Raw genomic sequence first — 72,089 nt, 5'->3', positions numbered from 1 at the left:
GTGGCTAGGATTATTTGAAAAAAATTTGATTTTATCACAAAAGTAGGATTACGAAATATAAAGTCTAAATCAAGGTTTGTGCTTTGCTTGAAAGTTGCTTATAAACCAGTCTAGGCAGTATGCGTAATAAATAAAAACACTTTATTATTTCTGGTATTATTTCTTATAGTACAGTAGGATTTATAGTATTTATAATAGTACATATAGCATTATTTTCAAGTATACGTAATATTATAAACAATAATATGACAAGCGTTTACCCATACATTGGAATTTTCTCTATGCATTATGATAACGTATATTCAAATCAATTCTAATCAATAAAATCGGTTTAAAAAATAGTGACTCATAATCAATGAAAAAATAATGACTCACAAGCAATGAAAAAATAGTGACTCACAAGCAACGAATTAAATAGTGATTTACAAAAATAAAATTACAAATAAAAAGGAAAAATAATTCTGAGAAAAAATATTGCAATGAACTCTATCTGAAGTGAGAATATGGCAAATCATCGACCTTAGCTCATTAATCTTTGCTACAATCCAACATAAAAAATATATATAAAAAAAGTGAAGTTTGCGATCCTGTGACTAATTTTGTATCATGCATAGCTATGTTCGTACGTATAAAAAAAAACGTGTCCAAGTTGCTCGAGGCCAGGATAGAAGTTGCGATTTCTCATGTGTATATAAATGTTTCGACTCCCTGCGTGAATCGCCCATTCTTTCTTTAAACTTATAATTCATTAATACAGTATTTTAACAGTAATAATTGCTTTTGGACAATTGCCAGTACGCATTAATTAATTTTTCACTAACTAAGAAAAGCAACGTTTTAAGAATTTTGGAAAGCGAATACAACAGTTAAATCAAACACTTGGGTGTGCGGAAGCTGATAAAAATATATTCAAGAAAAAATAATTAATCATCTTTTATGATAACTTTCCACTTTCATGTTTCTACAAGGAATTGCCTGAATATTTCAATCAACTACTTTAAATAACATATTGTTACGAAATCTCCGGGGTTCGTTTGGATAGTGGGGGTTATATGGTGTGGAGAACGCTCAATCAGCAGGCGACAGTAGAAAATAAAACAACGACGTTCATTTACACGAAGACACACAGGACAGCACAAAGATGACAACTATATACAGCCTAGAAGACTATTATCTTTAGCCGAGACGTGCAGCATACACAGCAGCATACAACATGACTCTACTGCAGACAGTAGCGCACAGCTTAGTTCCGCACTAGATTGACTCCGTCGCTGCTCTGCTACGCTCGGAAGACTCCTTCTTCACCGTCGATTCCGACTACCACTGGTTCACGACTACCCCGGCAGCTGCAGGCTGCTCTTTTTATAAGTCTCAGGAGGCGGGGCTAGAAGCCTCTCAACCAATCAGGAACGTTTGAGGCGTATCTCGGTTCCTAATGGACGGATCGGGAAAATTCTCGATGCTTCGGGTATAATCTATTTTGGTGCCAAAGTCGCCAAATTCGTCTCTAAGTCGCCAAATGGTCGCCAAGCTCTGGAACCTAATATGGAATCAACTATGCTGGGAAGCCGCATCATAGATTCGTAACAATATTTTTTCTCATTCAAGCGAAAATTGTTTTCAAACACTTTATGATAATGTCATGCGTGAAAAATTGTTTGAGAAGGCTATCTAAAAAATTTACGCAAGAAAATTCCTTATTTGGCGATTTACCATGAAATTATAGCAAGAAAGTGTAAACATCCATAATAATAAATTCCTGCCAATATTTTAGATAGAAATAAATAAGTAGAAGTAGAGTAAAGAATAATAAGTATTGTTGCATAAAATAAGTAGTAGCTCTTCTTATGGCTGAGATCATTTTATATAATAGATCTTTCATAATAAGTTAAAGAATCTTTCAGATAATTTATTCAATAATAAAGAGTACTTTAAATAATATAGTTGCTTACTTAAATATGTTTAAAATGCTTTAAATAAATTGTGATTTGATGATTTATCATGAATGAAATAAATTATTTTATTAAATATTTTACGTGCATTTTTTTCATTATAATAAAACGAAATGTTTTCAGCGAATACATAATATTTTTGTGAAGACAATTTTCTTATAATAAATATAAAATTTTACAGATGTCATTATAGTGCCACTAATGCTGTCTTACATATACAGGCGATGTTGATAAGGAAGTATTATAATTATTTTATTTTTGAAAAGTAATTTTAATCCCTCATTATCAGCATAATAATTTGAAAGATATTGAAGTATGCAAACAATTTTTTTCGAACTTTATTTTTGTCAGTCAGTGTCAAATAATCAGTGATTTAGAGATCACAGATTATTTTTGAAGACAAATTGAAGAGAGTAAGTTAAAAATTTACTTACTTACTTAATTAATTGAATTAAATTAGTTATAAACGAAAAGAGCGAGACATTTTACCTTTTAAGACTTCTCTTTTCTTCCATCTCGTGAGGTATATTTTATGTATAAGCAAGGAGCGACGAAGTTCGTCAATCTACATCGCAACAGAAGAGCGAAAAGAGAAAAGAGAGAATGAAATATTTATGCCCTTGATTATATACTGTGATACTCTGATAGGGATTGCTTTACACGTGTCGATTTAGGTAAGGGTAAGTATATTTTAAGAGGATTTATTTAGATCGACATATTTTTATCCCTTCACTCGGAGCATGAGAACCCAGATATGTATTTTCGAAGCTCTATTCTGCAGATTGTTGAGGAAACTATAGAAATTCGGAAGAACAAATTTATTTAGTATTATGAATTATTTTATCTTCAGTATAATGAATTATCTTTATTTCTTCAGTATAATGAATTTATCTTTTTGAGATTGTTAATCATGGATTAACATTATTTTCAATCTGTTATTTATTTTTATTTATTTTAAATTTATTTATTTTCAATCTGAACACTACAGTGCTTTGCAGTTATTTAATTAACGATTTGATGCTTCAATATGTGTCGTCGATTCTTCTGGTATGAAACGTCCTTATTTGTTATTGAGATTGTTTCGATTCTTTGCCAAACACTCACTGTAACAATATATTAACTCAGATTAATTTACAATAACAATGCATAAAATTAATTAACAATAAAAATAAATTAGCTCAGATTAATTTACAATAACAATGCATAAAATTAATTAACAATAACAATAAATTAACTCAGATTAATTTACAATAACAATGCATAAAATTAATTAACAATAACAAAAAAATAACTCAGATTAATTTACAATGACAACAAATTAACTCAGATTAATTTAAATAACAATAAATTAACTCATATTAAATCACAATAACAACAAATTAACCCAGATTAATTTACAATAACAATAAATTTACTCAGATTAATATGCAATAACAACAATTAACTCAGATTAATTTACAATAACAATAAATTAACAGATTAATTTACAATAGCAATAAATTGACTCAGATTAATATTAGTAACAATATACAATATTAATTTATAACAATAACAATAAATTAACTCAGATTAATATACAATAATTATATATATATATTAATTTTTCGTTAAGACTATATTTATTCAGAGAAAATATGAGTCAATAAAATAATACAAATAACTGTAAGCGAATAAAAAACAAAATTATTGCTAAAATATTATGAGAGTAATTTTCAAACCCATTTTTGATAACTTTTATTTAAAGTGATAATATTTATTACCTATCAATTTCTTTAAGTAAATTCTTTTTCGCTTAGTTATTATTCAATTATTATTTATTAGATTATCTTTCTGATTCTTTTGTTTGAATAGAGTATATTGTGCAAAATCTTCTAATTTAATTTCTTACATTACTGAATCAGAAAATTAAATTTCCATAATTCGGCCATATAATTAATATTATACATATATGTCTTACTAGCCGCCTTTGGCGACCAGCCGGTTCGCCAATCTTAATGTTCGTTAAAATTTTAATAATTAAATATTTTATGCAATTTCTACTTTAATAGCTTCTTCATCAAAATATTTTAAAACTTCAAATTTTGATTAACATATAATTCATTCATAATATTATAAAGGCCTTCAGTCATAACGTAATATGTATCTCTCTCATTTTCTGTTAGCACCCGTAGAATTTATGCTTTAAATTAAAGTGGAAAGAATTTATCTTCAATTAATATAATAATATTTTTTACTGAAACAAAGCATTTTTTTATAATCTGATTACTGAAAATAGAGTCACTCAGCGTTTAAACTGTATGGGTACTAAAGAATATCTTTTTAAATTTATGTAATATCTCAAGAGTTGGTCAACAAAATTTTCTTAGATTCATTATGAGCAGATCGATTAATTAACAATGTTTAAATTTAAATGCATCAAACACGAAGAAAATAAAACGAATCGTTTAAAATAAACGGTTGAAAACGGTAGAATTTATGCTTTAAATTAAAGTGGAAAGAATTTATATTCAATTAATATAATAATATTTTTTACTGAAACAAAGCATTTTTTTATAATCTGATTACTGAAAGTAGAGTCACTCAGCGTTTAAACTTTATGGGCACTAAAGAATATCTTTTTAAATTTATGTAATATCTCAAGAGTTGGTCAACAAAATTTTCTTAGATTCATTATGAGCAGATCGATTAATTACCAATGTTTAAATTTAAATGCATCAAACACTGAGAAAATAAAACGAATCGTTTAAAATAGACGGTTTAAAACAGGTTTTAAAAAAACTACTTAAAAAACGATGTACTTAAAACTATAAGCATATACAAAAAATATAGAACTAACATAAATACAATTTACTTACAAAAGCATGCAACTAACCCAAAAATAATTTAAATCATCCATTGATAACGTTGTCATGGCAACAATCAGAACAGAATGCGCATGCGTGAATTTTCTTCGCCGGTTACGTAACGCAAATACGTGATTTTTTCTACGCCAGTTGGGGTAACGCTATGCGGATTAGAAATTTTTAATTTCCTTTATTCTGTTTTATTTTAATTCAAAAGTACTTCAGAATGAATCTGAAAGATTGATTCATTAACAATGTTTAATTTTAAATGCATCAAACATTAAGAAAATAAACAGAACCGATTGAAATAATCCGCCGAAAAATTTTAACCCTAGCCTCATTACTGTTGGGAGAAAAAAAAAAAATTGAAGCCTTTCTCGTTTGGCGCTGGGGATAATGGAAGATTTTTTTGGCGGAAAAGTTGGCGGTGGGGAAAATGGAAGATTTTTTTGGCGGGAAAGTTAGTTTTTAATTAATAATTAAAATTCTAATTAAAAATTCGAAAAAAGAAACCCCAGGTGCACATTCCCAACCTCCAAGGTATACATGTACCAAATTTGGTAGCTGTATGTCAAACAGTCTGGCCTGTAGAGCGCCAACACACACACACACACACACACACACACACACACACATTGAGCTTTATTATAAGTATAGATGATTCATATTATAAAAAAGGAAATTTTTATTTATGTTAAATATATTTCTTTGGGCACATATTCTGAATCAATTGTATTTTTGACTTTCCAAACATTTACTGCAAAATAAATAATACTATCATGCATGATATCGATTCAGACATTAAAAGTTGGAATTATTTTCTTAAATTCATTATTACTGACAATGGAGTAGCAATTAATATCTTGGAAAACTTAATCAGCTTTAACAATTATACACGAAGAAGAAAGGAAAGAGATGTAGAACTTGCAGTTAAAATATGCAAAGTCACTTTAAGCACTTCAGACAAATAATTGATGTTGACGTCTGAATCTAATTTAACAGCAAAATTTTCAAATAAATAAAAAATAAAAAGTTTTCTTGAGTAAGATTTTGAAGTCTGGCATCACTTCAACCATAACTCACTTAATTCAGGCAAACAACTTAGGAAAATATGGCACGTTGCATAGCAATTTAAAATGAAATTTTAGTCAGCACAAAAGTTTTGCTGAAAATTTCAAAACTTTTGATGTTGAATAACACAAAATTGATTGAATGAAGTCAAATAAATTTGTCAGAAAAGCTTCGAATACATTAATAAATTTTGTTTGCAGATATAATTTTCCATAAACTGTCTAGAATAATTAAATGTTTTGAAGAGTTTTTGGATCGTTTGAAAGCAGTAAAGGTTAAATAACCAATAAATAGAATGGAATTTTAAACTGAAACTATTTGAGTTTAGAATCCATGTTTTCATTAATTAATGTCAGATAAAGTATGTTATATTTACTTTAAATCAATGTTTATTAAAGAACTTATGAATGATTTGAGAATCATATTACAATTTTGCTCACCTTTGTTTCTAAAGTGAATAATTAATTAGTTTTGATTTTTAGTGACTATCAGGGATTCATCTTACGAGTATCAGTGGAACTTAGTTAATCTTTGTAAAGAAGATGTATTGTGTTTCATATTATATGTATATAAATTTGTTGATCCAAAAAATATATTAAGATGACAGAGAAATCAATTTTATTTCAATCGTAGACGAATGTGCTTGTAGGTTTATCTAAATAGCGTAGGTTTACCGTAAATAGCGAAGAAAATTCACGCCTGCGCATTGTGTTCTGATTGTTGCCATGACAACCATTATCAACGGATGATTTAAATTATTTTTATGTTAGTTGCATGCTTTTGTAAGTAAATTGTATTTATGTTAGTTATATATTTTTTGTATATGCTTATAGTTTTAAGTACATTGTTTTTTAAGTAGTTTTTTTAAACCTGTTTTCGACCGATTATTTTAAACGATTCATTTTATTTTCTTAGTGTTTGATGCATTTAAAATTATACATATTTAATGAATCGATCCGTTCATGATGAATCTGAGAAAATTTGGTTGTCAAATTCTTGAGATATTACATAAATGAAGAAAGATATTCTTTAGTGCCCATAAAGTTTAAACGCTCAGTGACTCTATTATCAGTAATCATATTATTAAAAGAATGCTTTTTTTTCAGTAAAAAATATTATTATATTAATTGCAGATTAATCATTTACACTTTAATTTAAAGCATAAATTCTACGAGGGGTAACAAAAAATTAGAGAGATACATATCACGTTATGACTGAAGGCCTTTATAATATTATGAGTGAATTATATGACTATCAAAATTTGAAGCTTTAAAATATTTTGCTGAAGAATCTATTAAAGTTGGAATTGCGTAAAATATTTAATTTTACGACCGAAGTTTAACCCCCTGCTTGCCGCAATTTTTAAAAATCGCCAACAACGGCCTTGCGAAATGTTCAAAAGCAAAGGAGCAGATGTTCAATTATAGTGCATAATAAAGATTGCCAGCTTTGGCGCGTTATCGCAACTTGGCGAAGAAGGGGGTTAAACTCCGGTTCAACCTATTTAATTATTAAAATTTAAACGAAAATTAAGATTGGTGAACCGGCTGGTCGACAAAGGCGGCTGGTTATTATATAAAATACTAATTATAATAAAAATAATCATAATGGAATTTTCAAATTATGTTAACATTTGTAATTATAAACAAACATTTATAAATTTTAAGAATAATTAAGTTGAATACTGCCGAGAAATCGTGTAAATAAAATTATTTTTCTTTACTGCAGAATTATTTTGGCTGGGCCAGAATTTGATTCGATAGAAAATATATAAAATTCATTTGCATGTTCAAAGTAATTTAACTAGATGTGTAGAAGTTGAAATATATGGATAATTTCAAATTCACATGATGGAATGAAGCCATGTTTATAGAAAATTATAATTAATGTTGAAGTGTCTTTTTGGTATAAAGTTTTAAGAAAGTTGAATTTTTAGAAGGTTATTGTCTCTTTTCAGTATAATCAGAAATCAAAAAAATGCGCATAAAAGTATTCCTACTAAGGACACTCTGGCGGGAGAACCACTCGACATGTTGCCTTTATATTTGGAGGATATAATTGTTAAGCAATGGGAAATTGATTGCTGCAATAAAAATGCAATTCAAAGAATGGCAGCTAGGTGAAATGTGGCGCTGCTATCGGTTTAAGTTAATGAATATGAAACATGACGCCAACAATAAAGGACAGAATACGAGATAAAATGTAATAAACTTTACAACAGAACACAGACTTCGAATTATAGATGGTAATAAGAAACGAAAGACAGCAAAAACAGCAAACAAAAGTTTCACATTAGTTTTCAATGTGCCCACCTTGTTTCAGGACTAACATGTTACACCATGTTATACCTATGCTATTACACTATGCTATAACATGATTCATAGCTGTATGTAACAGATCGCATTCGATGTTGTATACGTGCAAGATGATCTGGTTCTTCAAATCTGCAGATTTTATATATTTCCTCTATAAACATTATTTTTGAACTAGCACCAAAGGCAAAAATCGCAAGGGGTTAGGTCAGGTGAACATCTTGTAGGAAATGTAAAATGACGTTGTGAACGATTGTTGAACCACACTTGCAATGTGAGGAAGAGTACCATCTTGTTAGAATATTCTTTTAGTGAGGCACCCACGCTGCTGGAGTTCTGGAATGAAATAAATATCTCGATAACGTGCAGCGGTTACGGAACAGGTTGTTGGTCCCGGTGCAGTAATTTTTTCAAAGAAAAATGGATCAATCATGAAAGTCGCAGTGAAGCTCGACCTAAATAGTAACATGCAGTAAATGCAAGAGCATTTGTTGAGCCTGGTGAGGATTCGCAGTAGACCAGATGCGGCAGTTTTGAGTGTTCACTGTTCCGCACGTATGAAAGTGAGCGTCATCGGTCCATAGAATGTTCCACTTCCATCTGTGACAAGAAAGTTAAAGCGAATGTTTCGCTCACATCGTTATCGACTGGTTTTATCTCTTGCATGTGATGGATCTTATACGGATATGCTTCGAGTACTCTCTGCATGCGCCTCAAAACTGCAGTGTATGGCATCTCCAGTTGCCTCGATACGGGGCGAGTACTAGATGTCCCTGTTGTATTCGAATTGACTTGCTCAACGATAGAGGTTGCGTCATCTTTAATCACCTGCGGTATTCCTTTTTTACGCCCACGGTAGGCTTTAGCAGCAAAACTGTCAGTTTTCTCGAAATGTTTGACCATTCATGTTATTGGACCCGCATGCAAATATTTCTGCCCTCGGTATAAGCGAAGAGCTTTGGTAGCGTTATTGCTATTTTGCTAAAATAACTTTAGTAACAGCGTACGATTCTCAAATGGGAGAACCCTCTTCTTAGCCTAAGAATGTTGGGAACCTGTGCACCTAGCATTTTATCTGTTACAAACGACCTTTATTCGCCTATTATGCAAATTTCGTTCACCAGCGCAGATCGCAATGTCGAGTATTCGAATTTTCTTCTAGCTAGGGAAATTTCCGCTTTGGTAATGAAATAATGGAGTTTATTATCGATACCTAGTATTGTTTCCTTTATTGTTGATGTCATGTTTCATATTTGTAATATTAAATCTTTCGCAGCGCCCCATTTCACCTAGTGAACTTTTTTTGAACTAATTATTTTATTGCACCAATCAATTTCCCATGGTCTGAAACGTGCATCCTCCAAATTTGAAAGCGCTACGTCGACAGGTTGTCTCACCAGTGGGTCTCAAACAGCGATATTTTAATTTGAATCACTCTGTATTATTGAAAATTCATTTTCTAATAAGAGTTATTTCTCTGAAAAATTATTTTTAAATCTATATATATTAAATTGAAAATTCTTTTGTTGTATATTTGAACCTTATGCCAATCCACATCCTTGATGGACTGGAATTTAATTTAATACACTGTTCACCTTGAAGGAGTTATTGCACTATTAAAAACATTTTACGGGCCTCTAATTGCGGTGAAATGGAAGTTGTTAGAATCCCCATTTTTCACAATAAATTCTGAACATATTGTATAAATCCTTCTTTTTTTCCATCATTTTAAAATTAAAAAAAAATAGATTTGAGTCATATAAATTTCATTTTGAAACATATATTTCTATAATTTTAATCAATTTTTAATTCCTCGAAATGCGTAGTATAATTTTTAACCAATTTTCACTTTTCAAATCTCCCAAGAGTTTGAAAATCACATTTTTGGAAAATGTCCATCCATTTTTATGTGAACAGAAGCTTAAAACTATTTGAGCTAGGCTTTAGCAACTTGGTATAGATCTTTAAACCCAAATTTGTAGATTTCCATCAAATTTTGAATAAAATCTGTTCAAAACAAGTTCATTTGTCTGGATGCTCGAATATAAGTTAATACGTTAACCGAGACAGCTATATAAATAAAATTTGATACACAGATTTAACATCTATAGTATATAAAAGACGAAGTAGGAGCCAAAATGAACAAAAGGTTGACTGTCTTTATGTCTGTACTTTCAGAAACATGTAAACGCGATAATTATTTAAAAACCCAATGATTTAAATATATCAAATTAAGTATGGGATTCTAAGGCTAAAAGTGCAGCTTTCTTTGTTTCAATCGATTGAGAAAAGTGTGTTTAAAACACAGATTCAATTTCATGTAGCTATTATTAAATGCCAAGGGTTAACCGCCAATAAACTCGCCAAGGATGACAGGATAGTTTCAGTAAAAATGCTAAAATCACACGAAAATTAATATTTCGTGACTATTGTACGCCAACCTCCTTCCAGGACTTTCTCCGGCATGATAGGTTTATTAGAGATCATTCAAAAATGTTTTGGGGAAACGAATCCTCATGGTTTAAAATTATTTTTTAACGAGGCGACTTTTTTACGTTGAAGAATTAAGCCTGTTTCCTATTTTATTACATTTATCAATTTTCCACTTTTGCCAATGTTCAAGTTAAATTATGGCCTTCGGTTAATTATCATTTTGCTTTTTATTACGAATTTTTTTTTGGTTGAGTTTCATATAAATTTGCCATATAATAACTTTAGATACGTGTTTTATAAAGTTGTTCTTTCAAGTTATATAATCTGTTAAAATAAATATTATAATACAAATGTTAAAATAAATGTAATATTTATATAATGATATAATAAATGTGGGACCTAATTTTGCTTCACATGTTATTAATTACAGAATTTTAATGCTCGCAATTAGCATATCGCAAGTCTTTTTTTACTGGTTTTTAATTTGAATTTATTGAAATAATAAAGTTGAAAATAAATACAAGTTTAAGATATTGAAATAATAAAGTTTAAATTTTAAAATAATCAAGGTAAATTTTAAAATAATAAAGTTGGGTTAATTGAAATGATAATATTTATAAAACTAAATAAAAAAATTTATTTTCATAGGATATGTCTTTTATATGCACCCTGGCTCGACATCTTACTTCGATAAATTTATTTACTTTCGGCTTTTAAAAAATTTGTAATTGCCGGATTTCTTTTTTTATAGCAGTCGATATTAAACTCCTTATGTAACAATTAAACTTTTACTGTGACAGTCTTTGCTTTATAAATTCCATCCTATTCAATCTTTGCGATCAGGCTTTTAACTGGTCTTAAAGCCAATAATGGTATTTCAGTAGAAAATAAATAATTACACAAATAAAAATTAAATTAAATTTTTAAAAAATATTTAAAAAAAAACATCCTGATAGGCAATTTCTGTAGCTTACAAGCTTTGGAAATTTTTTCTTTCAAATCACTCAGAATTTTTTAAATGAAATCTAGGACATTCAACATTTCTTGGAACGAAAAGTTGTATTCCTTCACAACAAAGGTCACGAAGTTGAACCTGTGCCCAGTTGAAGATACTATCAATATTGCTGAAAGCATCGCTTCAAAATATGCACCAAATTAATCAAAAAGCAGAGAATATTCTATTTTATCCCTTACTTTATTGCATAATAGCAAGAAGTGTAATTTCCTGGCTGAGCATTACTTCCTACAACAAAATGAATACTAGATCTTTATTAAAATTCCTGCAACCAAAAATAGACAATGGCTATGTTCTTTTTAAGTCGTTTGAAATATTCAAAGCACAGAACAAACCTACGGTGCAAGCATAATCTTAATCACATTTTAAAAAGTCTATCAATAGTCCCCCCCCACACAAAAATAATTTTTAATTAGCGCCACCTACAAATTTTCTTCCAACATTGAAGATGTAATACATTAATTTTGATTTCTTGGCATCAGAGGATAACCTATTTTGTTAAAGACCCTAATCAAGATTTATTTTATAAAAGACAATTTTAAATATCCGTGCCTTATTTTGAAATTATTAAACTTTTAAATAAAAATTTAATTTCTTAAAAGCGCTGTTATGAGCCTGGAAACTCCAATGTTTCTCTAACGGCCAATTTTATGCATTCCGTGGCGAAAATTCAAAGAATGTTTACATATATAAGCCAAAGGCTGAAACTAATAATTTATTTTTATCAAGAGTATTTAGAGTACACTTAATCAGATTTAAACTTCTGATGAGTTGTATGTAAAAATTCTGCTACTTAGAGTTACGCACATTTCGCTTTTTCTTATTATTATGGTTCCCAAAAGCTTCAGATAAAAAATTTCAGACATGGTAGTTAGTTCTTGCTATCTGGGTGAGTAAAGGAATGGTGCGGATTAGCTTCCTTTTAGGATGATGAGCCGAACTTTCCAGAGGAAGGGTTATACCGTGGCCGGTGATGGCGCTTAGGAGTCAATCTGAGTTCCCGTCAATGCTGTCGTGTCGGTCATGTCATCAAATTTAATCGGCTTGAATTATTTAGGTAGATTAGCCAAGATTCATTACATTTATCTAGAACAATTAAACGTAGGTAAAACAGCAGATACAGGGGCTAGTATTGAAATAAATAATAAATCATTTTGCGAAGCATTTAAGATTTGTTTGTCTTCGTATCAATTTAAGTAAGACGAGACTTTAGAGTAGTTAGACTTTGTTATTGAACAAGATATTAAAATAGACAAAAGTTAGTTAGACTTTGCATATTGAACAAGATATTAAAATACCTAAATTTTCTCTATAATATATATTATTATTGTATTCAAGAAAATATAATCGCATTGAGTAAAATAATTCCAAAAGTAACTAAAAACATAAAACCACATTACATTTACTTTTTAAAAGTAATTCTAACATTGTTTGAAGACAGCGATGTAAAATGCCTTTTTTTTTTACAATTAATCAGAAATATGCAAAAGTCATTCTATCTTTCAACAGCAGAATGTCGAAATCTAATCAGAAATTCCGGAAGATACGGTATCGAAAACTTTAATCCTGGTTAAATTAGTTTCAGACATTTACAGAGGAAGAGTTTCTCTAATATGTTTAGGACTAACGATTTCCAATATCCTTCTCTCACAGAACTACCCAATACAAAAGTGTCTGTTCGTGTTGAGATTCGAGGGAATTCGTAAATCATTTCGATGATTTCTTTCTCGATAAATGCAGATATAAAATTACCTTTTCTAAAAGTGTCAGATACCACCAACAAAAGCTTTGTTTACAGACACCCAAATATTGATTTTATATAAGCTTTTCCTTCTTATCGCTCATTGATATTCTATATGTCCTTTGTTGTTTGCGATTTGAAGGTAAGTGTCATGTATAGAATACCATTAATGCTTATTAAAAGTAACACTTTTTACAATACAAATAAGAATAAAATCTTGTGTATAATCGTAAACGCAACTTTAAATTAAGATTCAAAGGAAAAGTGAAGAATAGAACTAGCGTGAGTGTTCACTCCAGATCTTTCTAGAATATTCCTTAATAAAGGTGTTATCCCCGAAAATGAACCCCCGCGGGGGGCACCTCGAAATGAGGATGAGATGCTTCCGGCATGGTGGTTGGATCTCGCCACCCTGGAGGGTACACAAATAGGTGGGGGATCTGACTCCTCCCATCGATGACGGGACGTACTTCCTTCGGGGAGGGTTGTACCGTGGCCGGTGATGGCCCTTAGGACTCAACCACAGTTCCCGCCAGTGTTGCTGTTGCGGCGGTCCGGTCATTCAGTTTTATGGTTTAAATCCGTGTGCCTTAGTGGCGGGTCGGAGAATCAGATGGCTGACTATCCCCGAAAATGCGTTTCATGACATTGTTGCACAATAATTAATAAACATTAATCTTTTGCGGGAATTCGGCATTTTTACTGAATCTATCCTGTCATCGTTGGCTGAAAAATTTTGGCAATTAATCCCTAGCAGGCGATTAAAGTATAAAAAAAAATTGAATTTGGGATTTAGAGGCTTTTTTCCCCAAGTGGTTCGTCCTAAAACTTGACACAAAACGACACTTCTCGTCAGAAAATACAAAATTTGATATATTAAAATCAATGTGTTTTTTGATTTATCGCATGTACTTATTTTCAAAAGTACAGATTGACAGTCGATCATCCCTCTGTTGGATTTGGCTCAAAATTTGATACATGTATACAATATAGATGTTAAATATGTGTAGCGAATTTTATCTATCTAGCTCTCTTCGTTTTGCACTTATCGTATTTTATTCGAACAGCTGAAGAGGCAGACTTTCTCTGAACGGAATTTGCTTAAAATGTGATAGAAAACTGCAGATTTATTGTAAAGAACGCACACCAAATTTTGTCCGTCTAATTCAAAAAGTTTTTGAACACAGATTCTTTTTTTGTTACAGATAGACAGAGAGACAGGTAGAAAAAACATTTTCATAAAATGTCTTTTTCAAATTGAAGAAAGGCTGAAATGTGGAGAGGCGTTAATATCTCGATTCCAAATTTTTTTGACAATTAAAATGTTTTTTTTATACTTCCTATATGAGAAATAAAAAGAAAAAGCGTTAACTTATATAATTTAACTACAATTACATATAAGTATTTTCAAGTTGTAATGACATCTCACATTTAATTTTAATTAATACTATATCTAAAGTTAGAATTTTGATAAGATATGATTTATGGAAAATGTTTAAACATCTTATTGCAGTTTTAGAAATATCCTTATTTTCATATTTTTTTTCTAAATACTTGCAAAGGCCGCAGTAGCCTGGTGGAAAGATCTGGGCTTCGGTACTGGAAGCTTTCAGATTCGAGACTTGATTCCATCGTAGAGCCGTCGTCTAAGAGGGTTTAATGCACGTTAAATAGGTCGAGGCCAAACGTCCTCCCGATTGTGCGGTGTGGTGTGGAAGTTTGGAGTGGGGTTTACCAGATCAGGTGTCGTCCTCATCATCTGATAGCGGTCCAAAAATTACGAGATCCGTTCCAAACCAGCCTTAGTGCTGCTTTAAAACGGGGCGTTAACATAATTTAACTAATCTAAATATTTGCATAAATTATCTACTTTGAACTCATTCAGGAAATTCATATGATTTTACTAAATCATATGATCTTTACTAAATCATAGTAAAAATCTATCTATTTCTTCAACTGAAGACCATTCTAGAATATATCCTTGCTCATAGCAAATTTAATAAGGTTATCAAATATGATCTCTCTTAATAGCTTTTGTAGCAAAATATATTTAAACTTCAAACTTTGGTAGTCATAGAACTCATCAATTAAGGAAGTCTTACTATATGTTTTAGAAATTATATTTTTTTAACGATATTTTTATTACTTTTTACGAATTACGATTTTTCTATACGATATTTTTTAGAAAGTATCACATTTAATATTTATTTTATTTCCCTCAAACACTTGTTGAAAATTACAGTTTTATAGGTTTAGCTTGCTGTAAGAGCTAGCTTAATCATTTAATTTCATCTTTTATTAACATGATGGCAACATGCTGATGCTAAATTTCATGTACATTCCTATGCAAAATCTAATATTTTCTATTTGTGCGTGAAGTGCTCGTACTAATTAAAATGTATTTTTATTTTATACGAAACAAACTAATAGAAAATAAGGTTAAAATCTTTTTCAATTCCTTAAAAATAGACACTTTAGAAGTTAAAACATTTGTATCATTCAAATGATTTGAAATTAAAATCATTTTTTGTTTTAATATTTTAGGAGGTTATTGCGAAAAACATTACCATTTTGCTTCATTTTGAATTGATTAAAATTGTAATTAAAATTTCAAGAACCTTGCTCATAGATGCATATTTTCACTCTGAAAATACGTATTGGGTCAAGTTTTTTAGCTGTCGGTCAATAGTTTGACCCGTAGAGCGCTAAATACATGCAAACATTCATGTTCCTTATAAGTAAAGAGAAATTTAGAAAATGATAAGGCCATTTTATATTTATAATCAATTTTAAAAAATAGTCTTGTAAAAGTTTTCAACATTTTAAACCGATTAAGAAATTAAAGTTTGGAAATTTTGAATGGTTTAAATTCGGTTCTTTAAGGTTATTTTATACCTCACTTTTACCTCGCTCTCATAATAGTAGATAAGTCAACTGCTCTGATTTTCAATTGTAAAGCTATATTTATGTTCTTTATATAGAATATATTTTTCTTATGTCTCACAGATGGATTTGTTGTATTCCCTCAAGTGATGTACTGATTTTCCCCAGTAGCAAACAGCTAAGAGCACATAAACTGAAAGCTTAGACAAACATAATAGGGAGACGAAACATGAAGATTCATTTAGTGTAAATATTAATGTAAATATTTATTTTGCTACGTATCCGATGGTTGTTATATTAATGAATACAGCAAAAAAAAAGCCCTAGTAAATCTATGACTTTTATAAAATCTTTCCCCACCGCTCGTCATGGGCCTTTTTTAAAATTTACCTCCCTTCTTTTTTTATATTTTAATAGTTTATATTTCCCGCGTTGCTCCGCTTAAATTTCTTTCAGATATAATATTTGTTAAAGCAAAAGCTACTTGTATTAAATGTTATTTTATATTTTTTTAAGATGTACGCACACGCTTGAAACTTCGAAAATCACTCAAAATATCGAATATTTTTTATTGCTTCAAACTGTTCTCTGATCCTTTAGCTTTCAAACGATACCAATATGTTGTCAATATTCGAAATATTTCTCGAGTTATAATTATTTTTCTTGAGGTGCTTTCATTAAAAACTCTAGTTATGGTTTTTTTTAAACTCATTTTATGAAGAATGATATTTTTCCACTATATTGCTTCATTCCAACAATCATAACTCAACAAGAAATGAACCAAATACAATTATTTATATATCAAAATAATCTGTATGAAACAGTAGATATTTTGTACCTCAATCAAGGTTACATTTATAGAAATAAATTTTTAATAGCTATTTAAATGTTAAAAATACAGAAAAAATCTCGCTTTTTCTATTCATCGTTGATGAAAAAAATTATTTAAAAAAAACTATATATTTTTATAATTTTAACAACATAAAGACTGATATTAGGTATAATTTGCAACTAGAATTGTGTGTCCGTACAAATTAGAATTTAAGATATTATGTTTCAAAAAATAGGCTAATTAGCTCATTAAATATTATTTAATTAATTAATCATTAGTGTATTAGGGTTTTTTTCTCATTGAGATGAGTTTAAACATATATTAATGACCTATTGTGAAAAAACTGGATTTTTAAAGTTAAAATTAAAAAAAAAATCTTCTAGTGTGTGCGTACACCTTAAATTAAAATCAAAACAACAGTTGAACCAGACAATTTTTAAAACAGTTGATAGCTGATTTTCTCCATAAGATTATTTTATTAAAGCTGAAATTTTCTCTCATGAATCCTGCTGTATCAGAAAAGTTTTAAAGAATATATTGAAACAATTATTTAAATAGTTAACTCTTCGTTAATAAAAATCTTTAAAAAAAATCAAGTAAATAATAATTTTTTATACAAATTTTTATTCACTTGCTTTAAAAGTTTTCTTATAGGTTTCTGTAAATGTTTTTCCTTTCAACAATTAAATTAATTAATTTGAGGAAAGTCGACTCATTACTTTAAACCCCTGATGGATGGCTTTGGATGGTTGCCAGATGACTCACTCGTATCTGGCTACTCGTACGGGGCTATTTCCGCTTTTAGTGGGACCCTTAGATTCATCACTTGGAGTAAACTGGCATGGACTTCTTTTTGAATGGTACTAGCGTCAGTAGATTTGTCAAACGATATGTATTAAAATGAAGATACATTTACAAAATATTTGAAAAGTAGTTCAAAGTCTTGGCAATTCATGGCAAAGAAATATCAATAAATTTAATTATTTCAAAATCATTTAAGGGAAATTTGTTAAAAATTAATAATTATTGGCTGAAAAACTACACAGAAATGAAAATTGTGTTGTTGAAAAGGTAGAATTTAAAATTTTCAGATGTTATAATTTTTGTCTTGAAGAATTTTTTTTGAAATTATTGTAGAAAAGAAAGAAAAATTTGTTTTATTTCATTTTAATATTTAATTGATATCTGTACATTTAAATTTTGCTTTCTTTTGTCTTAAACAATTGAAATTTAAAATTTGTTTGAATTTGACATAATCGTTATAAGGAGATATAAAACATATATAAGTAACCTCAATTGCTTTTATTTCTACTGTAATTTGACTATCTCGGAAAAGAAAAACAGGTTTGTGATTATTTTAATTATGTCTTCTTGTTGCATGCTTGTTTTCTTAATGCAGTTTAAATTCATCTACAGATTTTTTTACAGTAAGGCTAAAGCAAGATATTTCAAGTAAATCAGAAATATTTTCGAAGACAATGAAATGGGAAAGATCATATGGAAGATTTATTGTAGGCTGTCAATTCACTGCGTTCTTTCAGTAGAAATTCAATGATGATAATGAAAGAGGTTTAAGCTGCTCAATTATTTATTTAATACTAACCGCCTTTAGCGACCAGCTGGTTCACCAGGAGTGATACTTTCTAAAATTCCCAATTAAATACTTATGCACCTTGCTCTCTTAATAACCTTCAGCAAAATATATTTAAACTTCACTTTTCGATTGTCACGTAACTCATATTATTATAGAAGCCTTACGATAATTTGTTCATATTTTTTCGTTTCATATATTTTGTTATATATTTTTCGAAATTATAATCAGCTGCCGTGGAATCATGTGGAAAATATCACATTTTGGATTTATTCCATAACATTTTGCTTCCATTTAAACACGTGCTGAGCATCACACTTTACTCGATTTAGTTTCCTAAAAGAGTTAATTTAATCATTCAGTTTCAGTTTTTGTCAAGGTGACGACAACGCACTGATCCACTCTTAACGTGCACTAGCAGGATAAATTTTACGTTTATTTTGTGCGAAAACGTAATTATAATATTTTTATAATGAATACATTAAAAATAGAAACTGAATTTATAGGTAAAAACATTGACATCAATGAAAATTTTTTTGAACTTTAATGATTTGAAAAACAGTTTTGTGCGGCATTATTTTCGGAAGTTATCGTAGAAAAATGCCCAAAATTCAGCTTAATTTTTAATTAATTAAAATTAAAAAATCTCTCTAAGCATACTTTTTTGTCCACCAACGTATTTAAAAGGTAACATCTGCCATGTGCGGAAGTTCTTGATCATATGATCTGATGTGCAGAGCATCACGCATACAGACACACAAACACGCACACACTCGTAAACACACATTCAACTGATTATCAGCCATGGAAAAATTCCGAGCACCGGATTTCATATTTTCTTTAAGATGGTGAACATAAAGGTCTAAAAACGTACGTTTTTATAGAACAGCGATATTCATTTTTTCATATGTAAGTCAATTTTAATTTTTGATTTAGTTAATTTGTGTAACTATTTAAGATATTAGTGTTTCAAGAATATTTTCTGACTCACAGAGCAGAGTATGTAAAAATTTGATTTCATCAGTTCATTTAGTGATTCAAGTTACATAAAATATAATTATTTACTTCATTTAGACCATCTGAATAGTACTAAACATTATGTATGTCTATTATGAAAGATTTACAAATTAACCATTAGGCCAGGATTTGAATGGATATCCCGTATATATAAAACCATGTCTACCTTAAATAAAGCTCATTTATAGAATTTATAATGTAGATATTGCAAACAATCTAGAAATCTTTGCCTTATGCATTTAATTTTTAGCAATTATCACATTTACAATTTATTTCATTTCAAGCAATAACATGCTGAAAATTACATTTTTCTGGATTTAATTTGTAGAAGTAATTAATTATTTTTTTTTAATCAGAGCTTTCGTAAATGTGATGGCAACACGTTGATAAAAGTTAATTTTTTGACATGCTCGAGTAGATAAAATATTATGTTTATTTTGTGAGAAATAAATCGTCGAAAAATATGATTAAAATATTTTTTTAAGAAATTCATTAAAAAAATAGAAATTTAATTTATAGCTTAAAACATTAATATCATTAAATAGATAATTTTTTGACCTTCAATATGATGTAAAAATCTATTTAGTGCTCTAATATTTTCGGAAATTATAGCGGGGAAATGCCCAAATTCACTTATTTTTTAATTAATTTAAATTTAAATTTAAAATTAAAAAAAAATCGCCTGCACATTGCTTATCTGCAAGGTATATATGTGCAAAATTTGATGTCTGTAGGTCAAACTTTTTTTTCTGTAGAGCGCCAACACACACACACATATTGAGCTTTATCTTAATATATATAAATTACGTGTCACGTTGTTTGTCCGCGATGGACTCCTAAACTACTAAACCGATTTTAATCAAATTTGCACACCGTGTGCAGTTTGATCTAACTTAAAAGATAGGATAGCCCTTTTTTGAATTTTTAATTAGAATTTTAATTTTGAATTAAAAACTAACTTTCCCGCCAAAAAAAAACTTTTCATTTTTTCCATCGCCAAATGAGTACCACTTCAGTTTTTTTCCCAACCGAATAAAGTATCACGAGCTTATGTTTGAATTTTGTTTTACTGTGCACGGTGGTAATTCTCAGAAATAAGATATTTTATTTGAAAATGATTAATTTAAACGTTTTGACGGATCACTGATTAATATAACATACTAAAATTCTGCTTTTTTTAATTATAAAGAAGTTTGGAAAAATACTTGGAGGTGCACACGGATAATTATTACTTTTCGTTTTGAATGAATTCCGATTCTTTATCTGACTGTTTACTAAGAAAAATGCTGTACGGCAATAACATTTGTTACCTTCATTGAATTTTCAATTAAATGGTTTTATTTCTTCTGTTAAGGATATCGTAAAAAAGGTAAGTGAATAAGTTCCTCTAATAGGATAATAAAAAAATATTAACTCATTTGTATGCTAAATGAAATTTAATCTTTTTTTATATAAATTATTGAAGATATGATAATAAATAATGGTTACAATAATCGTTTCAGTTTTTCATTTCTTTACTAATAAACTGCATGCACATATCAAGTTATGTCAGCTATCATTCACTTCAGCTACAATGCTTATCATTATTTAATAAATGTTTCTGAAATTGATTTCATTTTGTAAATGAATTTTGAATTATTGCAACAGACAAATGTATCAATGACGGAATAAATCTCATGGCAACTTCATGTGTGGAATATAGCTGAGGAAGCCAGAATCTGTATCACTGAAGTTAGAGGATTTATTATACATCATAAAGGGTTTATACTAAGAAGGAAGGTATTAAGAAGGAACAAATTATTTGTTCATTATTTGACAGTCACAATTATCTGTTAGCTCCAAGCGATTCTATGAAAAAGTAGTACAAAGCTTCTCACACTTTTTCAATAATTGTACAAATATTTTTTTTCATTATTTTTATTCAACCTCTATTAAAAATTATTTTGCACTCCTCATTTCAATAGGTTATAATAGCACGTTTTTCAGTTTTTTTTTAAATATTTGAACATTTAAATTATTATTTTCAGTTGAATGCCACCGAAAAAATCTAACCTCAACAACGAGCGGAGCAGAGAGGCACGACGCAAACGTGTTGAAAGAGCTCATAAGTCGGCAGAACAAATCACAACTAGAAATGCAGCTCAAAGAATCAGGACAGCAGAGGGTTGTGCACAAGAATCTCAAGAACAGCATGAAGAACGTCTGCGACAGACTATTACGAGAACAAGAGCGGCACGAGAACGAAACATAGCTGCAGCACGAGTACAACAGCGACAGAGGCAGCAGACCAGCCGCTCATTAATACGTGCATCATTTGTTCGTCTTGCTTTCGAATATGCACCAGATATTAACTACTCTGCGCATCCAAAAATTGGTATCGGTGCAATGGATAAAGTATGTCAATATTGTCAGGCATTGAAATTTCGGAATGAAACACCCGGCATGTGCTGCGCATCAGGAAAAGTTGTGCTGTCACCTCTACCCACTCCGCCGGAACCTTTATTATCCCTTCTTGCTGGCGAGTCAGACGATTCAAAATTATTTTTGCGTAAGATACGCAAATTTAATTCTTGCTTCCAAATGACGTCATTTGGGGCAACTAAAATTTGCGATATCGCATCCAATGGGCGTAATTTTGAAACTACATTCAAAGTACAAGGCCAGGTGTACCATAAAATCGGATCATTGTTGCCAATGCCTGATGATGATCCAAAATTTCTTCAAATTTATTTTATGGGCAATTGTGAAGAGCGCGTGACAACTCGGTGCCAGTATAATTTCATTGACCAAGCACAGGAAAGAAAGATTGTGTTATTGCTGGAAAATTTTTTAGACGATCAGAATCAACTAATTCGATTGTTTAAAAGAGTTTCGCCACGATTGCAAAATGACAACTATCAAATCGTCATAAAAGCAGACAAAGTACCATTAGGTGAACATGCTGGCAGATTCAACGCTCCAACTGTTGATGAGGTTGCCGTTATTATGGTTGGCGATCCAGTTGACAGAAGAGCTATAAAAATTACACGGCGAGACAACACTGTCAGTACCATTTCGGATCTACACCGTTCATATGACGCACTGCAATATCCATTAATATTTTGGCAAGGACAGGATGAATATCACCTTAACATCAAACAGTGTAATCCAAATACCGGTAAATTTGACAATTAACTATTTATTCTCTTACTGCATGTACGAATTTTAATTTTTTACTCCATTTTATTTTTTATTTTTTTAGGTGCTGAAGGAGATAAAAAAACTAGTTCAATGAACTACTACGCACACAGATTGATGGTTAGACTAAATCAGAACAACTATATCCTTCGATATCGTCAGCTATTCCATCAATACATTGTTGATATGTATGCTAAGGTTGAAAGCGAACGATTGCGGTTCATTCGATACAACCAGGCTAAATTACGATCGGAAGAATACATTCACTTACGAGATGCTGTTGTTGGAAATATCGATGGAAATTTAAACCCCAATGACATCGGTAATGCTTTCATTTTACCTTCAAGCTACATCGGCAGTCCACGGAACATGCAGGAATACATACAAGATGCAATGACTTACGTACGTCATTACGGCCGACCAGATTTGTTCATTACATTCACATGTAATCCGAATTGGAAAGAGATACAAACTTTACTATTACCAGGAAAACAAACAATTCATCGTCATGATAAAACTGCACGTGTGTTCAAACAAAAATTGAAATCTTTAATTGATTTTATTGTTAAATATTCAGTTTTTGGTATCACACGTTGTTGGCTGTATTCGATTGAGTGGCAAAAGCGAGGTTTGCCTCATGCCCACATTTTAATTTGGCTTCAAGATAAAATCCGTTCTGAAGAAATTGATCAAATAATTTCAGCCGAAATTCCAGGCCCATCAATTGATCAAAAATTGTTCGATATTGTTACCAAACACATGATCTACGGGCCGTGCGGTGCTTTGAACATGACGTCACCATGCATGGAAAATGGAAAATGCAAGAAAAATTTCCCAAAGCCGTATACGAATGACACTATCACGGATATTGATGGTTATCCAATGTATCGCCGCAGAAATACTGATAATGGTGGCCACACATTCACAATGCGACTGCCGAATTTTACAAATCAAGTAGAATTTGACAATCAGTGGGTGGTACCATACTCACCATTACTTTCAAAAACTTATGAGGCTCATATCAATGTCGAGCTTTGCAGTTCTGTAAAATCAATTAAATACATTTGTAAATATGTAAATAAAGGCAGTGATTTGGCCATATTTGAAGTACAAAATATAAATAAAAATGACGAAATAACACGATACCAAATGGGTAGATACATTAGCAGCAACGAAGCTATTTGGCATATTCTTAGCTTTCCCATACACGAAAGAGACCCTTCTGTCCAGCATCTAGCAATACATCTTGAAAACGGTCAACGAGTATACTTCACTGAAGAAAGTGTTTTCCAAAGAGCGCTTGAGGCTCCAAAAACGACACTAACTGAATTTTTTACATTGTGTAAAAAAATCTAATATTTTTGGCCAATTCGCAAAGACATTGATATATAGTGATGTTCCACGTTATTTCACATGGAACAAATCCGGTAAAAAATGGGAGCCACGAAAACAAGGAAAACCACATCCTTCCATTACAGGCATATTCAAAGCTAAGACATTGGGGCGGCTTTACACGGTACATCCGAAGCAACGTGAGTGCTTCTATTTACGTTTGTTATTGGTGAATGTTCCCGGACCAACGTCTTTTGAATTTTTGCGAACATTTAATGGCCGAGTATTCAATACATACCAAGATGCATGCCGTGAACTGCATTTGCTAGAAGACGATAACCATTGGGACTTAACGCTTGCTGATGCTGCGTTAACATCAACGCCCAATAACATTCGTCAGCTGTTTGCAATTGTTTTGACGACATGTTATCCATCGCAGGCACAATTTTTGTGGGAAAAATATAAAAATTGTATGACAGAAGACATATTGCACCGAATTAGACAAACAGATCAATGCCAAAACATTGATTATACGCCACAGATGTATAATGAAGCGTTAGTGCTGATCGAGGATTTATGTGTTTTAATTTCAAATTTACCACTTAATCATTATGGTATGCCATCACCTGATCGCCCAGCCACCGACTTAGTCAACACCGATTTACAACGAGAAAAACAATATGACCATGGTATTTTAGCAACAATTATCGGGAACAGTGAGCCATTATTGACAGCAGAACAAAAAATTATTTATGATCGGATTATGCTGACTGTTGCTGATGAGCAAGGCGGGTTTTTTTTTCTTGGACGCACCAGGGTGGAACCGGTAAGACATTTTTAATATCATTGATTCTTGCCAAAATACGGTCACAAAGGAAAATCGCATTGGCAGTTGCATCGTCAGGCATTGCGGCTACTTTGTTAGATGGTGGGCGAACGGCACATTCAACATTCAAGCTGCCTTTGGACATTCATAATAAACCGAACGCAATATGTAACATAAAAAAGAATAGTGGAATAGCTGCAGTGTTGCGTAAGAGTTCAATCATAATTTGGGATGAGTGCACAATGGCTCACAAATATTCACTCGAAGCATTGCATAGAACTATGCAAGATTTAAACGGCAATGATAAACTTTTCGGTGGTGCTATCTTACTTTTGTCTGGTGATTTCCGTCAGACCTTACCGGTTATACATCGCTCTACTTTCGCGGATGAGGTTAATGCATGTTTAAAACAATCATTCTTATGGCGAAGTGTTGAAACACTTCGATTGGCCATAAACATGCGCGTACAATTGCAAAATGATCCATCAGCACAAATATTTTCTGAACAATTACTAAATATTGGGAACGGTAAAATAGAACTGCAACCAAATACGCAATGCATTAAACTGCCAGATAATTTCTGCACTGTTCTTCAGGGAAAAAATGAATTGATTCAGAGTATTTTTCCGGATATACAGAGTAATTACTTGAATCATAACTGGCTCAGTGATCGGGCTATTTTGGCAGCCAAAAATGTTGATGTTGACGAAATTAACTTCCAGATACAACAGTTGTTACCAGGCGATCTGATGTCTTTTAAATCAATCGATACTGTTGTTGATGAAAATGATAGTGTAAATTTTCCAATTGAATTTTTAAATTCACTAGATATACCTGGAATGCCACCACATAACCTTCGATTAAAGATTGGTTCACCTATTATTCTCCTGCGTAATTTAAATCCACCTCGATTATGCAACGGTACGCGTTTGGTCATCAAAAAGATCACCGGAAATGTACTTGAAGCTACCATTTTAACTGGAAAGTTTAAAGGAGAAGTGGTCCCGTTGCCACGTATTCCGATGATACCATCAGAATCTACGATACCCTTCAAAAGGTTACAGTTTCCAATTCGTTTAGCTTTTGCCATGTCTATAAATAAGTCTCAAGGCCAAACAATGTCCATTTGTGGTTTAGATTTGGAAAATCCATGTTTTTCTCATGGGCAACTATATGTTGCATGTTCACGTGTAGGAAAACCGTCAAATCTATTTGTGTTAGCTAAAGACAGGTTAACCAAAAATATTGTGCACCGATTAGTGCTAAATTAAATTGAAATTAAAAGTATTTATAATTCAAAATAATAAACATTATTGTCAAAGATTTAAAACTATCTGCCCTACCTACCTCATTTATAAGTTTAAGTGTTACCTGTTTTTTACAAACAACTTTGTAATGTACTCATTTGTTACAAACTTGAATACAAAAAATAAAGAAATTTAATTTTTTTTGTATTGATTTTTGCTCAATATCAACGGTAGTAGAAAATCAATCATGGAGGTCCCCATGTTTTTTTACAAATGGCATCTGTGTAAAAAAGCATGGTGGTCCCCATGACTGGTGTTCTCCTACCGTTTCCCTTGAATAGTTTACTACTATGTAATATAACAGAAACCTTAGCCACAGCAACGAGTGGCCGGGTCTGCTAGTTATAGGTATAGATTATAAAAATAAATATTCCGGTATTGCATGTCACTACATGTGATTATAACTCCATTTTAATGAAAACGAACATTCTGATAAATATATTTTAATTAAGCTAAAAATATTAAAAACATTGCTTATTAACTGACAGGAGGTTATTTCAATCGGATAAACATAATAAAAAAAAGGGCAAAAATATGTAAAAGAATTGCAGATTCGGAGAATTTGTTCTGATGCTTTCTACTTTGATATTTTTCAGCAGAAATTTAATGTGTTTGATAGTGCAAGAGATTTATGCAATAAATGTTGAATAGTACGAAGAAGATGGAAAATCCTGAATCGGATGTCATTATAAGATATTTTACTTCCCTTTTGTGACGAAATTAAGTTCCATGGTTTAAAAGGTTGAAAGCAATACATATTAACTGCCAAGACAATAAATAATATAGATAACAAAAACGTGGAGTCGAATATGGTCAGTTGTGGTTTCTAGAAGACCGATTGCTTGCTTTTGAAGAAATTTTCAGGATGTTTAATCATGTATGGCCCATGAGTCATTTTACAGACAGTCAGTTACAAGCCTGTCATATGAATCAATTAAAAACCTGTAATAAAAGACAATTGTAAGCCTATTAACCTCGTCAAAATGAAAAAAAAAATTCTGAATAAAAGTTTTTCGTGATTAAATATGAAAAACGTATTAAAAAGTACATTTTACTACTTTTTGATACAAAATAGCATTTTATTTTTGATTAAAAAAAAGGTACATTTTAATACTTTTTGACACAAAATAAAATCTTATTTTTGATTAAAAAATTATACTTTAATGATTTTAAAACAAACAAACAATTGCGCGTGTATAAAAAATGTACCCAAATAGTTCAATAGTAAATTTTAAAAAATACTAAATAAAAGTTTATGAACCGATGCAAAAAAAAAAAAAAAAAAACCCTGAATAAAATAAACAGAAGAATCATAAAAAAAAATCAGCTCGTACAAAATAATGACAAAAATAAAATGAAACAGCTCATATCTCTGATAAAATGTTTCCGCAAATCATAAATAACACCAAACGATAAAAAAATGCATTTTTTTAAATATTTGTTTAAGCAAATAATATTAAATATTAATGGCTAATAATGTCTTCTTTATCGTTTGAATGTGATTACACGTATTATTTTATTGAAAAAACTTTAATATGTAAGAAATTCCAAATATTTTTTCCAAAGACGTCCAAATATTTTATTTTCACTACAAATATGAATGATATTGATATAAGGCTTTCGCCTTGGAAATCTCTCGAGAAAATTATTTAGCAGAGATTTAATTTCGCTTTCGGATTTAGCATTGTTAAAGCAAGTAATTTTTTCTTCTACCTCAATCATTCATATTTTTGAAAAAGTTAAAAATAATTTGAGTTTTTTATTTAATTATCACATTAATAGCTTTCTATCGTTGTAAAATTAGTAATAAATTTTCATCCTTTTTCTTTATCTCAGTTTAAAATTGCTTTTAAAGCCCAAATAAAAAGAGCAATTAAGAAAAAGTGCAGCAAGAATTTGTTTTATTCAATTGCATGCAAGAACAGAATTTTCACTTCAACTTCTTATTCTATCTCAAAGTAAATATTTGTTTTTCAGAATTAAAACATTTTTTTTTAAATTTTAGTTTTCTTTTAAGACAAACTCATCAAAGAACAAATAATATAAGTCAATTAGGATTTTACACTTAAGTCGTTTTTTATTTTTAAAAAACTGTATGAAAAAAAAAGAAATATTCTTTTGTTTTCGCCTTAAATGTCTTTAACAGTAGCATCAGTTTTTTTTTTTTTGAATTGATAAATTAACACCAAAAGAATAAAAGAAAGTAATTTTATTTTCTCGTCAGCAAATCGAATTACTATTATTTTTCTATTCTTTTTTACTTCCTCATCTGGCAATTTTTTAAAAAAAAAAACCCTGAAAAATAAGTTAATTGCATTAAAAAACCGAGATGAACGATTTTTCTTTGTCTCTAAAGTCATTTTTTTCTGGTGAATTTTTTAATACATCTAAACTGTAAAATCCTATATAACTGCAGATTAATGAATGTTACAAATGGCATCTAATATAAAATGTAATACTGAAATCAAAAAGTTCTGGAATTTTTAGAATTTTTTTAAAACCTAAAGGAGTCAGGCCATTTCCAGCTTAATAAGTAACAAGCATCATATGATTGACTTATCAGAACCGGTTCCACCTCGCTCAAATATTGTTCGAAAAAATTCCAGAATCTGACTGTTGGTTGTATGGTGTAAACACTTCAACAGTTTCTTTGACTAATAAAGGTGCTTTATACCATGTGAAAGCTCGAATTCATGGTATGAAAACACAGGTAACTTGCAGTAAACTTTACCACACAAGTAGCAAGTCGACAATTAGGAACTGTAACGGCATAAAGCGCCCAGAGAAAAGTAGTTCAACACTTGAAAAGAGTTTGTGGTAGTTATCGTAAAAGATAATTTGTCTACTGTTTAAAAATTTCTTTTCTAAAAACACTTTCATTTTTATTATTCTAAGAATATTCTTTTCTGCGGCCAGTCACAGTCTACGTAAAGTTTCTGAAATAAATATTATATAAAAATTGATATAAATTGCATAAACACTATTATAAAGGGAGGATCTTATAGAATAATAAATATTAATGTAGAAAATTAGTAAAGAATTCATTACTCATTTACTAAGCAAATTAGTAGGGATACAAGAATTATATAATTGTAAATATCACATGAATACTTTCTTTGCTATAAACTACATAAATGTTATTAACAAAATATTAATATACAGCATTAAATATCTACGTAATCTGAATTACATGCTGGTAATGTAATGCTTTTCTCACTATGTGATGTTTCAAATTTTGAATCTTCCACCTTTCCGTTTCCACTCCCGTATAATGGTGTCTTTTGCTTTCTTTTATTCGTAAGATAGACTCATCTTCACATGGGGCTATTAAATAAGCTTGTTTCAATCGATCGATGGAAGCATTGATGACATTTCCTTTAATTCTCACTGTGTAATACTCGTCATGGGTGAATCGTAGTTTAAGCCCTTTCTTCGCCGTTAACGATAACGCGCCAAAGCTGGCAACCCCCGTTTTCTTGAATATAGGACTCCTCTGAAAAACACGGCTCTTCATTGGTGAGTTGGCGATTTTTGAAAATTGTGCCAAGCAGGGGATTAAACTACGATCGCACCCTCGTCATCTCTGGCAATAAGAGGTAATGGTCCACATTGCTTATTATATACTATCGACTCTAAAACAGCTTTAAAATGAAAAGAAATATTGAGTTATTTAATGTTTTCAAACCTAAAAATACCATGTCACGTTAAAAGATAATGTAAGAAGATGCCATAATCTCCCTGAGACTTTCTCATATCTTTCTAAAACACAGTTTATTTCTTAGTGAAATTCATTGGGTGCGATGGCTTGCTTGGCACAACCCCCTGCTTGGCACAATTTTCAAAAATCGCCAACTCCCCAACAACGGTCTTACGCCATGTTTTGCGAAATGTTCAAAAGCGAGGGAGCAGATGTCCAATCATAGCGCGTAATAAAAGCGAAAGATAATATGTTTGCCAGTGTGGAGATTGCCAGCTTTGGCGCGTTATCGCAACTTGGCGGACAAGGGGGTTAAACTCCGGTCATTCATTTTATCAAGAAGAAAATTGAAAATGAATTTTTGTATGACATCTCTTCTCAAGATCTCTCTGATAAAAGTGAAAAGACTTATTTAAAAGAGTGGAGACATATAGTACAATTAATTCTTGGGCGTTAACTGTCTGAACCGTCTGGAGAAAGGTTAGGAGAACATTTGGAGTGTAGTGGAAAAAGCTCACATTTTGTCAATTATTTTCATAGGCATAGTGGATAAAAGTGATGTTTTGTATATAGTGAAATCCATATGAATTTTGGAAAAGTACTTATTTCGAGAAATCAGCTGGGTGAAACATTTTCTATAGACATGATATTTGGATAAAATGACCACGTATCGAAAGGCATTTATCTAGTTGGACTTTCAGTGATTGCTTTCATATACAAATTAATAAACAGCTCTGGGGGAATCATATTCTATGGATATCAGTCCTGTTGATGGAAGTGTACCAATATCTAAAAAACTAATAAATAGCGCTGATAGAATCACATTATGCGGATATCAGTGATGCCGATGGAAAAGGTCCAGAAAGTATATACGAAGCAATCATTTTGAAGATAGCGCAAATGAATAGACCGACACATAGGCACGCTCTCATTTAAAAGATTTCCCATTCAAGTTGATATGAATGCATGCATTTTGTATGCTTTTCGGATAAAGACAACATACCAAATATATTGAAATACTTTTATATTACATTTAGGATGATATGCTTTTAAACAAGAAAGAAGTGCTTTTTAATCTGCTTTCGGTACTTATTAATGAACGGCGAACGAGCCAAAACTCGCCAAATGTAGCATCAAATGCATCGCGCCAAATTGTGAACGCGCTTGACCATTTAACTTACGAGAAATGAAATAAGCATTTGTTTACATTCTTTGTACACATTTTGCAGGAAGATAATCGTATTTTCGCCAACGAAATGACAGCCAACTCATCGCCAGTCCTTCACTTTTAATTAATAAGTTCTCTTCTAGCTTAGATAAAAGTTGAAGCAGAAGTTGAATTTAAAGTTGAAGAGATCGTCAATGAAAATTTAAATTCCTCCGAGATAAACATATTTTTAGCTTAAATTGACTGCCAATGTGTTTGAAGGTAAGAAGAAATAGTATTAGCTTGCAGAGAGCGTGTGATTTAAAAGTTATTTTTCTTTCGCAAAAAATCTTACGTTTTATAAAAATAACTGATATTATATTAAATTCACTTTCCGCCCGAAGCGATATTGAGATATTCTAGGAAAAAGTAGATTGTGTGGAATTTTATTATTCTTCATTTATATAATATTTTGAAGAAAATGCAAAGTTAGAATGGAAGATTTTCTTGAACAGATATACGTAGCTTCCATTTATCTCAAATTCTTCTTGCTAGGAATAAATAATTCCCTTATTTTCTAGAAATATGAAAAAAAAATCTGTTTTTTTTAATATTTTTTCTTTATTTATATTATTTTAATTTATTTTATATATTTCTCTTTTTTTCTGGATTAATTGGATTAAATCATTTAAAAATACAGTTAAATGCCTGTATTATGTTTATTATAATTTTTTGCCTGTATTATGTTTATAATGTGTTTATTATAATTCTTTGGAAATTCCTGCATCTCAGATTTTTTTTTTTTTTTTTTTTTTTGAAAAATTACCTAGTGTTAAAATTTTTTTGTTTATACACTAAGAATTCATCGATATATATTTCAGATTTATTGACATATACTTCAATCAATTTATGTTTCCTGCCTTGATTAATTAATGCTTACAAAAAATGAATGTTTTTTTTCCCCTCTGGTTCAATATTTCAGTCTTTTTAAGACCCTACAAAAGCCTTTAATTTATTCATGCATAAAAATTTTTCTTTCACTGAGTTTCTTACGCAAATATTACATATTATATTTGTTAAAACAACATTACTCAGTGATAAAATATTTGTTCATCTAATAATCATTCTACTCTAAATAATCTTCGAGTAATTTTTGTTAAAATTTTCTTTAATAAAAAGTTACAAAATTCACTGATAAATTTTTTCCCTCTTCTAATTTTAAGAGTATATAATATTATAATAATAAGAATATTAATTAGTTACCCTTAAAAAGGATAAAGACTGTTATTAATTTTTGCCAAATGGATAACGTAATTTTCACCATAATCACCCCCATATATATATATATATATATATATATATATATATATATATATATATATATATATATATATATATATATATATATATATATATATATATTATAGAGACAGATGTGTGTCTCTTCGCGAGTATTTGTATAATATTTTTACGAGGCTCATTTAGTTCTTTCATTAGCAGAATTCAGAAAATGCAAACATTTGTTTCTTTTACAAAATGTGTTTCATTTGCCTTTCCAGATTTTGTGTTGTAGCAAGTTTTAATTTTCTTTTATATAACTTTCGTACCTCTTAGTAAGATCCTTTAAGGATGCACCTAACATGTACATAAAAAGAAAATGACTCAGTAGTTGGTTTTTGCTTTTTCTCGTGAGAAAAGTAACCCTCACATGTGATGACGGAACATACATACATGGCTTGAAATGTATATATGAGCCAGTGACACTTATTTTGTTCTGGTCACAGAATATCCGTAAGTATTAACAAAATTTGTCATTTTATTCTTATCAGATAAGAATGAAACGGTAAAATGAGAAATATTAAGATCGATAATTTAATTTTTAATAACAGTCAGTCGCGAGATTTGTATTGCACAGTTGGTTTATTATATAACATTTTATTCTTACACCATAACTCATTTTATAAAAGATATTTACTTCTGTTAAACATAAATAGATTAAACGTCAATCAACATTATTTTTACTATAATAATTATTACAATTATTAAATTACAATCATAATTCCTTACAATGTGGATAAATACAATGCATATTTTCAAATAAGAGTGCAATGCATCTATTTGGAAATTTATAACAATTTGGTTTATGTGTCTTGAAAAGTTATTTATAGATTTATTTTTTCAATATATTTTTTATCTTGGGTACTTTATTACGAAATTATTAGAATAATTCAAATAATTGCTTAAATATAAAAAAGTTTAAAAAAATAAAATAAATTGTTTCTTTCGACAGAAATGCTAACTTTTTGTATAAACATAAAGATGAGTTTTTCCACAAATTCGAAAAATCCAACGAAGTGATACAAATATCTGTGTTCTAAACTTGATTTGCAAATTAATTCATCATTGATTCAAGATGGTGAAATAAATTGTTATGCCAATGACAAATCACTTTGTTTAAATACAGTCTCGAAGAATTTTAAATAAATTTCTATAATTACTTGTTTAGAAACTTGGTAGAAAACTCAAAACAGTTTCTTGACACTTAAGTAAAATTTTATTTTCTTAATTAGGATTAGAAAAGATCAACTACAAGAAAAATTATAATATCTTATTAAAAAGCGCTGAAATCTAATTACAGATACGCTGGCGATATCAGGAACTTAATTCAGATAAAGTAGTTTTGGGCGAACCTAGGAAAAAATTCCCCTAATATAATTAGAAGTAACGATTTTCGATTGTTACTTGTATAGAAATGCCAATCACAAAAAGAATATGGAGTAGTTTCGGAAATCTTTTTGCCTGAATGTTGTCAAGATAACACACATTATTAAATGACAGAAACTAAAATGTTAACATGAACTTCCTTATGAAAGAAAAGTAATATGTCTATGTTACATTTATCTAGTAAATTAGTGAAACATTCATTGCTATATGGTATCTTCAACCTTAAAAAATATTTTCAATGTTTTGTATTTATTGTTCATGAGAATTACATCAAAATAGAATGTAAAAATAAATAATTGATAAAAATATATATTGATTTCATTTAATTACTTGAATGTATTGAATAGAGTTTACAAGGTCTACTAATATTATTCATGGAATATCTTCATAATCAACTAACAACTGTCAGTTGAAGTCATGAAATTTCTATAGAAATCATGCTGTTTTGTAACTAAATTTGATATCTCACTATCAAAATTCAAAATAAATTTGATTTAAATGTAAATAGAATATCAAAAATCTACAAATAAATCAATTTTCAATTAAATTTTATATAAAAAAGTCTTCTCTTTATAATGTTAAATAAATAAAGTTAAATAAGAAAAAATAAAGGCAATTGCCGTTCTTTTTCAAATTTCCTTTTATAAGATATCTAACTTTTTTTTAAAATTGTATTTTTAATTCACATTAAAATGCTAGATTCAAATATATATTTGAAATTAAATTTAAAATTTTAATTTCAACATTTAACAGTTGGCTATAATATCGCAGCCATTTTTAATATTTGTATTTTAAAAGTTGTTTTATTTTAAAATTTTGAAATAATAAAGTTCGGAAAGTTCCAAAAATGTATTTCCTCTTTTTTCATGAAACATATTTTGAATGATTTCCCAAATATTTGGTTGCGAAACCAATTGCAATACATTATCAATGCACTTATCCACTCTTTCTTGAAAATAGAGTAAATTAATTTGTAAATTTATTATTTTGTTATCGTCCTTTTAAATCTATACAAAACCTTTAAAAACATAACAAAACATTCTGTACAAAGGGAACTAATTAATTGTGCATCCATAAATAAAATGGATTCCCATAAAACCAAAATACTAATCCATAATCTTAGACGTATTTAACTCAAAATTAACAAAAAAAAAAAAAAAAAAAAAAAAAAAAAACCACTATGATAAAATTTAACTAAATACAGAAAATTTTGAAAAATTATGTTCATTATCAACTAATTAAACAAAGACGAGCTTAGCGATAATAGAAATTTTTATTCACAAAAGTAAAAACTAATAATTTTTCTTTAAATGTTAAATTTTCAAGGTAATATACAGGGTGATTCAAAACTTATTGTTGAAATTACGTGGTTAGGTAGGGAATATTTCGGGAAACCGATTTCACTTAGGAAAGTATGTCCGCAAACTTCATCTGCATGGACAAAATGGACAAGCTAAGTGAAAACAAGGAAACAGTAAAGTTAAGTGGCAATGAATGTGACCATTGTTTCAACAAGGTATAGTACATTCGTTACCAGTAGGGGCTCAAAATTGTGACCATTTGCACGAACACGAGATTCACAGCGCCGTTGCATCGAACACCAAACATATTCAAAAATGTCTGGCATATCATAGGCAATGCCTTCGGCACATCCACCGAGATATGTGATATCAACATGACGGAGATCCAGACTGTAGTACAATTGTTGCACGTGATTACCTGAACCGAACATTCGTAGGTCGATGGATAGACAGAAGTGGACCGATTCCTTGGCTACACAAGCCACCTGATTTATCACCCATGGATTTCTTTTTGAGCTGGTTTCATAAAAAAAACCATGTATGCGAGTCCTCCGCTAACATGAAATGGACCATGTTGCACGAATAGAGGTCGCAACAGGCATTGTCCGTGATATGCCAGGCTTTTTTAAAAATTTTCTGTGGTCAATGCAATGGCGCTATGAATCCGGTGTTCGTGTAAATGCACGCAATTTTGAGCACCTACAATGAGCTTGTAATTTATCTTGTTGGAATAAAAGTCACACTCGTTACCACTTAACTGTACCGTTTCTTGTATTCAATTCACCTGCCCATTTTGTCCATGCCGATGACGCTTTCGGACATACTTTGTTATGTGAAATTTGTTCCTCACCTCCCCACGAAATTTGAATGATACGTTTTGAACCACCCTGTGTTACGCACAAATTTACAAACTTTATGAAATATATAGAGCGTTTAATGGTACATAATGCATTTTTCTTTTTAGACTGATAAATGAAGTTTAAGATAAATTATAAATAGAATATTTTAAAAACCAAACTCTTAAAAAACAAACTAACTAATCAAACTAAACCAAGATAAAACTAAACTAAAAATAAAACTATATCAAAAAACAAACACTATCTTTATGTACCCTTTTCTTTATTTCTGGCGTTATTCGATTTTTTTAGTGAAAAACTTTTGAAGAATTCCATCAGAAGATTTCGATTGAGTGAGCTCTAGAATAATATAATCTTCACCAAACAGATCGAAAAATTCACGTGTTCGGAATCTTTGGAGTTGAAAAATAAGGCCAAGAAAATAAAAAAGAACAATTCGTAAAAGAGTTTTCACTTTGTAAGAGGACGTATAATTTCAGATTCACTTTTGTGATCCATTTCTATTTTGAGAAAGCAATGACTTGTCCTGTGTACATTAATAACATAATTAAATCTTTTTTTATATATATAATTGTGATATAAAACAACTTTTAATTATATTATTTACTTTCAATTTTAAATATTATTTTATATCATTTCCAAATATAAAGTATCCTTGAATAATTTGTTTTATCTTCTATATTATATCAATAGTCACCTTTTGTATGAGAACAAAAATTAAAAATTCATCAACTTATAGAAAATTTATTAAAATACTTAAATGCATTTTTATAGAAAATATCCAAGAGTAATGAATTTTGAAATTTTAGTATATCAAGAATCAAAAAAGTTTGAATTACAAAATTCCATATAACGCAATGAAAGATATCAAATTGAATAAACCCGTCTAAACTTTATGCACATGTTACAATACTGGATTGTTCGAAGTATTATATTAAGAAATATTTTATTAGCGTAATTATAGTATAGTTACTGAAACAAATATATTTAAAGGTTATAAATTTACGAAATGCTCTTTGAAGTTGAGAAATCACCCTTTAAAATGAAGCTGAGAATAAAATAGTACTGTTAACTAGAGTTCAAAGAAAGGAAAATATCATTTGCGGTGTGATATCAGCTTTTTCATAGTATGAATCTAAGAAAAAAACATATAGTTGTTTTTCCATTCTTCTTGTCTGTAACCAGTGACTTCTTTTGTTACATTCATATTTGCATTTTCCCAACATATGTTTTAAAACTAATTTGCACTTTCAAATAAAGTTTGATTTGGTTTTCTATTCTGGTAAATTGTTCGTATGAAAAAACTCTCCCATATTTAAGTTTAATGAGAGTTTTTGTTCAAATTTAGCGTCATAATCGCTTGCAACACTGAACATTTTCATTTAAAAAGTAGAAATTCGTTTTTTTTAAAGATCCCTTGGATCGTGACTTCGATCCGCGCCGGCCGAAGACACCCTGTGTGTGTGTGGTGGCTGGTGCACGTTTAAATCTATCGTGGCCACAAATCCCTCCAAATAGAGACAATATCAGTGAGGGGAATGGGTCAGAGATGATCGTTCTATGATTCAGATCTAAATTATGATCCGTGGATGAGGGAATGAACTGTATGAATGAAGTCCGCCCTGTAAAAAGGGTTTTGGCGCATGAGTAGCAAAGTTGTAGTCTTGGCCATAGATAGCGCTACTGAAACAAGAGACACTATCTCGGTTTAAAATCGCTGACTTCGTCATCGGGCTTGTCTATGACAAGAGCCATAAGAAACAACAACAACAACTTTGTATTGAAATCTACTTAAAAAAAAATTTTCTATTGTTTTGCTCTTCTACTTTTCAAATGATGAACCAGTAAATGAAAAATGAAAAAAGTATGCATTTTTCAGCATTTTTGTATTTTTGAAGATAGTTTCTATGTGCCTAGAAAATAACGTAAGGAAGGAAATAAGCGAATATCCAAACTTCTTCCCTTTCTTTTATCATCGATGATATTGGAAGTTCTGGGACAGCTGTGACAAAAAAGTCTCTCTTCCCAATATCCGTGGAAACTACCAATGACACTTTTTATATGACAAAACAAAGCAGCAAATTGAAAGCGAAATCTGTTACCCTTTTCCCAGAGTGTAATTGAGGAAATGTTTAATTTTTTTACAGACAATTTCTTGAGGAAATTGTTTGGTTATTTCTGAATGAATTGAAAAAAATTGTATGTTATTTCTGTACACTATTAATCCTGAAAGTTATGTGCTTCAAACAGTGGTCGCGATGGCCTGGTCGTTATATCTCGGCTTCGAAACCGGAAGATTTCAGATTCGTGACCTGATTCCACCTAAGAACCGTCGTGTAAGCGGGTCTGGGGCACGTTAAATCCGTCCAGGCGAAATGTCCTCCCGCTGGTAAGATGTGGTGTGGAGAGGAGTATGCCAGCTCAAATGTCGTCCTCGTCATCTGACTGCAGTTCAAAATTACGAGGTGCATCTCAAAATAGCCTCAGTGTTGCTTTAAAATGGTACGTTAATATAACTAAACTAAGCTGCAAAAAGTATTTACCTGGCCATATAAATAAGAATTTTTGCACTTTTTTTTCGAATTTATCAATGATTAAATTTGTATTATAAAGTTTATTTATAAGCATAGCATTTAGGTGTATCTATTGATAAATTATCAGGCTACCTTTCGGAACCAATTGGTTTGTCAGAAAAATAGACCGCTTTAATAAACTTTAAATTATTCCATTCAATTTAAAATATATCTAGGAAAAAATCATTTTAAAATATCAAATTGAAATAGGCATTTAGATATGAATGCAATAGACATAAGAAACTATTAAAATAAATCCTATTTTAAAAGTTTCAGGCTTGCTTTATTTATTGTATAAATGTATAGGAACTAGTGCAAATGTAAATAATGTATATTGTGTACATTTACTAATGGAGTCAGACCATGTGACCTTCAGAGTGCTATACAAAACGTAACACTGCTGGTAATTTATTTTAGAATTGTGCGTTACATTTCGTGGCCCAGCAGTTGCCTTTCAGAGGCGCCGACACAGTCAATGATATTGCCGCATTGAAACGAGGCAGTCGACTCTCCATGGCCGAATGCTCATAGCACTGTTTTTATAATCAAGAGATTGTGAGTTCGAGTCCCGCTAGAGACAATGCGATTCACAGTTTGTGTAAATATTTAATTCTTTGTTTTTATGTTTCCCTTTATCTCATGCTCCAGAAGATTCTGGACATTTCTTTAGTTTACCAGACAAGTGTTCTGGACTTTTCTTACTGTCTCCAGAAAAGTATTCTGGAACTTTCCCTGCTAGTATAAAAGCAGAAGATTTGTCAGTCACTGGTTTCAGAGTTCAGTTAATAAATTGGTTTAACTCTACTTCTCTTGTGTTTCATTGAGTTCTATATTATAGTATCTATGTGGCAATACCAGGGGGGAAACGTCGACTGCACAGTGGAAAGGGGTGTACATCATTTGGCCTCTAACGAAGAAAAATCTTTTTATATGGCCATACTTTAGCCTAGATTAGAGCCTTTGAACACTCCTTAGACTGGTGCACGCCAGAGAGAAGCCTGGACACCTACCGACATACCAGCCATGCTCTGGGGGAATCCTCGTTTTCGTTTTAGTTCTTAGTTTAAACAAGGATTGGATCTCTGCGGCCAACAGTCTAGAATAAAGGATATTGGACTTGGGCTTCTTTCCTTAGCCAGAGCATCTATTCCATTTCCATGGTTGCCCACACGAGAAAGGAGCCACTGTATGCTCACTGACCTGGCCCTTGCGAATGTAGTTAATTTGGAAATAATGTCTTGGCGCAACTTCTCAAGAATGTGCGGCCAGTTCTTTAAGTATTGTATTGAGCTCTTGCTGTCTCTGAGGATCCAAATTTGGGAATTATCAGTCTCCAAAGCAAGGTCCAAAGTTCAGTTAATAGCAAGAAGTTCAGATAAAAAAACTGAGATGTTGTCTGGGTTTCTAAAACAATGCCTTGATTCCCCTCTTCTTGATTTTAAAAATATGTCACTTCAAGTTTTTACAGACTCCATTTTGCTCCCATCATTGTAAATTTTCAAGGCTTGATCGGGGATATCACCAATGACCTCTGGGGCCAATTGGCGCAACAACTCGGGATGTTCGTTGTATTTTGAAGATTAATACGCAATTCTTCGTTAAAAACAATATTATCAAATGAAGTTGTTTGCGTCATTTGAGTAAAAGGAATATATTGATCAACATCCAAATTCGCCAAACCCTATCTCCACATCAAACCAAGAGGAGTATGTTTCTTAAGCCTCCGATTGTTCGTCTAGTTCAGTAAGGGAAAAAAAAACATTTATTTCAAGTTAATACTTTCATGCCTTGGCATTTGCCACATTGAGAAAATACTTGAAACTCATTCATTTTAATGAATTTAATTAATAAAAATTTTTGCTTAAGGGTACCCATTCCCCAAAGTCTATTTGAACGGAATTTTGTAATAGTTGCTTGAACTTTATGACCCTAGCACATGCATGTCCACACAAAAGCAAGCACACTTAAACATATATGCACACTCTGTTTTATTGTTATTAGATAAATATTGTTACGAAATTTCTGGGTTCGTTTGGATAGTGGAAGTTATATGGTGTGGAGAACGCTCAATCAGCAGACGGCAGTAGAAAATAAAACAACGACGTTTATTTACACGAAGACACACAGGACAGCACAAAGACGACAACTATATACAGCACACAATTATCTTCAGTCGAGAGACGTGCACACAACAAGACTCTACTGCAGACAGTAGCGCACAGTTTGGTTCAGCACTAGCTTGACTCCGTCGCTGCTCTGCTAATCTCTGGAAGACTCGTTCTTCACCGTCGATTTCGACTACTCTACCTCTGACAACTTCAAACTGACTCCTTTTATAGGTCTCAGGAGGCGGGGCTAGAAGCCTCTCAACCAATCAGGAACTTTCGAGGTGTATATCGGTTCCCAATGGACGGATCAGGAAAATTCTCGATATTTCGGGTATAATCTATTTTGGCGCCAACGTCGCTAAATGGTAGCCTCGTTTGTCGCCACGCTCTGGGACCTCCGACGCGACACCCGGATTCCGTCCAATACAGATGACTGTAAAACGGTCTTTCTGATGATGGAACCAACTATGCTGGGTAGCAGCATCACAGATTCGTAACAATATTATTTAATAATGAACACGAAAATGTTTTCATTTTCAATAGGAAGAGTTTCATCAATGCAAATGAGGTTAACTTTAATTAACTAACAAAAATTTGAAATGTATATTTCAACATTAGATTATCAAAAGCATATTCATAACTTGCCTAATTGTTGATTTTATTGCTTCTATTATTGTATAAATCTTTTTTGTAAAAGAAACTAGTTTGAATTCCTAATACTAAGAACATTATTAATTACATTATAATGAATAGAATTAATTTTGGAACACATTACTTCTACTATAAAAAATTCGTGAAGACCGGCGATTCTCAATTTCAACTTTAGCATTGGAATTTCTGAATATGGATATAACAACTCTGCACAATACCGTCTCCGAATATTTGCAATTTTCCAAATTGTGCTGGCGTTGGTTACCTAGAATTTTTACTGAAGAACACCAAGTATAAGGATAGGTTTATGCTTTAAATTTTTTAAACAGGTGATAAGGAAGGTGATCAATTTTTAGAGAGCATTTTCAAAGAGCGTGGGATGTGATTTCTCATACACCCCAGAGATTAAACGTCAGTCAATGCTATGGCATCAGACGACATCATCAATCCGTCACGGCTAAGCAGGAAATCTCCAGCAACCAATCTTATGTAACCGTGCAACTCAACAGACATTGAGTCTTGTCAGTAGAGTTTGTGCAACAAAGAACAACAATATGTGGAGTACCTTTTTTTTGCTACGTCAAAATTCTGAGGTGCGATATAGAATAAAAGATGTGGCGTTTTAGCATTTAGAATTTTTTTGCTGCATAACATTTCCTGACCCTATCATGCCCTTCAGAATTCAAAAACTGATCAGAGTTTTTGGATGCAAACAGATTGTCCATCTACCATACAGTTCAAACTTGGCGAAGAGCAATTTTCACTTATCCCACTACCTAAAAATTTTTCTCAGCTGCGTGTATTTCGCCATAGATAAATAGATAGAAGAAGCAGTTAAAAATTGGTTATTTTCCCAGGCAGGAGATATCTGTAACTTAGGAATAAAAGAGCTTGCAGTCCGTTCTGATAAATATTAAAACAAATAGGGAAACTGTATAGAAAAATAGAAAAACACATACGGAATTAAATGAAAAAAAGGCATTTGAAAAAAGTATATGATGGATTAAGTTTTATAAGAAATTGAATCTTATTTTCCGAATAATTCTCGTATCTTAAAAGTAATAATTTCAGTTGTTAAAGCCCAAAATTACTCATAGAAAAATCAATGTGTTATTATTAACTTGAGTACTGCTTCTTTTTTTTTCTTCTTAAAAATTAAATGTTTTATTGAATCCTTTCTTTTTTATGATTCAATTCTTTTAAACAAATATGAAGAAAACGTATATTTTAATGTGTATTGCTACAGGTGGTTATCAAAATAATGGAAACACCATAAATTTATAAAAAAACTATTTAATTAGTATGGTGTAGGACCGCCTTTGGCATGTAATGCAGCTTGAATTCGCGTAAGAATCCGTTCATACAAGTGTTGAATAGTGTTTAGAGGAATATTGTACCATTCTTCCTGGAGATATTGTTCTGGGAGAGATGCGAATGGAGTATATCTATCCCGTATTGAACGCTCGCAAATAGAGGATGACTTTTCAATTATATTGAAGTCGAGTGACTGTGCGGGCCAAGGCAGATGCTTAACTTCATACTTGTGTTCATCAAACCATGATTGGACACGTCTCGCTGCAGGATAGTTGCATTATTGTCCTGAAAAATTCCATCTCTTGCAGGAACCTAAGTTTGTATCATAGGATGGACCTGGTTAGCTAAAATTTCTTTACACTTCTCTCCAGTGATCCTTCCTTTCGGGGTTACGATTGGTTCAGCAGAACACCACGACATGGCCGCCCATATCATGACAGATCCACCTCCATGCTTGACAGTTGGAATGAGACAATCAGGATCATATTTTTCTGCAGGTGTCCTCCAAACGTGAACCCATCCTATTGTAGGGAATAGTGTGGAACACGATTCCTCAGATCATATTACTTTCTTCCACTTATCAATCGACTAAATTTTGTGAGTGTGACACCATTGTAGACGACATTTACTATTATTATCTGTGACAAGTGGCTTGGGAATTGATGTTCTGCCATAAATGTTCTGTTTATGAAGGTGCCTTCTGACTGTAATCACTGACACTGGAGAATCCAGATAGATATTGAGCTCTAAGGTCACTTTTGTTGCAATTGTTCGATTTTTAAACATTAAAATCCGCTTCAATACCCGTCGGTCTCTTTCTCTGAGCTTCTCTTTCCGCTCACTATTTTATTTTGCCGAGCTTGTCTTGCCGCATTATGTGTATGCTGTCATGACTTTAGATATCGTACCTCTCTAGAAATGGCTAAAAGTTGGGATGTTTCGTTCGCACTTGCTCCAACTAGACGGTGCCTACAATTTGGCTTCTTTAAAAATCTGAGTGGTCCGAAATTTTACGCGTTCGAAAAAATTCCAAGAATTTCAGAACTTTAACAAAGCCAACACATACTACCAGAATATATACATTACTATTTATAAAAACCTGGTATCTATTATTATATTTTAATGCTTACGAAGCGCATTCAAAGATGTCACTTTTATTCACAGGTATTTCCATTATTTTGATAACCACCTGTACTTCGTAATATTAATGTGATAAAAGTTCGACTAAGATGAAAGAGATAAATCCGGTAATTCTAAATTTTTTTAAAGCTCCATATTTGGGCAAAGTAAATTATTTTCCATTTTACTTTAAAATTATTTTTAAATGAGCATCCAGAGATTGAGAGTACCAGATAGTAGAATATTCCAATATATCTGATGAATGCTAGGAACGAACAATTTCTAAAGTTTGAAAATGTAGGATTAAAATGAACTGGCTTTCCTAAATATAGATTGGTCAATGTTTGTATGTATTATTAAATGAAATGTATTATGTATTATTGAAGGATAATGATTCATGAAAAAAATCAGATAAATGAATATATTATTCAAAAAGATAAAAAAAAAGAACCAAATCGCTTATGAAACTTCCGAATCACATACGCTTTTTAATTCAACATAAAAAGAAGAAAACATCGCATACTTATTATTTTCCTTACTTATCGACATAATGAAGGATATAATCTATTGCACAATTGTCTCGACAAAATGGAGCTACGCTTATGAATTATAACGATCGAAAAATGGAGCCACGTTCTTATTTAATACGACAATCATTCAAAACAATGCTGTCATAAGCTATAAAAAAATTGAAAAGGTAAGGAATTGTTTGATTACAAAAGAATGTGCTTTTCTATTATTTGCACTTTTTTGCATACGAAGCATAAATGAAAATAACATTGATCCTAGAATAAGTTGATGTCAAAAGTTAATTGAGTCTCCACATTTCAGACCACACTAATGCCAAATCCCATCTAAAAGATTTTTTAGTATAATACCAATCCGTCTGAAGCCATAAATGCTCAACGGATGAAAATGAGTGCGTGGTTTCTATACCAAAGCATTAGATTATATACGATTTTGGATGAAATATATTAATGGGAAGTTTACCTGCTTGTGCATCTATGTTCATCTTGACAAGAATATAGAAATATAAAATAATTTACCCAGTAGTTTGGATTTATATAGCCTACCAACTTTTAGGTATTTGTCTTACATAAATATGATGAATATTTCTATGAAACAGAAATAAGCATATTACGTTAAATTCACAAAAGAATACATATTTTTAAAAAGTTTAATGCTATGTTTTGCAAGAAATATTCATTTCATTATGATTATCCTTTTGTATAAAGTATTCAATTTGGCTAGAATGTGATTTGCAAATTAGGCACATTTAATTCAAAAGTTAAAAGTTTAGTAGTGTCAATGTGTAAGTATCACCAATGCAGGAATCACCCTAATTTCACACCATTCAGTGTATGACTACCATTGTTTAAATTTGGTTTTCCTATGTTGTAGAACACATAAAAAAATTATAATTATTCTAACATTTTAGATGGAACGATCTATCGCTTTCAGAATCACTGGAACAGTTCTATGTTGAATGCACTGAAGTGGCTTATTTTTCTTTAATGCCAATAAATAGCCACAGAGCCATCATTTTGGGGAAAGTGGAGGATAATTGAGCATTATCTGTTCCAGCTAATAAACAAATTACGCGTAGAATGCGACGAATATATATTTCCGAGATTAAAGCGAAATAACATTGAAAATGAAATTAATTTCTGAAATATATTGTTTAAAATTCGTATAAGAATACTAAAAAAAAGAGCATCCAGGGCGCTCCAATAATAAGATTAAAAAAAAGAGAACAGTAAACATTGTAGATTCCTAAAGGTAAAACAGTTAATGAGTTTTTGACAACTCACATTTAGTAATATTTCATGTACGTGGGAATTATAAGTTCCAGCAAATGGTGCTACTTAAGATAAACATATCTATGCCTTTATTTGAAATAATAAGTGTTGATGTTTCTAACGGCACTTTTCATACACAAGCCCACTGACAAAGTCAGTGATAAAAAGCCAAGGATGCGTCTTGCGTCTCTTGTTTTTCAGTAGCGCCATCTAGGGACAAGAATACGTCTTAGCTACACACACGTCACAGCTCTTTTTATGGGGCAGACTTCATTAATGCATTTCATTCACTCTTCCACAGACCGTAATTTAGACCAGAACAAATGTATACTCGCGCCAGCCACCACACAGATGGGGAGTCTTAGGCCTGCGGGGTTCGAACTCGCAACCCACGACTCGTGAATGCAATGCCCGACCAACCAGGTTATCCCGGCCCAGCGAAAATAAGTAAAATCTAATAACAAATCTTCCAACTTCAATAAGTTTCTTCTCTGATTTCATAAATGTTTATATCATATATTTTATTTTTGGTGACCAGCTGGCACACCAGAAAGTTTATTTCTGTTTAATTTAAATTGGATTTCTGATGCATAACTTGAATTTCAGGATTCATTGAAAAATAAATTAAGATTCAAATTGTGGCACATAGAATGGCCAGGCCCGATAGAATCAAGTTCCTTAACATCGAAGAGTAATTAGAAACGCAACTGTGTAATTTATTTGTCTTCAAATATTTGAGATGATATAACATAGCATTCATATTCTTCATGAAAACTATGTAGATTTTTCGTCAAAACAACTTCATTTTTCGTTAGCTTTTAATAAAACATGGAAAACACGATATTCAATATTTGATAAAAGCATGAAAAAAGGCTCGAATGTTGGCGCAGCAATGTAACTGATTGTTGAAAATTATCCAAAAAAATATCTTTCAGAAATTACTAAAATATAGGAAAAAAACTTGCATTTAATTTTAATTTCCATTATCAAAAAGACATCCAAACATTGATCAGTTTTTAATTAATTTAAAATTCTAATAAAAGTTTCAATAACATTTGTTAACACGCGCTTTTACTCATTCAAAAGTATATCTGTGTCTGTTTAGTAGCTGTAATTCTAACAGTGTATCCTTTATTCTGGGATCATATTCGGGCACACTTAGAAATTCATACATAGATTATCATTTTTAAATCTGATATAGAAGACATGAAAGCTCATAACCATTGATTTGTAATTTCAGCAAACGGAATACCGAACTTTTATCATGTGAGATCATGATGTCGTTTTGACTAGGGGATTTTGAATCTCGAAATAGCGTAGGCAATGAATAATGAAATTCAAAATCGCGTAGGTAATGAATATTGAAATTCGAAATAGAGTAGGCAATGAATATTGAAGCTCGAAATCATGTAGGCAAGGAATTTTGAAACTCGGAATCGTGTAGGCAAGGAATATTGAAGCTCTAAATAGCGTAGGCAATGAATAACGCATGACGGACAATATTCATCATCATCTTTTAATTACATATATATATATATATACCTTTTTACTTGCTTTTAGCAGTATTGCTTTATTATTACGTATGCTTCTTTGACACCAGATGCGCTTTTAAAAGTTTGACGTAGAACTATGACATCATAGCATCATCATAGAATTCATACAATGCCAGAGCATTTACTTCTTTTTGTAAAAGTTTTATTGAGTTTCAAAATTAATGGTCTTTAAGATTTTATGGATGTAATCTACAGCAAGGTTAAAATTCCAATGATATAACCTATTTAATTCCTTTGGCCATTCTGAGGGCATTAATATGAGGTGGCTGACTCAGAAATTTTGAGGATACATAAATGTTTAAACAAGTGGATCCAATCTCAGATGGTGGAACATATTTCCTTGAGATGCACGGAGCCTACGTGCAAGCGATTGTTACACAGACTACAGTATTTGTATTATTATCAGAGATGTACATTTCATTCCTAATATTTAGAGACGGCAGATAAATGAGTTTTTCCCAAATCGTCAATTTCATATTTTTTATTACTTACTCTTAACAATATTCTTAATATAACTATTATTATGAAATTCTTATTACATTTATTTAAAAAAATACTTAATACAAAACATTTTTTTCAGACGAAATGTCATGATTTTGATTTTTTTGGATTGGCAGTATGTTTAAAAATATCCTAAAAATTACATTATTAATATTCAAGGTGCTAATATCGATACAGTACACTCCTGATTATCCGCGGAATTGGGTGGCGCGGGCGCCGCGGATAACAAAAATCGCGGATAATCCGTAAAAAGCTAAAGAGCGGGTATAGCAAAAGAGAAAACAGTCATTCCCACTTTGAAAAATCGTTTTATGTGCAATAAAACGTAAAATAAACAGTAGGAAATATTTAACTAATGCTTAATATTTTAGTATATCACTCAAAACTAACCTAAAATGCATTTTGTTAATGAAAACATAAAAGTGCTTTGCACTTACGAGAAGCTTCAAGGATGCACAGAAAAATGAATACATATGTACTGTTTTAATACTGTAATGTATTATGTAATTACAAAATCATAACTGTAAAACTACACCTTTTTGAAGAAATCAGTCTTAGTGTTTGCTTCTTGCTTTGGAAGCATTTTCTCTTTGCTTGGAAGCATAAAAAAAACTTATTGCGGCAGGCGCGGATAACCCGCCCGCCCGCGGATAATCGGGAGTCTACTGTATTTATATTCAAAACTACTGGGTTCTATACATTGAATCTGCAAGAAGCGTTTCGTATCTAAGGAATTTTATCAAGCATAAAATCAATCAATGTTTTCGAATGAAGCACTAAATTTTTGCAGAAAAATGGAGATTGGTCTTTTACAAACTATTATAGATTATATTGATTCGATTCAAATCTCTATACTCTGAGCATAATTTACAAAATAATACATTATTGATTTGCGATAATGGACTAAATTGTTTTGCCAATAATCAGTCATTGCGTTAAAATAGTATTTGGAAAGATTTGAACGTAAATTTCTATAACAGTTACTTACAAAATTTAAAAGAAACCTAGACAAGTTTGGAAGCATTGAATTAAAGAGTCAGTAACTGTTATTGAAAAATAGGAAAGGTATATTATAAAAAAACGCACCAATTTGCAGTTACAGGCTGTCGAAATCCAATCAGAATATCTTCGGCGGTATCGGAAACTTTAACCAGATTAAATTAGTTTTGGATAAGTCTGGAAAAGAGTTACGCTAATATGATTAGCACTAACGATTTTCGATTGTTGCCTGCATAGAAATGTCAAGCTCAGGAAAAATCTGTTCCTTTTGGGATGTGATGAAACGTATGGGCCGTTTCAGAAATCGTTTGGTAATTTCTTATTTTATTTAATGTTGTTATAATAATGCATGACATTAAATGAGAAGTACTAAAGTGGTAATATGAACACTATTAAGGGAGAAAAATAATATGTTTCTGTATTAATAAGCTGAATGATTTGGAATAATAAGTTCAATAATGCATTGGCAAAAGGTGTTTCTGCAAGCCTTGAATATAACTAGGGATGCCGAATATTTTCAGAGTGGTTATTACGTAACCAATATCAAAAAGTCACAAATACAAGTGATCAATACTTTTCAAAGATGGGTGTGATTCAAATCCTTGATACGATCTTACTGATGAAATTTCGATTACAGGTTTTGGATCACGCTAGGAAGTTACAATCGATACGATATCACTGAAATTTACCGGAGCGGTAACTTCACTGGAAAGTAACAATCGATACGATCTGTCCAATGGAAGCTCTCGAAAGAAATCTGTGATTGGATTGAAAAGTAAACGGACCGGTTTTTGGAATTATCGTATCGTATCATTGAATTGCCTATCACTGAAATTTATCGGAGCGGTGATTTCACCGAAAAGTGCGAGGCTTCACTGGAAAGTGCGAAGTCACCACTCCACTTTACGGGAGTGACCGATATTCGTATTTGATGATGCACTATTCCATACAGATCATTTTTAATTGCTCATGACATGATTGACTTTGATTACATGTACTCAGTTTACTGCTGGCGGCATCTGTTGGTAGAATATGGGACTAAAGTAAACATTTTAAAGAAATGACATATATTTTTAACTCATCTTTTCCAGAAAATGGTTCACTCTAATAAATAAATTAAATAAATAGTTTTGAGAAAAAAAAATTAAGAAGTAAGCTGAAACAGATAAATTAATTCAATCACACGTTACTTAAATTAGTAAATTAAGTATTAATTACAATTAATAAATTTTATATTTACTATTAAGTAATAATTTTCAATTAATAATATGATTGAAATAACAGGTGTTTGGAACGCATATTTAAAAATAACAATAGCAATATTATTTGTTATTCAAAAAATCGTCGATTATGCATCTCTAAATATAACTAATATTGAGCTATATTCATAATGCTGTTTATAAAAATTATGTTAAAAATAAATAGAGGTAATTAGTAATAAATAGTAATAGATGTAATTAGTAAAAGTTTATAATGAATTCACTCAATTTTTAAATGTTTTGATAGATTTCTCAAAAATTCATTATGCTATGAAAATTATTCATAAACCATCTTAAGCCTCAGCGATCTCGTGATAAGTTCTCCAATTCAAGACCAGATTCAGCCAAATGCCCATCGTATATACAGGCCTAGTACACGTTAAATGTGACTTCGCAAGGCTTATGTTCTTGCATTGGAGTAAATTGGAAGATTCGGGAGGAGGAATACTACCTCAGGTGTCTTTCTCTTCTTCGGACATGAATTAAAAATAATAATTGTCTGAAAAATGACAATGCATATGCTCTAATTAAAAAATTTATTTCAAATAAATCAAAAATAATTACTTAGTGGCACGAAAATTCCTATATTATACATTCTGGCTCCAGAAAAAGTGAAAGTGTTTTTCTAAATATTTATTATTTACATTTTTCTGATTCAATTTTATTTTCCAGTATTTTTAAAACAACGAAAAAAATTTATTTATTCTTCCCTAAGATTTCTTTGTTATCGAATAATTTTGAATTGATTAATGCAAATTCTCTGACAGGAAAATAAAATCATTTGGGCTGCAGTTGTGCAGATGTATCTGTTAAAGAATGTCAATAGTTAATATAAGGCTATTTTTAAATTTAAATAATTAGCATAATATTTTTCATAAAATGTTATAATACAATACTTACAATATATATATATATATATATATATATATATATATATATATATATATATATATATATATATATATATACACTCATGTCCAAAGTTAAGGTCACAAACATAAAATCTGCGAAAAATGAAAAACTATTCACTGTGTTGCCACGAAAATTGGCACAGAGGTACATTACAATGGAAGAAAGAACATAGACGCATAACAACATGGAAAACATTTTAATTGGGAATTAAGAAACAGGATATATCAAAAAGGGTTACATTATGAATCAGAGATAAAGCATTTATCTCGGGAAAAACCTGTCTAATATGAAATATGACCACCGTGCACTGCTTCACAGCGAGGTTTCATACTGTTTATGAGTATGTCAATAAATGCTTGGGGCAGCAAAGCCCACTCTTCCAAAAGCGCGCCTTTTAACTCTTAGAGTGTATTAGGAGGGAGGTTACGCTGTGCAATGGCTCTTCCGAGACCATCCCAAACATGTTCAATAGGATTAAGAACCGGAGACCTCGAGGGCCAGTCCATACGTCGAATATCCTCTTCCTCAAGAAAATCGTCAATGATCTGGTCTCTGTGTGAGCGCGCGTTATCGTCCATAAACACGAATTCTGGGCCAAAAGCACCCCGGAACAACCTCATATAGGCTTCAAGGATCTCATTCCTATAGCGATGTGCATTGACAATACCCGCAGCGAAGACGTGCAGTAGTGTATGACTGCCCAACATTATGTCACCCCAGACAAGGATACCTCTGCCACCAAATCTGTCGATTTCCATTGCCTAGGAGGGATGATAGTGAGCTCCTCGCTCTCTCCAGATGAAGATTCGACGATTTACTCTTTGTGTGGTAAATCTCGACTCATCACTGAAAAGAACATGCACCCATTTTTGCTGTGCCCAAAACTGATGTGTTCGGCACTACAACAACCGGGCTTTTCTGTTGTATGCAGTCAAAGGGACGCACTCAACTGGTCGCCGGGCATAAAGGGCCCTCTCTGCTAGACGTCCGTATACTGTTTGTCTGGAAATTTTTATTCCAGACGCAGCAACAAGGTCAGGAGCAAGTTGAGGAGCCATTGACAGCTTATGCCGCCGTGCGCTTAATGCCAAATAGAGATCCTGTGCAGGCGTCGTTGCTCAGTGACGGCCTTGACCGGCCTTCCTGGTTACAGTATCACTTGTTTGGAATGATTCCACATCCTAGATACCACTTTCGGTGCCACTTGTAACCATCGAGCCCCCTCCGCTTCAGAGTGCCCAGCTTCAAGCCTGCCAACGGCTCTCCATCTCAAGGAATCGTCTAAACGTTCATGAGAACTCATTCTCACAATATTCACAAAATTGCAGGCAAAAATCCCAGATGCCTAAACGGTCTAATTTCAGTAGTTCCTCAAACACTAATGCTAAACAACATTATTTCCCACAACAAAGGTTAATATTGTGCTACCGGTCCTTCACAATATATAAAATATAATTTGTTTAAATTTTACTGGTAGCCATTTAGAACTACTTTGAAAAACATTTTTGTGACCTTAATTTTGGACATGAGTGTATATATATATATATATATATATATATATATATATATAATGTTGATTTTTCGAAAGTTTAAAAATATTATGTGTTTAAATTTTTCACGAAACTCTTATGAAGGAAATCTTAAAATGATCATACGCCTACCCGAGAAAAACATATATTGTAAAATATTCATCTTCTTTTCCATTCAAATCGTGTTGTAAATTATTTTATAAAATGTGACATTTCGATTTCCTTCTTTTAAGTTAATAGATAAATTGTAAAATATGTTATGAAATGTGTATTTCAAAAGTAATAATTTTAGTAATAATATTAAAGTATATAAAGTAATAATTATTTTTTTAATTCTAATAAAACTGTAGCAATGGATTCTTTGCAGTAAATTTGATTGATTTGAAAAAAATTATTGACAAATGTAAAACCATGAGGATAGTTAAAATTCTAATAAATATGGATATATATACATTTAAGGGTGATATATCAATTGTGCTCAGTTCTTAAGATATAGTTACTAAAATTTCATTTACATAATCGTATAAGTAGAAAGTAAATAAGTTTTTATTTTCACATTAATATTGAATATTTTTCAAAAATGTAACAAATAAATCTTTGAAAAAACAAAATATAGAGAAATAGTTTGAATGATAGAATTAACTTTGCTTTTATAATGCGAATTACCCTCCCTCCTCCGAAATTTCATAGTTCCCTTTTTAATATTTTTTATGGATAAAGATGCTATATTTTTTGATTAACTGTAACATCTGTGTGATCCTAAGAGTTGGTAAACAAAAGTTGAATAGTCCCGAATAATTACAATTTTTAATAATTTAAATTTTTTTATAATTCAATTTTTTTAATCAATCTAAAACAGTATTAATGCAGGTAAAACAAAAATTATTGCTTCATAAATTATTCGGCTTGTTTTCTCACATAAAGAAAAATGCTGACAGAAAATCTTTTATTAGGGATAAAACTGACAGCTAATCTTATAAGTATGAAATCAAAAGAAATATTAATATAGATAATTTATCAAATTATCCATAATAATTAGAATTTCATTAATCATCGGAAAAATAATTAAATAAATAATAATATAATAACAAAATAATTATTTTTTCTTAAAAATAAATTTGAATAATTTTAACTTCTAATGTTTAAGTTTCAAAGTTAATATCATGAATCATCGGAAAACTAACTAACTAAATAATAATATAATATCTAACGAATTATTTTCTCTTAAAAATAAATTTGAATAATTTTAACTTCTAATGTTTAAGTTTCAAAGTTAATATCATGAATCATCAGAAAACTAACTAACTAAATAATAATATAATATCTAACGAAATATTTTCTCTTAAAAATAAATTTGAATAATTTTAACTTCTAATGTTTAAGTTTCAAAGTTAATATCATGAATCATCGGAAAACTAACTAACTAAATAATAATATAATAACAAAAGAATTATTTTCTCTTAAAAATAAATTTGAATAATTTAAACTTGCAATGTTTAAGTTTCAAAGTTAATATCATGAATCATCGGAAAACTAACTAACTAAGTAATAATATAATAACAAAAGAATTATTTTCTCTTAAAAATAAATTTGAATAATTTTAACTTCTAATGTTTAAGTTTCAAAGTTAATATCATGAATCATCGGAAAACTAACTAACTAAATAATAATATAATAACAAAAGAATTATTTTCTCTTAAAAATAAATTTGAATAATTTTAACTTCTAATGTTTAAGTTTCAAAGTTTATATCATGAATCATCGGAAAACTAACTAACTAAATAATAATATAATAACAAAAGAATTATTTTCTCTTAAAAATAAATTTGAATAATTTTAACTTGCAATGTTTAGGTTTCAAAGTTAATATCATGAATCATCGGAAAACTAACTAACTAAGTAATAATATAATAACAAAAGAATTATTTTCTCTTAAAAATAAATTTGAATAATTTTAACTTCTAATGTTTAAGTTTCAAAGTTAATATCATGAATCATCGGAAAACTAACTAACTAAATAATAATATAATAACAAAAGAATTATTTTCTCTTAAAAATAAATTTGAATAATTTTAACTTGCAATGTTTAAGTTTCAAAGTTAATATCATGAATCATCGGAAAACTAACTAACTAAATAATAATATAATAACAAAAGAATTACTTTCTCTTAAAAATAAATTTGAATAATTTTAACTTGCAATGTTTAAGTTTCAAAGTTAATATCATGAATTATCGGAAAACTAACTAACTAAGTAATAATATAATAACAAAAGAATTATTTTCTCTTAAAAATAAATTTGAATAATTTTAACTTCTAATGTTTAAGTTTCAAAGTTAACATCATGAATCATCGGAAAACTAACTAACTAAATAATAATATAATAACAAAAGAATTATTTTCTCTTAAAAATAAATTTGAATAATTTTAACTTCCAATGTTTAAGTTTCAAAGTTAATATCATGAATCATCAGAAAACTAACTAACTAAATAATAATATAATATCTAACGAATTATTTTCTCTTAAAAATAAATTTGAATAATTTTAACTTCTAATGTTTAAGTTTCAAAGTTAATATCATGAATCATCGGAAAACTAACTAACTAAATAATAATATGATAACAAAAGAATTATTTTCTCTTAAAATTAAATTTGAATAATTTTAACTTCTAATGTTTAACATTCAAAGTTAATATATCATTAAGGAACTATGTATACAAGAATAATTTAATATATAGACTCTCGAATACGGTATATTCAAATTTGTATTTCAAACTGACATATTATGTTTCTAGAAACAGCAATAAATAAACAACCTGGAAAAAAAATAAAGTTTCACAGGCATCTTCTCAATGCTTATGTGCCTCGAGCCATCACTTCACTTCTTTCCGTTTCACCCGATGCTCTTTGTCAGAAACTTTTAAGAAATTCCATCAAAGGGTTTCTGTTGAGTGAACTTTGCTATAAAATAATCTTCACCTAACAGAGGAAGAAAGTCACATGTTCGGAATTTGGACAAAAGACGAAGAAAGGATTGTAAGAAAAGAGAGAGGTTTTTTTTGAGGAGTTTTTTCTTTGAGAAAAAAAAAACAGCTTTTAAAATCGAACGAATTATTTAAAAGTTTTATTTAGAAGGCAGAGGAATTGAAGAATATGCTTGATTTCGTATTATTTTTGAAGTTTAATAATATTCTATAAGTTTTCCAGCATGATAAAAAATGATGTTCAACAGACTTAGGAGTTATTTAATACAAGCAAATAATATGATTAAAACAGCCCTGTTTTAATTCCTGTTAAGGATTCCTGGAATCATGTTCCTCAAAAATTGTAAACAGGTTTATAGAAAGGGAACTTTAAAAGCAACTCAAAGTTTTAAAAATTCGAAATTTTTGCTGCAGAAAATGGAGTTATAAATGCAATATATATAAAATATATAGATATATGCCAATGAATTATGGAAAAGTAATTGAAACTTCAGATGAAATATAGTTTTTCCCTAAAACGTATTATTCCTATAAGGAATTTAGCTGCCAAATGAATTTAGATATGACATAGAAATTCTTATTACATAATGCACCTATCTAGACTGGTAATCATTTTGTGACCAATATCTCATATCTGAATGTCGCATGTTAAATAATAAAGTTTTAATATGGAATCTCATGCGCGTTTGCAAAATGTTTAAAAAAGTATTATATCTAATACTTTAAATGTAAATATACAGGGCGGTTATAATTAAAGTTCCACTTTGAAATGGTCATAAAATGAAAACTACTGGACCAAATGTAATCCAACTTGGTAATAATACAAAAAAGATCATGAAAATTTCTTTTCCGCCAAAAAAAGTTTAAAAATTTAATATCCAGGGGAGAAATGGTGCTGTATGCAATAGTGTTAAGAAAAATAGGATATGATGACATCGGTTTAAAATGTGTTTAATCGTTTCTGAAACGTGTAACAAATCATGTTCAATGTATGCCATCTCAAAAGCACTGTTTACGGTGAAAATCTAAACAATTTGACGGAACTGAAAGATGAGATATAGCAACATCTGCATAACATTCCTCCTGATATGCTAAGAACTTCTGTTGAGAATGCAGTAATATGATTTAGCTTGCTTTCAGAAAATGGTGGACGCCACATTGAACATGCTTTGTAACAGGTTTAAGAAATAATTAAACGCATTTTAAAACACACTTTCATGTCCTATTTTGCTTAACAATATTGCATACAGTGCTCTTTCTCCCCTGGTGATGAATTTTTGAACTTTTGTTTAGTGGGAAAAAATTTCTATAAACGTCTTTAAACTATTGCCTAGTTTGATAACATTTGCTCCTGTAGTTTTTCTTTTATGACTATTTGAAAGTGGAACTTTAATTATAAGCACACTGTATGTATGCAACAATTTCTATTTAATTCAAATTATATTATCAATTATATAATTCAAAATATATTATCATTAGAAAAATTAATTATACTACAACATACATATCAGAATCAGTTGAATGCGAACTTTCATTGGAAAAACTCTTCTGTACAATTATCCTTATCACTAAAATCACTTTCTGTTTCATTTAAAAGTGTCTGGAGCTCTGCTTCATAAAGGGCTCAATAGATTGGGTGATATTTCGAAGTGGCAAATGTTGGGGCCATCTGCTAAGCCTTGCATAAAACCGGAACACTAAAAGGGAGGTGCGGTCTCCCAGACGTCGTGGAAAGAAATAACCGAAATATTAAAAAAAAAAAACATCCTCTGAAGCCGATCAAAAAAACATACGTGTAATGAACATCGCGAAACACGAAGCTACAGGGTCAATCCATTCGATTGAGCTAAAAATAGAATAGAGGTGATCGAAAATTCATCTTTAGCGGTCTGTGATATCGTAACTCCCCAGTTAAGGGTTAAGTAAATAGTATGCAAAAAGAAACAATACGAGTTTTACTATTGCGAAACTTAGAGAACGAAATTCATTCGAAATTGAATCTGAATCAATCCAAATAGTCTGCACTGAATTAAAGTTCAGACAGCTCATATCTATTACTATATCATCCTTTTTAAATGATGATAAAATACCTGAATAGCAAAGAAATAGAAAATAAAGAAAATGCATGCATTTTCAGAATTGTTGCATTTTTTTAAAATGATTTAGAAGAGTCTGGAAATTCTTTTAAAGAGGGAAAGAAATCAATGTTGAAAAAAAATTCCTTTTCTTTTATTTTCGAACATCTTGATTTCTTAACCAGCGGTGACAGATGTATTCTTCCCAATATCCGGGGAAACTGAAAATAACGTTTATATATGTTTATATATATATATATATATATATATATAAACATATATATATATATATATATATATATATAAACATATATATATATATATATATATATATATATATATATATATATATATATATATATATATATATATATATATATATATATAAACATATATATATATATATATATATATATATATATATATATATATATATATATATATATAAACATATATATATATATATATATATATATATATATATATATATATATATATATATATATATAAACATATATATATATATATATATATATATATATATATATATATATATATATATATATATATATATGTGGGAAGCGCTGACATATCCCGTATCCTGTATGGCGCCATGCTGGCCATGTTGCGTCACGTCATTAATCACGTGATGCTTTCCCGCCATTATTGGCAGACGAGAGTTGGGCAGTGAGACTGCAAGACGTGTAGCTCACGCTCATGTATCTTTTATGTTCTATGTAGTAATGTTTTGTCCTTTGTACTTTAATCTTAATAAATATATTTCAAATATTAATGCTGGTCGTTGCCTTTTCCCACATTTTTGGGGGCTCGGCCTTTCTCGTGAATACCCCTAGCAAATCCCGCCAAATTGTTGAAAAGCTGTGGACGTTAGTACAATTTAAGACGTTAAATTGATGCTAAGAATTTTGATAAGAGTGGATTTTTGCCGTGGATATTTTTATGGACGTTAGTGCACGTTTTGGATGGATATGATTCAAGTGGAAACGTTAAAGGTTCAATTACTTCGTGTTCTTGTGCAACTGTGCTGACATATACTGGCGGCTTTAAAAAAAAAGGAACTTTTAAGAGTGAATAATTCGACTGCTCCCAACCAGGTAGGCGCAATTTTTTCCCAAGTTTGTAATTTATAGTATAGTACGTTACTTTATTCCATTCTCCCTTTAAATTTTAATCCCGAGTGAATGTGCATTAGTTCTGTTTTAATTCATTACAATGTCTTTAAAACTAGGCGATATTGAATTAATCGCTAACTCCCTTAAATATGCAAAAACTAATTCCGTAAAATTGCTTAACTCTGTGTTAGGTTACAGTAATTTTGACCATTCTTCTCGAAAAAGAATGAGAAATTTTGAAAGATTTGAAAATTTAGATGTAGAAAAACATAAACAAGAATTGCTGAAGATTTTTTCTTTATCTGATTTTATCTCCGTTTCTGATTTATTACATTTAGAAGTAAACGAAAGTAACAAAGATAATTTGTGTGAAAATATTTTTAAAGCCCTAACAAATTTAAATGAATTTCAGAAATCGCTAGACATTAGTTTTTTATCGGAAACAGAAGAAAAACCTTTATCTCCTCAACAGATTTCTGAAACCGAAAGTTCAACAAGTAATGGGGGTAGTAATTCTTCCTTCCCCATCCCCGTAACTTCAGACGAAACATTAATAAATAACAGACAGGCATTAATTACTGGCGCCAAAAGGGAATCACTCGAAAATGATCCCTCGAATAACCAAACGATGAATGAAATAAACCTTCAGTTTTGTTTTTTATTACGCGATCTCTGTGGTAGTTGTAGAAACTTCACAGGAAATGATTTTTATTCGATTAAAAGTTTTTTTTGTGATGTTGAAGAGAATTTTTCGCTTTTTCCTTCTTTAAGCGAACAACAAAAATTAATCTTTGTAAAGAGATTAGTTTCCGGCGCAGCTAAATCTTTTTTATTCTCTCAAAGAAATCTAAATTCCTATCATGCTTTTAAAAGTGCATTCATTAATGAATTTTCCGATAAAGTAACTTCGATTGAAATACATAAACAACTAGAAAGACGTAAAATGCACTCGAATGAAACTTTTATGCAATATTTTATTGCCATGCGTGAAATTGCGAATCAGTCTGAAACCCTTATTGATGAATGTTCTGTTATTCAATACACAATAAATGGGATACAGGGTTCCCCTTCTGATAAAATTATTCTTTACGGTGCAAAATGTTATTCTGAGTTTAAAGAAAAATTACGAATTTTCGAAACTATCGTAAGTGCAATGAACGCAAATAATTCAAAGATGTCGTATTCTAGATATGCTAATGACGGCCAAAGACGTGATACAATACATAAAATCCCTGTCCAACAAAGAGAATCAAAATTGAATCTTAGTAATCCGACTAACAGTAAGACGCGTTGTTTTAACTGTAACGATTTTGGACATATCGCAAAGTCTTGCCCTAATCGTAATCGTGGTCCTAAATGTCTTTCTTGTAATTTTTTCGGACATAAATCTTCCGATTGTCATCGTACTACTCGGAATGACAGTTCTACCCCACGGGATAATGTCAACACTTTACATTTATTGCATTCTCCGTCGAATATGCATAAAGAGGTTGTTATTCTTAATAATACACTTTCCGGATTAGTCGATACTGGTAGTTTTTCGACACTTCTCAAACATTCTGCATGGAATAAACTAGGATCGCCGCCGTTGACGAATAACAAGATGACACTAACTGGATTCGGTTTTTCCCAAACTAAAATAATAGGTTCCTTTGAATCTGAAATTATTATTGACAAACAAAGTTTTCCTGTTTTTATTTCTGTGGTACCTAATAATTGTACTACTTATGACCTAATAATAGGTTGCGACGTAATAAATCAGGCAAATTTGACAATTAAACCTGACGGTGTTGTATTTTCCAAAATTTCTAAATCTGATGATCCTGTTGAAACTGACAGTTTTATAATGGCTATTTCTGCCGAAACTCCCACGTTTGATATAGGTCCGAATATTTCTAAACAAACTCGCAATGAGGTTGAACAGATTTTGTTAGCCTATAAACCTAACAAAACTAAAACCACGAACATCGCACTTGATATAACGCTTACTGACGATGAGCCAATTTTCCACTCTCCTCGACGTTTACCCTTTGCCGAACGTGATATAGTAAATGCGCAGATAGACGAGTGGTTAAAAAATGGAATTATAGAACCATGTTCTTCACCCTATGCTAGTTAAGTTGTCGTAGTTCGTAAGAAAGATGGAAAACATAGAGTCTGTATAGATTATAGAAAATTAAATCGTAAATTAGTTAAAGACCATTATCCACTACCATTAATTGATGACATTTTAGATCGTCTTCAAAATGCTAAAATTTTCAGTACTCTCGATTTGCGTAACGGATTTTTTCATGTGCCGGTAAAAGAAAAAAGTCGTTGTTACACCAGTTTCGTCACAAATACAGGTCAATTTCAATTCCGTTATATGCCATTCGGTTTAAGTTCATGTCCTCCTGTCTTTATGCGATACATAAATGCCGTTTTTCGTGATCTTATTGCAAAAGGCATTGTCCTCCCGTATATGGATGACATCGTCATTCCCGCAAATAATGAATCTGAGGCTCTCGAACGCCTTAACACTGTTCTAAAAGTAGCTCGCGATTATGGACTAGATATAAACTTTAAAAAATGTCAATTTTTGCATAGTCAGATTGAATTTTTGGGTCACGTAGTAGAACACGGCAAATTGCTCCCTTCACCCTCCAAAACTAAAGCCGTTCTTAATAATCCTGAGTTAAAAAATGCAAAAGACGTACAACGTTTTCTAGGTCTTACGGGATACTTTAGAAAATTTATTCCCTCATACTCTACTATAGCAAAACCACTTAGTGATCTTCTTCGTAAGGACAGCCCCTTTCTATTTCAAGCTCAGCAAAAAACTGCGTTTTTACGCTTAAAACAGTTACTTTCTGATAAACCCGTTTTAACTATTTTTAATCAAGGCAGTCCCATTGAAATTCATACAGACGCGTCAATTGATGGCTTGGGGGCAGTCCTACTACAAAAATCCAAAGATGATAACAAATTCCATCCAGTGTATTATATGTCCAAGAAAACGTCTGACAGCGAAAGAAAATACACCAGCTATGAACTGGAGGTACTCGCCATTGTAGAAGCTCTTAAAAAATTCCGAATTTACATCCTCGGATCACACTTTAAAATTATCACTGACTGTAATGCATTCGTCAAAACGTTAAATAAAAAAGAAATGAATTCCCGCATTTCGCGATGGGCATTATACCTTCAGGATTTTGACTACGAAATAGAGCATCGAACCGGTTCAAAGATGACTCATGTCGACGCTCTTAGCCGAAGCCCATGCTGCATGATCATTCAAGACTGTGTCAATCTTCAAATTTTCAAAGCTCAACAGACAGACGAGCATATTACAGCTATAAAAGCATTACTTCAAAATGCACCTTACGAGAACTACATAGTCAAGAACAACATTTTATATAAGAACTTAGACGGAATCGATTTATTTGTCGTACCTGATGATATGCAGGCCAACATTATTAAATCCTGTCATGAACGAGGCCATTTTGCAGTAAAACGAACGCAGGAAATGTTAAACAAAGAATTCTTTATTCCGAACTTGAAAGAGAAAATTGAACGATGTATACGCAACTGTGTAACATGCATTCTAAATAACAGAAAACGTGGCAAATTAGATGGCACTTTGCATCCACTTGACAAAGACGATACTCCCTTTCATACATATCATATTGATCATTTGGGTCTTCTTCCCAGCACTTCTAAGAAATATAAGCATATTCTGGCGATCATCGATTCCTTTACGAAGTTTGTGTGGCTTTACCCGACCAAGTCCACCGACACCGCTGAAGTTCTCAATAAGCTCGAATGCCAAAGATCAGTTTTCGGTAATCCTTCAAGGATTATTTCGGACAGAGGTACCGCTTTCACATCTACGTCATTCAAAGAATATTGTGAACATCAGCATATCACCCACATTGCTATTACAGCTGGACTTCCTAGATCAAACGGTCAGGTAGAAAGACTTAATTCTACTATCATATCTGTACTCTCCAAGCTATCCATAGAAAACCCTGAGAAATGGTATAGCCATGTTGCTTCCGTTCAGCAAATTATTAATTCTACATTTCAACGAAGTATCAATTCTACTCCATTCGAAATTCTGTTTGGAACTAAAATGAAATCTGTGCATGATATAAAAATCCTCGAAATCGTCAACGAAGAGATCCAGTCTGCATTTCTCCAACAGCGTGATGAGCTCCGTAAAGATGCAAAACAACAAATCCTCAAAATCCAAGAAGAAAATCGCCGTACCTACAATCTGCGTAGGAAACATGCTCAAAAATTTCAATTGAATGATCTCGTCGCAATCAAGCGCACTCAATTTGGCCCTGGTCTGAAATTGAAACAAAAATTTCTCGGACCATATAAAGTGATCAAAATTAAAGCAAACGACACATACGATGTTGAAAAGTGTGATTTCTTCGATGGACCATCAAAAACTTCAACTTGTGCAGAATATATGAAACCATGGTCCAGCAATATAGAACATATCACTTGAATTGTGTTTCAAAAGAAAACACTGAACATTACTTATAGAAAAAGAGAACCATTTGCCTTCTTTTTGTGTGTGTATATTTGGACGATATAGACTTTGATTTTTTTCTCTGTTTATTTTGTGTTATTATATTTTTATATGTTCAAGACTAATATTATTTTTATTTTTAGTTAGTTATTCGATATTTCCAGTGCACGCTATTGTATTGCTATATACTTATGCTGTCACGGATGGTATGACTATTTTATTTGTTTTATCTTGTGAATATTTCAATTTTACATATTATTATTTTCCTGTATTTGCTGTTTGCTTTATATATTTACTTCAATGTACTGTATACCATAAGGCGAGGTCGCCTATCCTGTCATGATGGCCGATGTGGGAAGCGCTGACAGATCCCGTATCCTGTATGGCGCCATGCTGGCCATGTTGCGTCACGTCATTAATCACGTGATGCTTTCCCGCCATTATTGGCAGACGAGAGTTGGGCAGTGAGACTGCAAGACGTGTAGCTCACGCTCATGTATCTTTTATGTTCTATGTAGTAATGTTTTGTCCTTTGTACTTTAATCTTAATAAATATATTTCAAATATTAATGCTGGTCGTTGCCTTTTCCCACATATATATATATATATATATATATATATATATATATATATATATATATAAAAGAAAGAAAAATCGTTTTACCATTTTCCAAAGACATAATACATATTTTTTCGTTACATTTTAAAAGGAAATTGCTTGGTTATTTCTAAATATTTTGAAAAAGTTGTAGGATATTTTATATATAATTTACTTAACTAAAAAAATGTTGGTAGAAAATGCTTGCCATGAAAAATTTGAAAATTTCTATTTCGATTTTAATAAAGTCATTGAAAAATAGAATTAAGTTACCTTAGAAATATGCTGAATCATAAGTAAATAGCATTATTTTTTAATTAATATAAGGAAGTAATATGTTATTTTTCTAAATATAAAGAAATGGTATAATTTTGTAATTTATATGGGATTTGTAAATAGATAAATCATAAAAGCAATTAAAAATTTATTTTAATAATTTATTACTTTTTTAATTCTGCATCTATAAAATAAGAATATGTCATTCAATTTTTTAAAGTTTTACACTGAATATATTAATACTAAAATCTTATCACTTAAATTCAATGCATGTATTAAATTTTATTATTTAATAAAATTATCATTATTTTTCTTATTATTGAAAATTATTCGTCATTTGCTATTTTTGATTCGTGTACATTTATTTAAGCTTATAATATTTTTTTTTCATTTTAAATAAATTATTTACATTACTTATCGCATGGTAATATAGATAACATTTACGTTTCGAAGTCTCATAAGGATAGGGCACGAAGTTGAAAATTTAGTTCCGCATGAGATATAGTATAAGATAGTTTACATTTAGAAAGTTCACTCACGGAAATATTCAATCCCAATGGTCACTCATTTTCTGGAAAATGGCCCTCAAAGTTCCTGCATAGCTTATATACAAACAATGTGTCGCCAATGCCGAGGCGCAAATAGTATAGTATTTAAGACGCTGGCGTAGTAATCGGTAGACCCGAGTACTATCCCGAACTAGCATTTTTTGCTTTATTTTTCTAATTAATTTAACAAATTAATTTAGCAATTTACAAACAGTTTTAATTAATATATATTTTTTCCTTTTTATATGCAAAAATAAACATTTACTCTCCTAATACATGGATTACCATTTAGTTTTTAGAAGAAAAATAATTATAAGTATGTATAATTTTTTTTAAATATTCAGAATTACTTAAATTAAATTAACATTTTAAGAATAATATAAATTAATATGATACTAAATTTTATATGAAAAAATAAATGTATTTTCTATAAATACCTAAATTCTATATATTTTTTTTAAAAAATTATGATATGAACGCGTTTTTTTTTAAATATTTAAATAAAATTACAGGGAATTTATTAATATGCAACTCTTTTATCAATCAAAAATGAATTTTTTAAAAATAAACTGCCTTAAAAATATGTACTGAATTATAATTTTATTTTTAAACAGAAATAATAATTACAGATATAACTTAAATGATAATAAAAGTGAATTAAATTGCTGACATCATAAATATATATCATTAATTTTTTATTACTTACAAGATATGGAATGGTAATTATTTTAAAATCATTTCAAACGATAGATATATTTTGATATATAGATCTTGCAAAATTCATAAATAATGATTATTCCCAAGAGAAACCTTAACAGAATAGATAAAAAAACAAATTTCATTTATCTTCAAAAAGTATTTGTTTTTCTTCAGAAAATCATGCAGAGCGCAAAGCATATCTTATGTTATTACAAATTTTGAACCATCTGCCTATGTATACCATAATTTAACACCTGCTTTCTACTTTTTTCTTTTCGATTATTAACATTTTGAATGTTTGCGGATATAATTTTATTTATTTCAGCTGCTCTCTTTTATTCCCTATATAAATACAGCTTCATTGAGTTATTATAAATAATTTATCTTTATTAAAATCTAAACATTTAAACAGTTCAAATTATTTTTATAATTATATTAAAACTTAAAACTTAAATTATAATTATAATTGAAGAATAATACATTTGAACATAATTATTTTTCTTTTAGAAAATAAGTTATAACTTATGTATTAAAAGAAAATACATTTATTTTTTCCAGACAAAATCAGTATCATATTAATTGAAATTATCTTTAAACTATTAATTTAATTTAAATGATTCTGAAAATTTAAAAAAAATGTATTCATACATATAATTATTTTTCTTCTAAAAACTAAATTGTAATCCATGTATTAGGAGAGTAAATATTTATTTTTGCATAAAAAAGTGTCAAACAAATTAATTAAAACTGTTTGTAACTTGCTAAATTAATTTGTTAAATAAATTAGAAAAATAAAGCAAAAAATGCTACTCCAGGACGGAACTCGGTTCTCCGAACGTCTTAACGCTATAGTATTCACGCCTCGGCAACGTTGGCACATTATTTGTATATAAGCTATGCAGAAACTTTGAGGGCCATTTTTCTGAAACTGACTGATCATTGGGATTTAATATTTTTGTAATTGAACATTCTAAATGTATACTACCTTCCTACTAACATCATTATATTAAACATCATTTGAATTTTCAACCTCGAGCCCTCTCCTTGTCAGTACTTAAATATTTATCTATATTTTCCAAGAAAAATTATTCCTAATTTTAACGCTTTAATAAAAGGAACTTTCTTGCAAATTGGTTTGAGTTAGTCTTCAAAAAGAATGAAATTTCAAAGGAAAAATTTTAGAATCATGTAGTCGAGATCAATTTTCTTTTTTATTTTATTTTTCTTTAAATTCTAAATAATAAAAGATGTTTAGATTTAATTCTAAAAAAATAATATTAATTCTATACAAAAAATAATACAATAAATTTTGTAAATTCTAAACAAAAAAATAATATAATAAATTTTGTAAATTCTATACAAAAAATACATTTTTTTTATACTTCTATACAAAAGAAGCAATTTTAAATTCCTATTAAAAAGATCCTTACTAATTATGTTTCAGCGAGCAGAAGTAATGATGATGCAAATTGCAGATTTCTAATGTTCTCAAGGCTAATTAATTCTGTATTTTAGACTATTCTAATTATTTCAATGACATGAAATAAAATTAGATCTAATAAAAAACTCAATCTTTCATTTCGAATTTCTTTAACGATATAGCGTCCTGTGTATAGTGACATTACATTTTCCGTCGATAAACGAAATGAATTCCTTTGTTTATGTCTGTCTTATTTAATCTAAGTATTTATTATGTTTTCCTGAAAATTCAATCATTTTCAAATGGAAATACCACCATTTGAAAATATCGTTTGCTTATCAGATAGATTCTGCAAACAAAATATCATTGATTTCTTTTTTTCCATATTTGATGCACATAATTTGAATGTAATCCAGCTATATTTGATTATTTTTATTTAGATTTTAGAAATCTTATTAAACTTTATCTACAGGAAAGTATTCAAAAATGTCATTTTACTAACTTTTCGATATTTTTTCTAAACAAATACTTTTAGAAAAATTTCTCACATAGTTTGTTTCGGATTTCTTTTACTTCACAATTACCTTAATAAGTTTTCAAAATAATAAAAAAAAATATTTATTGATATCTAAACTTTAATCCGTAACTGAAGATGGAAGTCAAAATGACTCCGCGTTGTTCATTAGCTCTGATTATCACGCGATATTTTGTCCTTGAATACAATCATCTCCTCAGTATCTTCAAATTGCTCTTTTGAAGTATGAATACGTGTTTATAATCGAGTTATTCTTTTTCGAAGATTTTGTTGTTACCTATGGTTTTATTGAGTCCATGTCTCCAAAACTGATTTTAATTTGAATGATGTAAAAGAGTAAAGAAATATTTTTAAACCATTATTTTAAAATATTGTATTCTTGAATTTTGTTTGTAAAATTTTGACCTTTATTAACATTCGTGTAATTCCGTAATGCCTAACAGAAATAAATACTCCTTAAAAGGTTGTTTAGGTTTTTCTTATAATATCTTTCCAATGTATAATATTATAACATTTAACATTTTTAATATTGATATTTTTCATATTTTTGGTAACAACATAATGTCCAGAATGTATCGTGTTTCTAAAATAAATTCTAATTCTGTTTACAAAAGATAACAAGGAAAAATAACAATGGTGTCATTTTGACTCCGTGTCTCTTTTCGCGAGAGACATGGAGTCTATTCGAGAGAGACATAAATTCTCTGCCTTATTTAAAAGAATTATATTAAGTTCATTTTAATCAAAATAAATTTTGAAAGTTGTTTAATATTTAATTTATGGTTATATCCAATTGATGGTAATACTTTGGAATATTGGGAAATTTGTTCAATAATGTATGCTACTGACACTCTCAAAATAACTTTTTTTTCGTATTGTTTAAATAATATCACTTTGGTTTCGAAACGAAATAAAGCTAATTTAACATTTTCATTTATGAAATTATTTACATATATCATTATCAAAATATTTATATATATCATTATCAAATTATTTTATTTCGTTCATTCATCAAATGCTAAAATTTTCTACAAATATGAAATAGAAGAAATCGAATAGAATAATGTAAATATTTATTTTGAAGAAAAGCTCTAGAAATTTAGCAAAAACACCAAATTTTGAAAACATAAGAAGTTAAACAAAAATAGAAAAACAAGTTTTTTTTTTTACTTATAAAGTGAGCAAAGATATTTGCCCTACTTGTTTGCTACCATTTCTGTTTTTTTTTTTTTTTTTTTTTTATCGGAATGGAAGTACTAATAGTTTGATAGAAACAAAACTATATTCTCTTTTTCAAGCCTAGAACTTTTTCAGATGTTAGTAATTCTGCTGGTTAATCTTTTATAAGCCTTTTCTCTCTGCAGGACAGGTAAAGCAACTACCCGCTGGTAAGTGCACTTAGTGCTTTGATTCATAAATAATTTTATATCAAAGTTTTAGTTAAAAAAAGCAGATAATTAGGACTTTTTGTGTGTTGTTAGTGTTCTATATCCCATTACATCTATTCTATATTGATAGAAACCCAAGAAAGAACAAGAAGAGAAATCTTTCGATTTCTCATTGCTACTGATTTTTGTTCCCAAAGGCGAATAGTATTATTCTTTTTACTTGAAACCATGATCATTCTTGATGAATATAAATCAAAAAGAGAATACATAAGTTTACAAATATACAAAATATATATTGCAATCTATTGCTTATATATCAAAATATATATTGCAATCTATTGCTTATATATCAAAATATATATTGCAATCTATTGCTTATATATCAAAATATATATTGAATCTACTATTTCAATCTACTAATTCACTCATTCTACATATTTCAGTTTTTCTTTTTCTCAAAGACAATAATTTTACCATAATAATTTGTTACATTATTTTTTTTTATGCAATTTTTGAAATAGTAGATTGAAACGAAACTGAATTTATATTTTAGTTGTCTTTTAGACGACGGATTGGAACCCAAATTAGACGCAAAACTGCGACTGTAATCTCAATATCACGTTCAAAATTTCATTTATTTCAAAATGTGTGTTTCTGATTTAATCTTCTGAAAGTACAAATTGGGCGACGGTCAACATTTTAAATATAAACAAGGAATATAATACATAAATTTGCAAACATACAAGTTATAGGATTTCTAGTTTGCTCATTTTAAATATATCGGCAATTTCTTTTTCTTAAAGTCTATGATTTTAACGCAATTATTTGTTGCATTGATTTATGCTGAATTTATTTATTAGTAAATTGAAAGATTTAGTGTCAAGAGCATATTATCAGAGCAAATGCTATAAGAATGTGTATATATTGTTTATAATTTGCTATTAATGCTTACTTTGTTATTAATGTTTTCTTATAATTTTATATCGAGCCAAATGAAATTATATCTCCGAAACGTTCTCTCATATTTTTTAATAAAAAAATATTACACTCCTTTATAAAATTGGAATCTTGAAGCAGAATATAAATTTTATTTTCAGACAATCGCATATGAGAGCTGTTGTTCGATTCAATATCTCGGGATTATCACTTGTCAATTCTCGACGATTCTACCTAGCAAAGGGATGAAAGCGGAAGGATGATTTTTTTTTTCATTATTTGACTTTGATTTCTGCTCCATTAGATTCTTTTTTGTTCAGTAGGTTATTTTTCTATACTTAAGTGAGTATTATGTCATTCATGGCTATACTATTTTGTTTTAAATCAAAACTGTGTAAGAGTGATTGCATATATGGTTACTGCAAGTGATAAATATGCTTTCATGAATGGCACGAGCAAACTTTTATGTAATATCATTGTTATAAAATGTTATAAAAAATTAATAACAAAAAAGAAGGGATTTTTACATAAAAGTTGATATTTTTTTACAAAACCTGAACTACTAAAATTTAAAAACTGAAATCGTATATTTGTTCATCATAATGTAATGCTTTTGATACCTTCGAGTCAATAAAGATGTCTCCAAAATATTTTATTTTGAATTAGTATTTTTTTCCAAAAATTGTGGGTTAACCACAATTTTTTAGCTTCCCGAATTCGAGAATAATCTGAATTTACCATATTGTTAAATGTAAACAATAATTTTAATTGTTAAATGTACCATATTGTAAATGTAAACTCCCTTCATATCACTCCTCACCCCTATTTTGTCTGATGAATACGCAAAAGTGCGGAGAGTTTTCGAATCTGAGATCCAACAACATTTGTTTCGTAAAAATATAAACAAAACTGTATTTAGATTTTGGATCCATTTTTGACGACCGATTGAAAACAAAATTGGAGACTTAACTCTAACTGTAATCTCATAATTACATTCAAAATTTTATTTATTTCACACGGTATGTTTTTGAGTTTATCCTTTTAAAGTACGAACCAAGCAACGGTCAACTTTTTAACTCATTTGACTCAGAACTCAATTATCCACACTTTAGCTGCGAAAAGTGTGTATCAAATTTTAATTTTTTGCGTTATCGTGCGTTCATGCATGTGAAATAAAAAAAATCAACAAACAGTCAACCCTTTGAAGGATTTTATTTCATGTTTCATTTGAATTTAAATTTTCGATGTTTAATATGCGAATTATTTATTATCGTAAATTTGAAGTTTTCAAATTCATTTGCACGCTGCCAGCCAAATAGACATACTTTGTCTGAACGGTTTGCGTTTAGCATGCGTTAGCAGTTGCAGATTTGCTAAAAAAGGGCACGAGTAAAAATTCCTTCTGCCCGAAACCGTTTTTGAATTACCATGTTCATAAGCAAGCAAAATGTAAAAAGGCAATTTTTCGGGCAAAGGTTGACCTCAAACGTGATGAGTTTTCGAAAATTTCAAATATAATTTTTTCTTTTTGTATATTTCGTAAATGAGAAAGTGAAAAAGCGTTTTTATTTTGTGATGGGTATTGTTTAGCAACATTTTATATCAGACCATTGACAGTTGTTTCAGCAAAATTTTATACTATCTAAAAAAGGGGGTTATTTTTCCTTTCTAGATAAAACTGTGATCCATAGACAAAACTGAGGAAATCGGGAAAGCTCAGAATTTTATTTCCACAATCTCACTCATAAGAGATATGTGTTGTAATATAGTAATAAAAATTGGCACTTGATCTTTAACCGCACGCATTTGGCGAATAATAATTAAGCTTGGCAACTATGTCCGGTATGAATTAAAAAGCACAAAAAATAGTTAATTTTTTTTTTTTTACATTTGCTTAAAATGGATTGAAAAAAACATCTAAGAAATCAAAATAGACATTTAAGCGGCAAAAAAATTGTTAAAAATTGTAAAAAGAAAAGGCTTTTTTGCTAAAAACGAGGCATAAAGCAAAATTCTTTTAGTTTAGAGGTTTTTCAAATGATTTGCTTAACATTTTGCATGTGGCTTAAAAATATATGATCTAGTTCCTGAACTAAAAGAATAAACTGTATTCTGTACATTCTTTAAATCTTTGTTTTTGACTCATAAATAACGGAATTTTCAATTTTTTTCACATTAGGAATAAATAATACAACTATAAAATATTTTTTTTAAAAAAATAGATTACTTATTCTGTAATATAAAAAATGCAGGTATAATGCTAAGAAATTAATATACCAAATTTGAACGAAAAACATTCTTAGATTTTAAGGAAGAAAATTCTATAAAAGATTGGATATAAAGATGTAAAGTAGCATTAAAACGTATGCAAATGCAAATACAAAAATCAGTGTAACCCTCCCCCCCCCCAAAAAAAAAAAAAGATTTGGACACAAAATTATAATGGTTTTATAAAAAAACCTGTTCAAACATCAAGAATATTAAATAAAAAAATCATCATTTCCCCAAAAAAATCGACTTTTAACTCTGCTAGCACAGCCTGTTGCAAAATATTGTATGATTTTAATCAATATTTCACAATATTGTACAATAATACGGATAAT

General features: G+C 30.2%; 1 protein-coding gene across 1 annotated transcript; it reads left to right on the top strand.

Annotated features, from left to right (window-relative positions):
- The first annotated feature begins 21,721 nt into the window (after positions 1 to 21,721).
- LOC129956714 (uncharacterized) lies at positions 21,722 to 52,056 on the top strand. Its single transcript, XM_056068648.1, has 5 exons — positions 21,722 to 22,847; positions 22,932 to 23,312; positions 23,445 to 23,911; positions 24,246 to 25,025; positions 51,868 to 52,056. The coding sequence occupies exons 1-5, from the start codon at positions 21,722 to 21,724 to the stop codon at positions 52,054 to 52,056; spliced, it is 2,943 nt and encodes a 980-aa protein (XP_055924623.1).
- Positions 52,057 to 72,089: the final 20,033 nt, after the last annotated feature.

This window comes from Argiope bruennichi, chromosome 11 (assembly GCF_947563725.1).
Source record: "Argiope bruennichi chromosome 11, qqArgBrue1.1, whole genome shotgun sequence".
Taxonomy (NCBI): Eukaryota; Metazoa; Arthropoda; class Arachnida; order Araneae; family Araneidae; genus Argiope; species Argiope bruennichi.
The sequence above is the reverse complement of the archived record's forward strand: the minus strand, read 5'-3'. Positions and strand labels throughout refer to the sequence as shown.

Bases quoted from the DNA above. Each gene is read 5' to 3' on its own strand.
- LOC129956714 (XM_056068648.1), top strand. From the start codon at position 21,722: ATGCCACCGAAAAAATCTAACCTCAACAACGAGCGGAGCAGAGAGGCA. The intron at 22,848-22,931 runs GTAAATTTGACA...TTATTTTTTTAG, and splicing joins ACAGTGTAATCCAAATACCG to GTGCTGAAGGAGATAAAAAA. The intron at 25,026-51,867 runs GTAAGACATTTT...TTTTTATTCCAG, and splicing joins GACGCACCAGGGTGGAACCG to ACGCAGCAACAAGGTCAGGA.